Source organism: Sitophilus oryzae, unplaced genomic scaffold (assembly GCF_002938485.1).
Source record: "Sitophilus oryzae breed Bouriz unplaced genomic scaffold, Soryzae_2.0 scaffold_937_pilon_pilon, whole genome shotgun sequence".
Taxonomy (NCBI): domain Eukaryota; kingdom Metazoa; phylum Arthropoda; class Insecta; order Coleoptera; family Curculionidae; genus Sitophilus; species Sitophilus oryzae.
Window position 1 is genome coordinate 1,164,605 of NW_022147569.1, and position 52,843 is coordinate 1,217,447.

At 34.3% G+C, this 52,843-nt stretch overlaps 1 protein-coding gene across 1 annotated transcript; it reads left to right on the forward strand.

Moving 5' to 3' along the window:
* Positions 1-390: 390 nt before the first annotated feature.
* Positions 391-31,331, forward strand: LOC115890894 (cytochrome b5-like). The gene is made up of 4 exons (XM_030911245.1): positions 391-677; positions 29,402-29,530; positions 29,606-29,694; positions 31,138-31,331. Exons 1-4 carry the CDS (start codon positions 543-545, stop codon positions 31,175-31,177), a joined length of 393 nt encoding a protein of 130 aa, XP_030767105.1. The 5' UTR covers positions 391-542; the 3' UTR covers positions 31,178-31,331.
* The last annotated feature ends 21,512 nt before the right edge of the window (positions 31,332-52,843 follow it).

A 52,843-nucleotide genomic window follows, 5' to 3' on the forward strand; every position in this document is an offset into this window, starting at 1 on the left:
TTTTTTCTCAAAAACGGTTAATGTTAGGTATAGAGTGTTTATATCAAAATTCATAAAATATTACAGAGAATTTAAATATGTAATAAAAAATGGGGGCACCCATTTAAAATAAGAAAGTTGCTGTCAACTTCCGGTATTTCCGCAAGTGCCGCCACATTAAAAATATTTTTAATCGATAGATCTTGTTGTAAAACAATGATGTGCAAAAAATCTCCGATCTAGATGTTGTAGTTCTCTAGAAATTTCTAATGCACGCTCAGCCTGGGACACCCTGTATGCTCACGAGCCGCCACTGGCGAGACCGCGTATTTATGACAACAATAAATCATTACTAATACTAATGTTATCAAATACGTTCAAAATCTAATCGATTTTTTAAGACGGCTTCCTTGCGAATTCAACGACATTACAGTACAATTGAAATGTAAACGCGATTCACTCTACATTTGTTGTTCGATCCGTCTACAGTTTTGCGCTATCTCTACTCGTGTAACAGACGGGTTAGTCGGCACGTCTGAGATTTGCAAATAATCGGAAAGAGAATGACAGAAGAAACCGGTCAAGAAGTGAAGTTATTCACGCTAGCCGAAGTTAAAATTCACAATGGAAAAGATGACCCGGCCACCTGGATTATCTATAAGGATATTGTTTATGATGTGACATCGTATTTAGACGACGTAAGTTTTCTTTTGCTTTAAAATTAACCTTCTGTTACTCGCGCTTTGTTTTTCTACGTAAGTAATCGTCTGGGGGTATTTTAATACCCCAATTCATTTTTAATGAGAAAATTTTTAAAATCCAATAAAATAAAAAGAAATAAAAAAATACGACATCAAATTTTTTAAAAAATTGGATGTCGTATGTCGTTTGGGTAATTACGTAAAAGATATCCATTTATTTAAATTATAACAATTATTGTTAACGATTCTTCAAAAAAATTCATCTCTTTATTTCGCCACTTGCAATGCAGGAAAATCTACAAAATAAAATACTTATTTTTTTGTAAACACCGCTGCTGCCTTAATCCAACGTAGACCAATTTATCAGCAGTATCCCAACAAGCAAAATTTATTGCTGGAACATTGCCAAAACTTCGCAAAGCAAGGTGTAACATTGCTTTTTTCGTTGTAGGGAGGTTTATGCAAGGTTTCAGGGTAGCTTAATCTTCCGCCAAATAACATTGCAGTGCAAGGTTGCATTTCACAATATTATTGAAACGTTGCTAATGTAACTTTCAAGAAAGTACTAATTTGGGATGTATTAGCAATATTGTTAATTTTACGTCAATACAATATTGGTAAAACTTACTGATCTTTTCGGCTGCTCATTAAATAAGGAATTACTCAACTCTGACCTCCGAGTCGAATTTCTAAAAAAAATCTTAAAATTGAATGTCTGAAATAATACAAAATATATAGGTACAGTATAAACATTATTTTATATTTCTTATTCAAAAATACAAAAGGAAAGTATAACAATAAATGTATGTAGAAGGAAAAGCAAACTTATATATTTTAATTTTTTGGATCTTTAATATTTTGTCTTCGCATGAATTGTCTTATTCATGGTTTCAAATTCCTCTTCGGTAAAGTTTTGAAATCTATTCTAAAGTAGTAAAAATAAAAACAATCAGTTGTAATAAACAAAGCAATGAGAAACTTACCTCTTGTAACAGTAGTCTTTGAGGCCCCTTTATGTCCTTATTTTAAAAATTTGAAATGATTATAACATCATTAAAAAAATATTATTGAGAATAATTAATACTGAATATTATTTGTGATTTTATCATTAGATTGATATATTCGTATCCTGATTTTATCTACTTCAATTTTCAGTTGGCTAAATGCTAACCTAAAACATAAAATTTAGCTTAAAAACAAACTAAACTAAACAAAATTTGTTTATTGGCTAAGTATTATTAAAATACACATAATAATAAAATTATACTTACATTTACATTCATTAAAATCTCATTTGAAAAGCATAAAATGTGATACCAAAAACGTAAAAAAACAAATGCGTTAACCTAACCTAACTTCTTATACCGTATGATCGAAAAAAAAAGACGTCAGCGATGGCTATGAAAAGAAAATCGCTGTCATTTTATATGGGGAATGTCATCGATATTCTTTTTCAAGTCAACTATACGCCGTTTTTTTCGATCCTATGGTATATTTGTTATATTATTAATTAATATTAACTTGCGCGGATCTTTCATTTTAATCTTTGTTGCAATGTTGCAGAAAAAACGTTTTAATCACCATTCAAAAACAATGTTTCTGTATCAAGGTTTCATCAATCACGACACAACGTTTAGAAATCAACATTATAAAGCAAACTGTTTGGGGATTGACTGCAATGTTGCAAATGTAATGTGAGGTTTTTTGCTTGGTGGGTATGTTACTAATAAAACAAATTTGCCTGACGGACAAAAAATGGGTAACGTTAACTATGTCTTACCGTGCCCCCTTTTTTGAGTTATAACTCATCATACATGGGGACCTTCCTGTTGTAGGGAGACAGGGTATTTCCTCGACAATAACTGTTCATCCTCCGAGAAGTGGACATCTTACGAGGGTATACACTAGCTAGGGTGATCCAAAAAAACTCCATAAATCCATAAATATTATTGAAAATGAGGAAAAATTGGAAAATTGATATATGTTTATTACTGAAAATTATCGCAATAATATATCGAAAGTTATCAAAGCAGGTGATTGCTTATCTGAATTTTTTTTTAATATGCATCGTCACGGTCTATAACAAATTTGATTTCAAAAAACACCTATAACTTAACAAATCTAAAGCAACTACAATATACAGGGTACAAATGAATAGGTGCAAAAAAAATCAATTATTATATGTTTGTCACAAAATTTTAACGGTTTGTTATATGGCATGGGTGTCTGTTATGGATTATATCGATATTCCAAAACTAAAAAAAAAATAAAGCAGTTATTTTTAATTTTTTTCTAGTTTTTGTCCGATGGGGACCGAATTTTTTAATTCTGATTATCATGGCTAGTTATGATCCGTTAATTACTAATTTTCCTATAGAACACAGCATTTTAAAATAACGTTGAATTTTGTTTCCATTAAAAGTAGCATAACTTTGAAAAGGTTTACGAACAAAAAATTTTACTTCGCGGATTCTTGTAGAGCATAAAATTTCCTAAAAATCTATCTCAGAGTAATCTAGTTTATTTTTACTAAATATAAAAAATTTTAATCAATAAAGACTAAAACTGATTGATTTTTGGTTGAAAATTGATTTTTTTCACTTTTCAAAGCTTTCACATATACGAATTATTGAATTGAAAAAAATACTCTCATATAGATGTTTTAGTAAATTTTATGGTATACAAGAATCCGCGATGTAAATTTTTTTATCGTAAACCATTTCAAAGTAATGGTACTTTTAATGGAAAAAGATTTTTTTACGTGTTATTTAAAGGGAAAACTTGGAATGTTCAAGGACACCTTTTAAAAGTGAGCTAAAAACCATGCTTTCCGGGGATATTTTTTTCTCGGTGATTAGATTCATTTTAACCCATAAATTACATAAGTTAGTTTTTTTGGCTCACCCTAGTATACACTCTTCCAAGGTTGGGGTTTGGCCATCCGTGCCCTTCATATTCGAGGAGCTTATCTCCGGTTGAGCTTCTCTTGAAATGGAGGCTGGAGGATATGTCTCCATTTTATCCACCACTTTAACTGGGTGTCTCTTTAGCCCTGATACCGGTGTTCTCTTAGATCTATACTAGAACATATATCTCTATTGTTTAAGAGGTTAATTCCTATTGTGAGGACCTGGGTATGACTTTCCTCCCTCGAGTTTATGACTCGCCACACAAAACACATACACAAGAAGAAGTGCGAGCGCCTTGCTAAATATTGGAAAGTGAAATTGACGTTTAAATTTGACACTGCTGACAAGTCTACTGCTACTAGCGCCCCCAATTTCGCTTGTAGGAACTACGGACTAGATTGTCACGCATGGCGGGAAGTTTAAAAAAATAAAAAATTTTAATTCTTCATTTATTTTTAATTATGACATACATAAAAACACAAGAAATACACCATTTTTTAAAAATATGTTTAATATCAATATCAAATATACAACAGAAATTAATTTCACAACAATAAATTAATAAAATTAAAAGAATAATGTTACAAGTAGATCAAGAGACAAAATTAATTATAACAAAACTGAAAAAAATGGCGTCATAGATGGCTTAGAAATGAAGATATATATCATAATTTTGAAAGTAAAATTATATGGGAAATGTCATCGATCATCATTTTTAAGTCAACTGGACGATTATTTCAAACATACAAGCTGAGTTCGTTCATAGTGCTCTGCGAAATCTAGATAAACAAAGAATAATAAATTAAAAGTATTCCAGGGGAAACGAGAGGAAAAACCTGTATCGTCTCTGATATCTGTCAGGGTATTGTTGAAAGTGTCATCTTTTTGCTCGAAGTTTTCAGGTCGATCAAAAAGATGACATTTACAACAATACTTTGCCGTAACTTTCACAAATATCAGAGAGAGTACAGGTATTGCCTCTCTTTTCCTCTGGGATAGTTTATATCTGTTGTTCTTTGTTTATCTATATTTCTCAGAGTGCCGAACACGACTACACTATATAATTTCAATATCCTAGAGAGTACAGGTATTGCCTCTCTTTTCCTCTGGGATACTTTATATCTGTTGTTCTTTGTTTATCTATATTTCTCGAGTGCCGACAGTATATAATTTCAATATCCTAAGTGGAAAGAAAAAAGGTCACCTTTCTGTTTTGTACTATGGTCCCTTTCTTCCGATGGCTCATCTCGTTGATATTTAGGAAGGTATCCATAAAATATATATTTTACTATCGGTCCTGGGATGAAAAAATATAAAATTCAATTTGATTTGATGATCCTTTTCTGTCACCTAAATCAGGAGAATAACAATGAGCATGTTAATATGAAAAAAAAATTTATCAACACTTACCTACACGTTAGTCCGAGAAGTTTTATCAACAACCTATATTTGCCTAAATAATTTATGTATTAAATTTGCAAAGCAAACTGCAGCTTGTAAACAAAAGAAATAAAATGGCGACAAGTCAACGTCAACGACCCGACAAGGAGAAAAGTGGTGTTCGAATAACAAATTATGGGTCACCAAAAATTGTTTTTGTCTCCTTTCAACGCACACTTTAGAAAGAAAAAGAGATGAACTGTAATACTGAAAGAACGTCAAGGTTTTATCTGTCACTCTTGTCAATAATTTATCGGTAAGGAAGATTCCTAGAAAATCGCTTGTAGTCAAGTTTTCAACCATTGCCAGTTCTCCCATAAGAAGTGTCATCCACCTGACTCGCCACCTCGATGTCCTTACATTGGAGTTCTGGCAAAGCTGGCGATACACCGCAGGGCGCAGGGGATAGTATGTCCACTTCTACAGAGTCCTGTATGTAGAAGTAAGGGTGACGAGAATACAATGGGTTGCTCCCTGGTGCCACAAGATTGGGACCAGTAAAGGTTAGCCTTCTATCTAGCCACGCATTCCTTTAACTTGGTCTCACCATCGTAGGATTTAGGTTTTTGGTGAGGTTGTCTCCTTGGTCCGGGCGATTAAGCCAAGATACATGATCACAGACAGAGTAGAGTGTGCGTGGTATGACTGACAGGGTAATCCCATCCGACATCGATATACGTCTTGGTGCAATTCCCTGGTCACGACACCACAGCCAGGGACATGGCAGTGAGATGCTTGTTAGACCTAGCTAGAGTGCCAGAGGGGATTCCGCTAGCACCTGACTAAGAGCTTCCCCACCAACGACAAGATCTCACATCTCGTAGAGGAAGAAATACAGTATGTCGCGAATGTGGGCAATTCGACTAGAATATGTTCAAGACAGTAATACTTCTAGTTATATTGGAACTAGATATAATGTAGAGTGTGCTAAACAATGTATGCCTATTGAATAGCGTATATTAGTAGTGTGTTATTTAAAACATATATGATAAATTTTAGTTCATAGAGGCCAAGAAAGTTTAATTTAATATTTTCTTAGACGACTGGATATGATATACAGGGTGGTCCGAATTGTATTCCGGAAACTTCGGCAGCATATTATGCAGATAAAAATAAGTAAAAAAGTTCGTATAAATGTATGTCCTAAAATGCTTAGTTTCGGAGATACAGGGTGTAGAAGTTTCATTTTTATTTCGATTTTTTTCAAATAATTTATGAGGTAACGTCAATATTTGGATGAAAATTGGTGTCTGGGAGTTTTTTGACATCGGAAATTTAATTTTGATGCCAATATGACCCCTACTTATAGAGGGCGCTACCTACGTATTTTATAACTGGTTTGAAGAGTAATAACTTTTCGTTCGTACCTGTATAAAATTACTTAGTAAAAAAATATACATTTACGAAGTGTTTTACGTAAAAAATGTCTCTTGGTAAAAATCGCTACGAGTAATGGTTCTCGAGATATTTGGAATCGAAATTAGCAATACCTATCATCATTGACATAAATTAAACGTGTTGACTAAATAGTTATTACACTGAAATCATAAATTTGAAATGTTTTTGTTTCAAAAGTTCAATAGAAATTGTTTCATCATCATTTTTTCACAAAAAAGTATATGATTAATTTAAAAAAATAAAATTTCCCAAATTTATTATTTCAGTCAAGTAACTATCTACTCTACTCAGGTGTTTATTTTTTGCCAATAATGACATGTATTGACTATTTTCATTCCAAATATCTTGAGAACGGTTGCTCGTAGCGATTTATACCAAGAGACATTTTTTACGCAAAAAGTCATGGAAATGTATCTTTTTCCACTCAATACTTTTATACAGGTCCGGACGAAAAGTTATTACACTTCAGAACAGTTTCAACACATGTAGGTGGCGCCTTCTACAAGTAGGAGTCATATTGACATCGAAATCAAATTTCCCATGTCGAAAAACTTCCAGACACTATTTTTCATCCAAATATTGACGTTACTTCATAAATTATTTGGAAAAAATCGAAATAAAAATAAAACTTCTACAACCTGTATCTCCGAAACTAAGCATTTTAGGACATACGTTTATACAAACTTTTTTACTTATTTTTATCTGCAGGATGTGCTGTCGAAGTTTCCGGAATACAGTTCGGACCACCCTGTATATAAAAGTCTCATTTTAGTAGATATTAAGTTATTTATAATTAAATTTATAAATACAGTTAGAATGAGTAAATATTGTATACCCTTGTTTAAAAATATTGTCACCAAGTTTTATTAAAGGTTATCAAAACATCGGACAAATTATCTGGAATTTGAATATGTATCATGTTTCGTCTATGATTTTATTAAAGTTACTTTTAAACCCATCTTTTGAAACTTACTTAACCATTTATACTTATTATGTAAATAGGGTGGTGACAAAAAAATGTCGATGTCCACCATTTTTATCTTGTAAGCCTCGAAAAAATCTATTCCATTTCCATATATATAGATAAAATGAACTAATTGTTAACATCGAAAATATCGAGCTGTTTAAAACATTTTTGATGAGGGACACTATTACTGGACATTGTCTAATGGACAATGAATGAGAGCCTATAGGCACAATCGTGTTGTTTTTTGTCAAGGACGATTAAAACAAAACTAAAGTTCTTCTTCTACTATAGTCCGTAACCTTTAACGATATCAAAAAAATAAAACATAAGTTAAAAAGGGATTATAGAACTTAATTTAATTTATCATTTCCAAGAAACTATATTTGGTAATAGATACCTGATATTAAATCATCTCGGCATTATCAGCGCTATAAATATTATTGAAAATGAGGAAAAATTGGAAAATTGATATGTATATGTTTATTACTGAAGATTATCGCAATAATATATCGAAAGTTATCAAAGCAGGTGATTGCTTATCTGAATTTATTTTTTTTTAATATGCATCGTCACGGTCTATAACAAATTTGATTTCAAAAAACACCTATAACTTAACAAATCTAATGCAACTACAATATACAGGGTACAAATGAATAGGTGCAAAAAAATCAATTATTATATGTTTGTCACAAAATTTTAACGGCTTTTTATATGGCATGGGTGTCTGTTATGGATCATATCGATATTCGAAAACTAGAAAAAAAAAATAAAGCAGTTATTTTTAATTTTTTTCTAGTTTTTGTCCGATGGGGACCGAATTTTTGGATTCTGGTTATCATGGCTAGTTATGATCCGTTAATTACTAATTTTCCTATAGAACACAGCATTTTAAAATACATTATTATTATATTTAATACAGCATTATAAATAAGAAAAAGTTCTTCTTCTTCTTAGGCCGCCGTCTCCCTTCGGAGGTTGGCGATCCAACTGGCTATAATGGTGCGTGAAAATTTCGATCGATGTCCTTCCGAACAACGACGCAGATCCTTAAGCCAGGAGTTTTGCCTTCTTCCCACTGATCTCCTGCCCTCAATTTTGCCCTCGATGACCAGTCTAAGAATCTCGTATCGATGACCCCCCATGATGTGACCGACGCGACGTACTGTAACTTCCTTCTCTTCACTGTTACTAGGAGCTCTTTATATTTACCCATTCGCCTGAGTTTTTCCTCATTTGTTACTCTATCCATCCAGGATATACGCAGCATACGACGATACAAGTACATCTCAAAAGCGTTAATGCGGTTTTCCAATGTCTGATTGAGGGTCCAACTCTCAGAGCTGTAGAAAAATACTGGAAAGATGTAGCAGATCGTAGCATATGTATGCGCAGTTCGAGGCTTAGATCTCGGCTCGAGAAGAGCGTTTTTATGGAAGCAAAAGTACGTCTGGCCTGTTCGATCTTCTCTAAAATTTCAATTTTGGAGTCCCAAGCGTCGTTAACTAGGGCTCCTAGATACTTTATGGACGATACTTGTTCTACCAACTTGTTGTTAATTCTGAGGACAGTCTTTCCCGGTGTTTTGGAAAATACAACAAGTTTAGTTTTGTTAACATTGATGTGTAATCCGTACTGCATGCTATGTTCAACGATGTAGTCCATCGTGTTCTGAAGGTGTAGAATGTTGCCAGCCAGTACGACCGTATCATCTGCGAAGCGAATATTGTAGATCAGGGTACCATTGATTTTGATACCATCCTCAACGCTCTCTAGTGCCTCACGGAATACCGCCTCGGAGTAGATGTTGAAAAGGAGTGGGGATAATACACACCCCTGCCTGACGCCCTTCCTAATTGCTACTTGATCAGATGTTCCGCCATCCGCCCTGATCTCTGCAGTCTGGTTCCAGTATAACTGGTGAAAATGCGCAGATCCCCCTCATCCACACCGGTGGTTCTAAGAATCTGGGCAAATTTTTGGTGCGACACAGAGTCAAAGGCCTTTCTATAATCTATAAAGTAGGCATATATATCGACGTTCATGTCCCTGCATCGCTGTGTAATAACGTTCAGTGTAAAAAGCGCCTCGCGCGTGCCGACTCCATTCCTAAATCCAAATTGTGTATCCCCAACCTGTCCTTCGCATCTGTTGTATATACGGGTATGAATTATGCGGAGGAATACTTTGAGGACATGCGACATCAGGCTGATTAACCGGTGGTCATGGCATTGAGAAGCGTTTGGTTTTTTGGGTAATGGGATAAAAGTGGATTTTAGCCAATCAGTGGGTATCTTGCCGGCCTTGTATATCGAATTAAACAGTTCTGTAAGAATCTTAAGACCCCTATCATCTGCATCGGCGATTAGCTTTAGGGTTTCCGCGTGGATCTGGTCTGGTCCTACTGCATTGTTTTTCTTCTAAAGATCTATAGCGTGTTTGACTTCTTCCTTTGTAATATCAGTGGGTGGTTGATCGGGCCGTGTATCTGCGTATAGCAACTCAACATACTCCTTCCACCGATCGAGCTTTTCCTCGCCGCCTATCAAGATTCTTGTTAGCATCTCTCAGAATACCTCGACACTGTTTATGTATAGGAAAAAGTTAGCATCCAATTATTTTATTAACTGTTGGAATTACGTAATCGGTCCAACGAGTCAGAGTTGATTTGGACAGACACCAAAAAAATAACGGAAAATATAGAATTAAGAATTAAAATTTCAGAAAATCACTGTCACTGTCAGCTGATCTTCTTGTTGGACACGTTGACTTTATAGACAACTTTATATAAATTTGCTTTTATGTTTGAAGCTAAATAAAATAAAGAAAACAAAAGTACCTATCCATTTGACATAGTTGATATTATATTTTTATAGTCTAGAATTTAATTATTACTGATTTGAATTATATTTTTTATGAGCACCATATACCGCATGATCCAAAAAAGCGGCTTTTCAGGTCAAAAGATGACATATGATATGTCATTCTATTCAGAGTGTCATTTTCTCTCGAATAAAGTAAAAAATACCGAGGGTGCTATTTAAAAATCAAAAGTTGTAGTCATTTCCGTTGAAACAGGAAGTGACCAAAAACAATTGAATACGTCAATCAATCCTAATTTATGTCAAATACTAACATACCAAATCTCGTTTTTATCTGAAATAATAAAGAGGGGGTGAGCCGTTTTTGAGACGCACCTGGAATAAAATGACAGCGTTTTTGGTTTCATAGCCATTCGCTGACACCGATTTTTCTTAATCATATTGTACAATAATTAATCAATCATAGAAAAATCTGTAATTAATTTTTTAAAACATAAATTGGCATAAAATGAATCTATGCCAAAAAAATAATTAATTTACTTATCCTCTCCAAATGAAAATATTTAAAATATTTCAAAAACCGTAAAGCTTAGATATAGAACAATAAATTATATCTTAAAAAGATTGTAATAACTGGATTATGCAAAAAATCCTGTATAATAAACAATTCTCAGTATTAAAAATGCAGATCTATGTCCAAAATAAATACCAAACAGATGTGATATCAAAATAAAAATAATAAACAATGCATTAGAATTAAAGACAAAAACATTCTTGAAAACATACATTAGGAAAATTCGATGAACCGTGAATACGATTTAAAAATTCCCCGTCTGCTGCGATGCTTTATACATATTTAATCAATTAGTGGTAATTCACAGTAACATTGACTTTTTCTCTCTTTGTATGAAGACCTTGCTTATTATAAGAAGGTACCTGTTATAATATACAGGGTGCGTCGGGCGCCTCCTAAAATAAAAGATTTGAGAATTTTGTTTAAGTGCAAACCTAAAGCATGTACCAGAATGAATTTCTGGAAAATATTTTAACATCTATAGGGTGACTCAAAAAAGTGTGAGTGGATCTGGATGATTTTTTTAAATGGAACACCCTGTATATTATTGCATTTTTGGCTTCCCTTCAATTCACTTTACATAATCCTAAGATATGAGTAAATATATTTCGATAGTTTTAGAGATATTAAAAAATATATATCTTTCACCCTTCTTTAAAAAAATTATTAAAAATACAAGAACTGTTCTCAAATCAAAACTATATTAGATATTTACTTTAGACGGTCTGTTATTACTTTGCTATAAATATGGTTATCGTAAATCATACAGGATGTTCAATATTCTACGACAAACTTTCTAAAATATAAAATAATTTTTCTTGGTTTTTTTAAACGGAACACCCTGTACTTTTTTTTCAGATGGAGAATTAAAAAATCAATATTTTTTGCATTTAAAGTATTTTAAAATTTTAAATAGTTTTGCAGATATACACGCAGTATTATTTCATATGGCGCTTTCAATGGTAAAATACGAGAGAAAAATCATTGGGTGACTGATAAAAATTTACTGTAGAAAATGCGATATGAAATATAAAACCGCGAATATGTGCAAAACCGTTAAACATTTTGAAATACTGTAATCATAAAAAATGTTCATTTTTTAATGCTCCATCTATTGAGAAAATAATATACAGGATGTTCCATTTAAAAAAAAACGAAGAAAAATTATTTTGTATTTTCGAAAGTTTGGCGTAGAATTTTAAACATTCTGTATGATTTATGATTACCATATATTTATAGCAAAGTAAGTACAGACCATCTAAAGTAAACGCCTAATATAGTTTGGATTTCAGGACAGTTCTAATAATTTTGTTAAGAAAGGCTGAAAAATATATAATTTTTATTTATTAATATCTCTGAAATTATCGAAATAAATTGATCTGAAAAGAAGCCAAAAATGCAATAATATACCGGGTGTTCAATTTAAAAAAAATCATCCCGATCCACTCACATCACTTCTGTGAGTCACCCTATAGAAGTTAAAATATTTTCCTGAACTACATCCTAATACATACTTTGGGTTTGCACTAAGAAAAAATTCCCAAGTCTTTTATTCTACAGATGCCCGACGCACTATTACCGGACCCTGTATAAGGCTAATATAATCTTTATTCATCACAATTTCATTCGGAAAGTGCACTGAGATTAAAAATCAAACTTTTTTAAAATTATCCTTCTAGTATTTTTAATTGTTGAGAAACATGCTTAGTAACATGTTGACCAGCCAACACACATTATACAACTCAGCAACATGTTAAAAAACCAACACACAAACTAGGAAACTTGTTGAAAACTACATTCACCAAAATATTGCCCAACACACTCCCTGGTGAGTAGGTTGCTTAAATTTCTTCCCATTGCAAAAAAAATATATAAAATCTATTTTTATACCAATATTCCAAAAAAAATTGTGTTCAGAAATATTTAATAAATGACAAGAATCCCATTTAAAAAGATGACATGACATACTAGAATATATGTAATTACGACAGTATATTTTACTTAATTTTACGGAAAAATGCGTACTTAATAAAGGAAATAAGATAAGTACTATAGAAAGATATAAATCACCAATAGATAATGGTAAATGAGAATTCCTAAAAGTAATTCCATGCATTCCTTTAACTGATAATGATTTAGCAAAATTTGTTATGATGAATAATTTCTATCAAAATACTCTAATCTGTGAATTATGCAGTAACCCCAAACTTCTTACAAACCTTATGATCATTTTTGGGGAAGCTCCCTCATCTCACTGAGCGTTAAATTTACCCTTTTAAGGTATAGTCTTTTCAAAAATAATGTGTCACAGATACATATAAATGATAAAAGTTGTTACCGCTATAATTTTGCAATAGTCCCCAATATCTATCATCTTCGCTTAAATTCGTATTCAGTTCATACCTCAAGTTAGTATATTTGGTCAACTTAATGTATTTGGTCGTATCTTTTTAGATTAACTTATTTTATCAACCTCTAGAATAGCCTATTATGCTCTTTTTGAGTCACATCTTCGTTATGCCCTTCCATTCTGGGGTATACTTGCTGCGCAACAAAATTTGATCGCATTTTCAAACTTCAAAAGAGAGAGAAACTTAACCTTCAGTTGCAGATTGTAAATTGTATGGGATCACCGCGGCCTTATTATAGATCTGTTGTGTCCCCCTTTCTTGAGTAATAACTCATCATACATTACAGCTTACATTACAGCTGACCAAATAGCCAACCACGTAGCTAATTTGTTTAGAGCTAAAAAGGACAAACAACATTCAATCACAATTAAGAAGGAATTTAAAGCTCTAAAAAAATCATCTACTACACAGGAACAATTCTCTGGCAAATTCACCGTTGATGAAGTGACAAGGGCCTTACAGCTCATGAAGAATGGCAAGTCACGTGGAGAGGCAAGATTCTATACAAATATTATTCAATCCGAGCAGTTGCCAAAGGAATTCAAGAGATCGAAAATGATTTCTTTTCTTAAGCCAGGTAAGCCTGCTGACTTGGCCGAAAGCTAGAGACCAGTTGCCTTGCTAAGTGTTTCTTACAAACTTTTAGAACGTCTAATTTACAACCGAATATGTCCAATAATATTAGAGGCCCTACCAATAGAACAGGCCGGATTCCGACCTGGTCGTAACTGCGAGGATCAAGTGCTTGCGTTGACTACATTTATTGAGAGAGGCTTTGAAGAGCGTAGCAAGACTGGTGCAGTCTTCATAGATCTTACTGCTGCTTACGATACGGTTTGGAGAGAGGGGTTAATGTACAAGTTCCTGAATATTACAAGATGCAGTAAGCTAACATCATTGGTAAACTGCATGCTTTCCAACAGGATACTTCAAATATCTTTTGGAACTACATTAAGCAAACCGAAATTGCTCAATAATGGTCTCCCTCAGGGATCAGTTTTGGCGCCTCTACTTTTCAACTTGTACGTAGCTGACTTACCTTTTACATCAAGTCGTAAATTTATGTATGCTGATGACTTAGCCCTTGCAAAACAACATACCTGCATGGCAGACTTAGAGATTACTTTGTCCGATGATCTGAAGATGACATCAAGATACTTTCAAAGATGGCGACTCATACCAAGTATTACGAAGACTGAGACATGTTGTTTTCACCTTAACAATCGTCTGGCATCGACGAATTTAAATATTATTTTTAACGATAACATTTTACGCCACAATCATCATCCTAAGTACCTCGGAATTACATTGGACCGCACTCTCTCTTTTAACAAACATTTAACCAACCTCGCAGCGAAGTTAAGGACTCGTAACAATATTCTATATAAACTAGCGAGGTCGACCTGGGGCGCCGAAGCGTCAACATTACGCACGTCAGCACATAGTCTGGTCTTTTCTACAACCGAATATTGTGCATCAGTTGGCTAAACAGTCCTTATGTTAGTAAAGTAGATACCGTTCTCAACCAAACAATGAGAATTATTACAGGTTCTATCAAATCTACCCCTATCGAATGGCTACTAGTATTGTCTCATATAGAACCACCGAAAATCCGTAGGCAGCAAATATTACTGCGAGAATATAAAAAGAATATACAAATACAAAATCTTGATTTACCAATCCATCAAGACGTAATAAGATTCAACCGGTTAAAATCTAGAAATCCACCTGTTAAAACAGCCCAAGAGCTTATTACTGATGACTTTAACGGACATCACGAATGGATCTCGAACTAGCAGAGCAGTGTAAGCTCAGTTTGGTATACTCTGCTAGACCTAGAAAATCCTCCACAGGGTTTTAACATGCCCCGTAAAACCTGGGTTCAGCTAAACAGGATTCGGACTGGCCATGGTAGAAGCGGCTCGGCTTTACACCACTACTTTTCACGAAAATCGAAAAATTGTTTATACTTAAATCAAGGAAAATAATTGCTTTAAGTTGGTTTCCACTTGGGAAGTTTTCTAACTATATTGTTTGCTTTTTCATTACCTTCTATCCCTTGGTACGCTTGCACCTAGAATAGGAGGACTTTATTTTCTTTGCCTAATTTGTTCAGTTTCCCTAGGCATTTTTTTACCAACTTCGAAATTACGTGTACTGAGTTGACCGCTCTTAAAGCTGCTTCAGTATCGGATAATAATAATAAATGCCTTTATTTCTCCATAAAATACAATAATTATTAAAATAATAACAGTATTACACTAATTATAACTTCTTTGGTTTACTTGTTTTTGGAATGGGTGTAATAGCATTGCTTCCAAGCCGTTGGAAATTGAGATGACAATAAAATATTATTAATTATATTAACCAAAAAAGGCAAAATATGAGGACATAAGAGATTAATGATAAATTTACACAGTCAGAACCAGATGTAGAATTTTTTATGGAAGATAAAATTTAGAAAATATCAAATTCGTCTATTAATTTAAATTTAAAATGTTCATTACATATTTTATTATTTTCATATTTATAAAATAAAATTAATTGTTTTCGATAGTTTCTATCTAGATAGAAGTTGTACGCATCTTTTGATAGCGTAGATCAGTTCGGAATATTTAGTTTTCTGTCCAAATACTCCTATCCCTGTTCCTGCTTTGGTTTTGGAAGTATTGGTATACCACGTTATGGCATGACCTTTTAACTGATAAGCAAACGTTTCTGTCTTCCAATTATGTTTGTTGTTTCTTCAGTTACCTGCATTCCGACTGTTATGTTCAGTATATTCATTTATAAAGTATATTTTAAGAAAAATATAAATGGACATAATTCAAGCTACTAATGAGTTGTCTTAAACCAAACATTGGTCCTACGTTATGTTAATTTGGCTACGGTAAACTAAAATTATAGTTTACATTCTTTTTCCCAAATTAATATAATCCCAACTCAGGCCTGTTCTTTGGTTCTTCGACATTATAAATAGATACACTATCAAACAAAAGTAGAGAAACTTTTTAAAACTTTAAAACTCGTCGAATTTCAAAAACCCCCAATATTTAAAATAATGTTTGTTTTAAACATATTTCCTTTTAGCAATAAAATCATTTTTCGCCACATCCCAAATTTATCTTATCAGGTGTTTATTTATAATATGGAAGGAACACAAATATTTTTGAAGGGACATAAATATAGAAACGAACATAAAAATTGACCATGCTTAGTAGTTATTTGCTTAAGGTGAAAACTGTTGAAATTCTGATTTACATTTTTACTAAATATGCCACGCGAAAAATATTTGTCTGAGGATCTTCGCTAAAAAATAATCAAGGCACATCGGAATGGTGTCCGGCAAACGGACATAAGCACAATGTTTTATTTGCATTAGCAAAACGATTTCCAATTTCAAAAATTGGCAATTCCTTAAAGACTATTAAAAAAAGTGGTCGGTCAAGGAAAACAACGAAAAAAATTGAAATTATAACTAAAAAAATCGCCTTCACTAATCCGCATAAATCGGCAGTGGCGGATCTAGGGTAAAATACGTCGTGGGTAAAGACAAAATTTGGCGCCCCCACAATTCAAAAGATATGTAGACACCCCCCTCCCTCCATCAAAAAAATTATGTGTGCATGCGGTGCTTGATTAGGGTTTTTACCTATTGATTTCAGACACATTTTGGCGCCTCTGCGGCGCCCCTGACGCCTGGCGTCGCGTCGTGGGCAAGAGCCCACCTTGCCCACGCCTAGATCGGCCACTGGAATCGGCAAATCAAATTTTAGCAGAAGAGCAGCCAAAAAAAATACTCACCAGTAAGAAGAACCAGAATGCCCGACTTACCTTTACAAAAAAATCGACGAATGACTGGAAAAAGGTATTGATTGCAGATGAAAGCAAATCCAATATATTTGGATCCGATGGCATATCGTCTATACATCTCCCAGAAAGGAAAAGATTTGATCCAAAGTAATCCAAGGCCACTGTAAAGCATGTAGGTGGATCTTGCATGGTGTGGGGATGGTTCTCGGGCTATGGCATGGGGCCACTGCATGTAATAGAAGGAATAATGGATCGATTTGTGTATTTGGACATCTTAAAGAAAGCGATGATTCCCTTTGCTGATGATAATTTGCCTTTAACCTGGATATTTCAGCAAGAAAATGATCCAAAGCATAAATCGAAAGTCTTACAAGAATGGTTTTTGTCTGAACAAATTCTTAACCCTATTGAAAACCTGTCGGAGGAACTAGATCGCCAGGAAAAAAACAAAAAAAAACAAAAAAAGCATAAGAAAACTATTGGACTCCATGCCAAAACGATGTCGTGAAGTTATAGCTAATCACGGTTACTCTACCCATTATTAATTTTATTAGGTTAGCAACAACTATGTACTTATAATTTTTATATTAATTTTTAGTTTCTCTTTTTTTGTCCCTATAGCTTTTTATTTAATTGAATGAAAAGTTTTCGTGAGACATGTGATTATTTCATTTAAATAAGAACTATTTAAGTATCTTTAATTTTAACAATGCATAAAATGGCCTCAGTCCTTGCGTTAACAAAAAATACACAATTTTAAAAAGTTTTTCTACTTTTGTCCGATAGCGTAGATATCAGCGCTTCCTATTAGTCTGCAAATTAATAAATGATAATAAGTTAAAAACGGAATCAAAAATATGAATATAATGAATTTATCTAAATTATCTGAGTACGTGACACTTTTCGATAACGTTTTGTAGTACATAGAAATGTCTGTAACGGAAATATTATGATATTGAAATAGAAATTTTCTGTGTACTTTGATTTACGTAGTAAGTTACTAGTATAGAGTTTCAGATACATATAGGCATATATGTTTAAACAGAAGAGTTAATATGACTAAAAGGTATCGATAAATTACATTGTTTGGCGGTTTTAATCTTTTAAAAGCTTATCTTGTCATTATTGCTTTATCTTTTTTTAGACCCCTATAAAATATACTTAGATAAAATTAAACCTTGGCATAGAGTGTCCTTAAATTTGTACAGGGACATCATTTTAAGTGTCTCACTCAATTTATAATTTTCCTGTTTGGTATTTAAAGGTAGTAGAAAGATTTCCTAATGTAATTTTTCGCGAGGATGCCGATTCTCTACACCAAAATTTTTTAAAACGTCAATTTTGACAGATACGACGCCATCTTGATTTTTTTTAAATGGAAACCCCCACATATTTTAGCATGGTCCGGTAGACATATTTTAGCTAATTTCAAAAATATATAGTTTAGTATACTTTGCACTTACCGTTTTCGATATACAGTGGATTCAAAAATGAATTGTTTCAGAATCATTTTAAGTGTCTCATCCAATTTAAAATTTTCCTCTTCTCTATTTTAAGATGGTAAAAAGATATTTTAATGTAATTTTTCGCGAGGATGCCGATTTTCTACATTAAAATTTTTTAAATCGTCAATTTTGACAGATACGACGCCATCTTGATTTTTTTTAAATGGAAACCCCCACATATTTTAGCATGGTCCGGTAGACATATTTTAGCTAATTTCAAAAATATATAGTTTAGTATACTTTGCACTTACCGTTTTCGATATACAGTGGATTTAAAAATGAATTGTTCCAGAATCATTTTAAGTGTCTCATCCAATTTAAAATTTTCCTCTTCTCTATTTTAAGATGGTAAAAAGATATTTTAATGTAACTTTTCGCGAGGATGCCGATTTTCTACATTAAAATTTTTTAAATCGTCAATTTTGACAGATACGACGCCATCTTGATTTTTTTTAAATGGAAACCCCCACATATTTTAGCATGGTCCGGTAGACATATTTTAGCTAATTTCAAAAATATATAGTTTAGTATACTTTGCACTTACCGTTTTCGATATACAGTGGATTCAAAAATGAATTGTTTCAGAATCATTTTAAGTGTCTCATCCAATTTAAAATTTTCCTCTTCTCTATTTTAAGATGGTAAAAAGATATTTTAATGTAACTTTTCGCGAGGATGCCGATTTTCTACATTAAAATTTTTTAAATCGTCAATTTTGACAGATACGACGCCATCTTGATTTTTTTTAAATGGAAACCCCCACATATTTTAGCATGGTCCGGTAGACATATTTTAGCTAATTTCAAAAATATATAGTTTAGTATACTTTGCACTTACCGTTTTCGATATACAGTGGATTCAAAAATGAATTGTTTCAGAATCATTTTAAGTGTCTCATCCAATTTAAAATTTTCCTCTTCTCTATTTTAAGATGGTAAAAAGATATTTTAATGTAACTTTTCGCGAGGATGCCGATTTTCTACATTAAAATTTTTTACAACGTCAATTTTGACAGATACGACGCCATCTTGATTTTTTTTAAATGGAAACCCCCACATATTTTAGCATGGTCCGGTAGACATATTTTAGCTAATTTCAAAAATATATAGTTTAGTATACTTTGCACTTACCGTTTTCGATATACAGTGGATTTAAAAATGAATTGTTCCAGAATCATTTTAAGTGTCTCACCCAATTTAAAATTTTCCTCTTCTCTATTTTAAGATAGTAAAAGATATTTCAATGTAATTTTTCGCGAGGATGCCGATTTTCTACATTAAAATTTTTACAACGTCAATTTTGACAGATACGACGCCATCTTGATTTTTTTAAAATGGAAACCCCCACATATTTTAGCATGGTCCGGTAGACATATTTTAGCTAATTTCAAAAATATATAGTTTAGTATACTTTGCACTTACCGTTCTCGATATACAGTGTATTTAAAAATGAATTGTTCCAGAATCATTTTAAGTGTCTCACCCAATTTAAACTTTTCCTCTTCTCTATTTTAAGATAGTAAAAAGATATGTCAATGTAATTTTTCGCGAGGATGCCGATTTTCTACATTAAAATTTTTTACAACGTCAATTTTGACAGATACGACGCCATCTTGATTTTTTTTAAATAGAAACCCCCACATATTTTAGCATGGTCCGGTAGACATATTTTAGCTAATTTCAAAAATATATAGTTTAGTATACTTTGAACTTACCGTTTTCGATATACAGTGCATTTAAAAATGAAATCTTTAGAATTATTTTAAGTGACTCATCCAGTTTACAATTTTCGAATTTTAAAATTCTTGAAAATGTCAAATTTGACAATTACTACGCTTAAATTTTTTTATTTTTTTATACTTTGATTCTTCTTCAATATGACCTTTACATACGGGGTGATTCCGGAAACTTTGGCAGCATATTTTGCAGATAAAAATAAGTAAAAAAGTTCGTATAAATGTCCTAACATGCTTAGTTTCGGAGATACAGGGTGTAGAAGTATCTTTTTTATTTCGATTTTTTCCAAATAATTTGTGAAGTAACGTAAATACTGTGATGAAAATTGGTGTCTGGGAGATTTTTGATATGAGAAATTTGATTTTGATGTCAATATAAATCCAATTTCTAGGGGGCGCCACATACACGTGTTTTAAATGTTTTGAAGAGTAACAACTTTTCGTCCGTACTACTGAGTATACGTACTATAAAACTACTGAGTGAAAAATTATTCATTTATAACGATTTTTACGTAAAAAAGGTCTGTTGATAAAAATTGTTACGAGTAATGGTTCTCGAGATATTGGGAATCGAAATTATCAATACCTGTCATCATTGACATATATTAAACATGTGGACTAAATAGTTACTAGTCTGAAATCATAAATTTGAAATGTTTTTTTGCCAAAAGTTCAACAGAAACTGTTTTATCTTCATTTTTCCGCAGAAAAATTTATAATTAATTTAAAAAAAATAAAATTTCCCACATTTATTATTTCAGCCAAATATCTATCTACTCAACGTGTTTATTTTTTTGTCAATAATGACATGTATTAACTATTTCCATTCGAAATATCTTGAGAATGGTTGCTCGTAGCGATTTTTACCGAGAGATATTTTTTACGTAAAAAGTCAGAAAATGTATATTTTTTTACTCATTAGTTTTATACAGGTATGGGCGAAAAGTTATTACTTTTCAAAACAGTTAAAACACATGTAGGTGGCGCCCCCTACAAATAAGAGTCATATTGACATCAAAATCAAGTTTCTCATGTCAAAAAACTCCCAGACACGAATTTTCAGCCAAATATTGACGTTACTTCAGAAATTAATTGGAAAAAATCGAAATAAAAATGAAACTTCTACACCCTGTATCTCCGAAACTAAGTATTGTAGGACATATATTTATACGAACTTTTTTACTTATTTTTATCTGCAGAGTATGCTGCCGAAGTTTCCGGAATACAGTTCGGACCACCCTGTATATAAAAAAAATGAAAATTTAGTTTTAAACTGCTCATCTATCATAAGATAGCTCAATTTACGTAAATTTCATGCATTTGGATACAAATGCCACTCAGTTGTAAGTGAATGGCATTCATATTCAAATACATAAAAATTAGAGGAATTCTTGATTTCAACCCCCTGTATATAGAAAACGGTAAATGCAAAGTATACTAAACTATATATTTTTAAAATTAGCTAAAATCTGTCTACTGGACCATGCTAAAATATGTGGGGGTTTCCATTTAAAAAAAATCAAGATGGCGTCATATCTGTCAAAATTGACGTTGTAAAAAATTTTAATGTAGAAAATCGGCATCCTCGCGAAAAATTACATTAAAATATCTTTTTACTATCTTAAAATAGAAAAGAGGAAAATTTTAAATTGGGTGAGACACTTAAAATGATTCTGGAACAATTTATTTTTAAATCCACTGTATATCGAAAACGGTAGGAGCAAAGTATACTAAACTATATATTATTGAAATTAGCTAAAATATATCTACCGGACCATGCTAAAATATGTGGGGGTTTCCATTTAAAAAAAATCAAGATGGCGTCGTATCTGTCAAAATTGACGTTTTAAAAAATTTTAATGTAGAAAATCGGCATCCTCGTGAAAAATTACATTAAAATATCTTTTTACTATCTTAAAATAGAAAAGAGGAAAATTATAAATCGAGTGAGACACTTAAAATGATGTCCCTGTACAAGTATATAGATTTCTTTGATAAACAAAATTCTATTCGTATCTGTGAATCAGGAAATGTCAAAGGAATTTTTGTTCGTTATTTTATTTGGGATGATATGTTGATATGTCAACGACAAAAGAAAAAATATACACTCAGATGCAAACAAAAACGCGACGGGAAATTTTTTCGTCAAATTTTAAAGTGTTATATATTTTTTTATTTTTTTTTATTCATGATTTTTTTGGCAAAGTGTATATAAATATATCAACTTTAATTCTTAACATTTGTTTTGTATGAACTTTAGTATTGGGCTTTATTATACAAGCTTTATCGAATGGTTGTTTTTTAAGTTAACTTTAAAATAGCCTGTGCAATAAGTTCGTGAGCAAATTTTTAAAACATTTTTTTCTGTCAGAACCATGTCTCCTGAGCATTTTATTTTTTGTCTCATGTCAACACATGTCTTGGTTAATTTTTAAGATCTAAAGGAACTTACAACAATTTGAAATTTTCTCAATTATCATTAATTTTTGATGTTATTTTTCAAAATGACGAGGTGGCTTTGGTGATTATTATCGTAACGTCATATCATGCTGCATTGGATACTCTATACTAAAATTTAAAAAAAAACTTGCAGTAACGATGCAGTCTTGGTTTTAATAACTAAGCAAAGTTTTAAAACTAGAGAGTTTATCTACAACCGTTTAGTTATGACGTTTTTACATCACCATTTTTATAGTATTTCAGTTACGTTATGAGATTCATAACACACATAGTGGTGTTATGAATCTATAACACAACTAGTTTTTATAATAATGAAAAACAACTACTAACATCTAAATATTTTAATTTTTTATACAAATTCCTACTACTAATTATTATAAATATTAATAACACATTTTTTACACTTCTTCAAAACAATTCCTGCTGCTGATGATGATGACGATGATAATAGTGAAGGTCTAATTGAAATAGATTGGGCTGTTGATCGGTTTGGCTCGCACTCGGGCTGGCATGCTTCCTCAGCGATTCTTGGTCCGAAAATGTGCCGCGCAACAATTTTCTTGTTTTCTTTCGATGTATCTATATATCCCTCTGCGACGGAACTACTTCTCCAACCTCCATGACGCTTAACCATTAGTAGATCTACCCCCGAATCCGCCAGCAATGAGGCAGATGTGCGTCTAAAAGCGTGTCCTGTATACTTCTCCGGTTCACTAAGGCATAAAAAAACAAGCAATTTTTTAGGCATCGTCCCAAACATATTAATGCCAACGGGTTGAGTTGTATATTTCCCATTTTTAAAGAAAACAAAAAATCTACCATGCGGACTATGAGGTCGTAAAGACAAAAAGCTTCGCACCATTTCTACCAAATTTTTACCTTCTATGCCTCCTGATGTCAAGCAACACTCTCTTAAAATTTTTGTTTTGGCAGTCTTACATGAAATTGGGCACCCTCATCAGTCACATTTTCAATAAGTAATTTAGTTAATTCGTCCTTTCTACACGCACCTGCGGTTAAGTTGCTATAAGAAATAAAATATTGTAATGTTTACCTTCATAAGTAAAAATTGTTTGTTATCAGCTTTCTTCGGGAATTTTTCCATATCATTTCTTGTGAAAGACCTTCATTTAATAGGCTGGTAGGACACAGATTTTCTTTTGAGGAAAGCAATGATTTGGGTATATGGCATATTTACTTATATCGACGTTCTTCTTCAGGGATATTGTGGCTCGAAACATAGAATAAAACGTCCATAGACTTGATGCGCTGTATTTCCGTGCAAGATTTTGAAAATATGCTAAAAATACTTTTTCATTGCATTGATTCTTCACCTTTTTGTCATCACACCATGTCAAAAACTGGTTGTATGTTTTTCAAAAGCTATCGGCGCAGGATTTTACTTTTCCTTAAAATTTCCTTTTTAACAAAAGGATCTGGCGCAGGAATTTACTGCAGCAGTCCAAAGACTGAGATCTACCACAGTCTTGGAAAACACACCACGATCTTCCAAGCTGAGCTATATGCTATTGAAACCTGTGTGCAACTGCTGGTAGAACAGCAATACACCGGGAAAACAATATGCATATTTTCGGATAGTCAAGCTGCGCTGAAAGCACTTGTGGCAACGAAAAGCACGTCTATGACGATTCTTCATTGTAAGAAACTACTCAATATACTGGGAGATAGGAACAAAGTGTCGCTAATATGGATACCGGGACATGTCGCCCTAGAGGGAAATGAACGTGTTGATTCCCTCGCCAAAATTGGTGCAGGCTCGCCATTCGTGGGCCCAGAACCGACACTTAGCGTTCCTAAAATTCTCGCAAGAGACAGGCTCTGTGAATGGGTTAGGAGTGAGACGTTCCGGGACTGGAATGACAGTCCCGGAATGGAACATGCCAAGAAAATCCTAGCAGGGCCATCCAAACATAGAACAGGAGAACTCAAAACAAAACTAAAGGCCGGTAGGAACGGAACGCGTGTGCTCACTGCAGTGTACACGGGCCACTGCCGGCTGAGATCTCACCTACAGAGGACGGGACTGGTGAAAGACGCCGAATGCCGACTCTGTATGGAAGATGATGAAACAATGAAGCACGTTATGTGTACCTGCCCCGCTGGGAGCAGGACCAGGTTTGAGATGTTTGGCAAACCCTTGCTAGACCTATCAGACATAACGGCTTATATTAAGAGGCTGGGTCTTGAGGATGAACTTTGACGCTCTTGTAAATTAGAGCTTGTAGAAACTGAGCCACAATAGGCCCTCGCGGCCTCAGTGGAGGGTCCCCTATGGGACCCACTCTTAGTCAAATACAAAATACAATACAGTACATGTTTTTCATATTTTGATCGTGACTTTTCCGGCAATAATGATTCCGTGGCACGTACTGCGGCTTCTACATCTGAAGGGAGACTTTTGAAATCGCTCATCGTAATTTTTAAAATTATTTTTCTGGGCAAAATGTGCTCGCGTTTACTTGTAACTATAGTCTGAAGCAGGTAACAATTCCCCACAATTATAATTAAAAAAATGTGGCAAATGTCATAGTTAAGGGTGTTAAAGGTGGGCGACTAATAAACAAAAATTAAAACAGCATTTTCTTATTTTTCGGTTGTAGATAAAACGTAGTACATGACACGTGCGTTTAAACATGATTACAACACTCGTGTGATTAGAACGACGAGGTCGTAGACCGAGTCGTTCTAATCGTTCACACTCGTTGTTGTAATCATATTCATTAACACACTTGTACTGTAAATAACTTAATTTCACACTAGCAAAACCGGTGCGTAAAACTATACTTGCTACCGCAGTAGAACTCATCTAAGAAGTTTTATTAACTTGAATAATAATATATAACACAAGTTAGACCTCCTGAAGATATCAAAATATTTACTTTTTTATTTTTTTAGAATTTTCAAAAATGAAACTTCCTAACACTTTTAGAATAATCATATAAACTTTTTTTCGTATACTCGCTATTTAAACCCGGGTATAAATACTTATATACCGGTTGTTTACGATATTCTCCGATGGTGGCAGCACCGGCGGAGAATGCACCAAGCCTATAGTATTAATTTAATTATTATCTGTAGTCTTGTAAAAATTATCTGGCACTCTCTATTATTTGTTTTCACTTACATATTTTTATTACGAAACATTTTTAACTTTTTTAAATTTCGATTAATTTTATAGTCATACTTATTAAATTTATTGAAAAAAAAACAATTTATTTTCAATGCTTTGTTGTTTATTTATTTACTTATTGACAAAATGTGTGATGTTTTTGTTTATATTTACATATTATTCGTTAACAACACTATTGGTTTTATAACAAAATATGAAAAGCAAATATTTTCACGTATTTATGGCCGTTGGGGCAATCTGGATAATGCTCGATTTTGTTACAGCGTAGATATTGTTATTTTCGCACTCGCATTTTTCGGAAAATAATTGTTAGTTAGTTAGAAAAATAAATAATAATTTTCGTTTTTTAACCCGCTTTTATTGGCTTCAAATACAATATACGATACAATTTGAACGTGAGAAACTTTATATTGGTGAAACATATACTACTATACCACTGCAAACGAGTATTTGACACGCATCAGAAGATGGTTACGCAAAGCGTTTTCTTTCATGAGCTTTTCTGTGACTGAAAAGCCCGATATTTGATGTTATCTCTCTTCCGCACTCCGGACATTTAAAAATCGCATTGCTTTGTTGCCTCTTTACTTTTTGGTTGTCGCTGTTAACTGAGTTTACAATTCTCCATTCCGTTTTATTGTGCGCTACTTCTTCGCACTGATTCTGCATGCTCATCCCCTTTAAGTTTTCATGGAAAATATCCCTAGTTGTCTACCCGGTTTCCTCTTACCGTTTACAAACTCACCGTAAAGAAGAGATTTTGGTAGGCTTTTTGGTTTTCTTGCATCCTGGATACGTGACCAGCCCATCTTAAGTAATCAACGATTTCGCAGCTAGATTCTTCAAGGACCAATAAATTTCAGACATGGTGGAGCCATTTGATTATTAAGAGTTGTCTAAGATGTCTCTGTTGCAACTTATTTAATGCGTTCATGTGTTAACGGTACGGCATCGCGGCACCCAGGTTTCGCTTCCATATAACATGGTGGAGATTATTATTGCTCGGTACACTGCAAATTTCGTTTTTGTGCTCAAGTCATGATTGTACAAAAATCCTGTCTTTTAATTGCCTGTGCTCAATTTCAGAGTCGATATTGGCCTTTTCTGAAACCAAACTGCCGAAGTAATTTCGCTACATACTCCAATAGTTCTTCTTTATATTCTCCGTATAGCATAGTTGTGATATTCCGGGGGAGTGGACATGGTTTTGGTTTTATCGATGTTTAGCTTAAGGCCCAAAGCCTCGTATACTCAGGTATATGGGTTCAACATATCTTGTAATTGCTGTAACGGTTTTGCAACTTAACAAAATTCTTATTAACTAATAACTAAAACTAATTGACTTTATAATACTATTTTTGCATTTTTGTCAAAATTTGATGCATTTAAATACGGATATTATTGTATTTTTATTTTTTTACGACTTTATAAGGAGCAAATGATTTTACGTCTCTACTGCGACCTGTGAGGCCTATTGTGTTTGTCCCATTTCTGTCTGCACCACAGGACTGCACCCATTTTCCTATTCCTGTACCCTGCACCAACTTATGCAGGCCCTTGATAGCAGTGGCGGATACAGAGGGGGGGCTCATGGGGCATGGGGGGTCCCCCTAAAATCTGTAAATTGGGTTAAATCTTATGCTTTTGGGTTAAAAATGGTGCCCTAAAAAGCATATTTTACATTAATTTTTATTTTGGGCCCCCCCTAAAATAAAATCCTGTATCCGCCCCTGATTGATAGTATGGGAGCATAAGTCCGGTTCTAGTCTTGCTTTCCCAAATAAAAAGGGTCGTTTGCGATCCAGAGCCTCGCAGTGACATATTATGTGCTCCACTGTTTCAGGATCTTTGTCTGCAACAAACGCTTCCTTGATCCAGATTGAGGTTTTTCAGCTAACAATTGACAGCCATGTGTCCTGTTGTAATCGGCACTTTATTCCTGCTAAGCATTAACAGTTCGTTGGAGCTAGGTCCTTGGAGAAAGGCTTTGCTATGCCTGTGCGCCTGTCTATTTCTACAGTGGACATTCTGTTTTTCTCTGATCCAGAGTTTTAGTACCCTGCGGGCCATACATTTGGGTATTCCCAGTACTGACTCTGGACCAAGATAGGATGCCGATGATCCTTGCCTAGCTAGTTCGTCGGCTTTTTCGTTGCATTGGATGCCGCTGTGACCCGGCACCCAGAATAATTTAATTCTGTACCTTCGTGCCAGAGCTCCTAAGTAAAATAGAACCTTTTCTAACAGACAGACAAAAATAAAGTTACAAAACATGCTAGAGGTGGGAATTCTAGTTCCTTGGGAGGAATGTTAAAATTATGTATGTTTGTGTATGTTAAAAACCTATATAGGGAAATTGGAAGAACTTTCATTGCACGTCATTAATGACACCATGCGTCATCTTATGGAGTTTGCTGGTGGTCGTATTATGATGTGCAACGAAAGTTATTTTAATTTCCCTTATAGGTAAGTTTTATTGCAGATAAAAAATATAAAAAAGAAACTCAAATCAGAGTTTAAAAAACTATATCATAAATCAATTAGAGCAAATATTACAAAAATTTTACGAAAAATTGCATTTTTCCTCACTTCAAGCTTTTTGTTTTTGTCTAAAAAATCAGAATATCTACTTCGTTTTATAAGATATTTCTTAATTTTAGGAACCTAAAGTGAAACATTCCCATAAAATATTTAAAAAACAAACTAAAAATCAAAAACAGTATCGACGACAATTTTCTGTGGTAATTACGCCGCGCCGGCTGTGACAATAGACTAGGCCGAATCCATCGTCGTCGCCTTGGATTATATCTCGGATCTGCCGACTGAATAGATTCCCGTGAAATAGTCTTTTAATAGTTCCTCTATGTCCGGATCCGATAACATACGGCATCAATCGCGCTGGCTGATCCATACGTAAACTAGTCTTATTTAGTACGTCTAGTTCCTTTAGGTCCGGATCCGATAACATACGGCATATGGCTGGCACTCCCCACTCTTGCCTAGCATCGATCGCGCTGGCCCGATTCGTACGTACGTAAACTAGTCTTTTATTTAGTTTAGTTCCTCTAGGTACGGATGGTACGGATCCGATAACGTGCGGCTGGCACTCCCCACTCCTGCCTACCATCGGACTACGCGCGCTAGCCGATCCGTCGCATATCATTCTATATCGGTCACAGTCTCGATCCCGGAATAGCTCCTGAGAAAGTAGTTCTTTGAGAAACCAGGAACTAGTTCCTTTCATTCCGGGGTCGGAATAGTTCATTGGAACTAGTTCGTTCACGAACTACACACCTCTAAAACATTCAGCAAAACCGAAAAATGTTTCCATAACATTAAGTTCAAGAATGGTTAAACTTAAACAAATATAATATTGACACAAAATATGTTTTATATAATATCATGTATCTTAATCCAAAACGTTCATCTCCGTATCTAAATGAGATTCTAGAAACTTTTAACGGACGAGTTGTGTGAAAAGCCCATTTTAACCTAGTTTTCACAAGTTTTTTTTTTATTTGATTTTATTTCTTTTGCAGCATCCTGGCGGTGGCGATCTAATCACCGAGTTCGCCGGATTAGATTGCACAAAGGGTTTCGACGATTTCGGACATTCCTCGGACGCGAAAAAACAATTGAAGGCTTTCAAAATACGCGAAATTGTCGAGGTAAGACTCTTCCGTTCTTCTTTCCTGTTTTCGCAAAGAGAGAAAAAAAAAACTAAAAAAACATTTACTTTGCAGGAGGAACGTAGAGGAAAAGCCAAGAAGAAGCCTGAAGTAAAATCGGGAGTTACTGTTAAGGATGCTCCAGACGGAAAACCACAAACCAGGTATAGTGTTTCAAATTAGTTCTATTTTTTAAATTTTTAAAGAAAATAATATCAAATTATTGAACCGGGGCTATTATTCGGAACCAGGAATGTATAGTCTGTGAAACGAATAACTTTGAATTTGACAGTTCCCGCGGGCTTTTCTAGTGTTGATTTTATTAGGTTAGCAACTTGCGGCCATGCTGACGCAATGCCGTCTCTAATAGAACAGCCTCGGAGCGAGATTTGCGACGTCACGCTAGTTAGATACTACGGATTAATAAATATGTTGTAGAAAACATGGAAATCACAATTCTTCCTCGTAATGTTTTACAATATACAAATTATACAAATTCCTCGTAAATGTTTTACAATATACAAATATGAATAGGTACATAAGATAATGGGTAAAATGTAAAATATATTTTAAATTTTGGGGTTTGAAAATCGATCAAATTTAACAAAAAACATTCAATATCTACTAATAGTGATGTATTATTATTTGCATTCACAAAATTTATATGTATATTTTGCAAGTATCAATGTTCGAAAAATTATATTTGCAGATAATACAATATCACAGAAAAAAGGCGTCAGCGATGGCTATGAAATAAAGATCGCTGTAATTTTATATATAAATTGTTACATATAAGTATTATTATTATTATTTTTAAAATGCAAACCAAAAATACGAGGAATAATTATGTTTTCCATGTATTCTACAACATATTTATTAATCCGTAGTATCTAACTAGCGTGACGTCATAAATCTCGCTCCGAGGCTGTTCTATTAGAGACGGCATTGGTCTGATATTTAGAAATGTCAAAAGCTGATGACATTTTACTTTTGACAATTATGACATATCGTGTTGATTTTTGCAAGAAGAGGAAGAACTGTCACTTGTTTTATAATTTTCCTTTTCTATTTCACGAAAGTAAAAAGAGTTACCTATCTGATTCGTTTAGGCACTCAATTAAAAGAATATCAGTAACTTTTTTGATAGAGGGATTTTATATTTGCCATGTTGGTAAAAAATAACGGTCAAAATTGAAAGTTATTCATTTTATAGACTATAGCAATGCCTCTAACAAACCGCAATTTCCCGGTTTTGTCGGTATTTTCGATACTAGCAAATTTTTGTTCAATGATTGTGCAGTTCGTCAATCGGCAAGTAAGGGATGGCTTTCAAAAGTAAAACCGATAAAAACACGTGTTTTTAAAACACCCTGTATACGAAGTTCCACAATATTACAAAAAAACAGTTGTCTTTTAAATGTGCTTTCGGAAACTTTATCCATTTTGAGTTAATTGACTAGTAAACAAATTGTATAAATTTTGTACAACTGTTGATTTAAATTATATTATTATTATTATTTATTAACTATCTAATTGCATTATAAGTTATAGGTAATTTATTTTTATACTAGATTACAAAAAATATATTTCTGTTTATTTTGTTTTAGGAGCTGCATTTCAATTGTCACTTGTGGATTATGCGGATGAAACAAAAGGATTAACGTATAGAATTCCTAAGTGTAATTTAAATTCCATAGAGGAATTTTTCAACTGTGATGAAGTCCTACAGAAAACTGTAAACAATAATTGTTAAATCATATTTATTGCTGCAACTTACCATTAAGATTATAAGTTTAAATATTCATAAAGTGTTCTTTAATATTACCTACTATACCCATAAAATATAAAGTTACAGCTACTATACTAAAATTTAGTAACGAATTAACATAAATGATTAAATGAAATTAAAAATATAAATGTGAGGTTATGTTTTGGAATAATGGACGCCTTTTTTTAATTTCAAAATAACTAGAAAAATATGGAAAAGTAGCACACAAGCATCTCATATAAATCATCTGAAGCCTCTTAAACACAATCCTTTAGTAATCCACTAGTACTAATAACAGAACAAAAACTGAAATGGGCTAGTGACAGCTTTCAGCTTTATAAAACAGCAGGAGTAGATGGGATTTTTTATGCCCTTCTAAGGAACGGTCAAAAGCACCCACTCTTCTTGGTGAGACAATTCCATTTGCCGAAGAAGTTAAGTAACTAGGATTAAACCTGGACAAAAAACTTAGCTGGACCTCCCATCTAGAAAAAATATCAAAAAGGCTTGCTATGCTCTATGGGTATGCCGCCGAATTTGTGGTAGAAAATATGTACTGGCTATACGCGACAGCCATCAGACCTATTATCACGTATGGCGCAGTTGCCTGGTGGTAGAAAGCCAACCAAACAACGGCAAAGAATAAACTGTCAAAATTACAACGACAAGCATGCTTAGCGGTGACTGGTGCCTTTCATTCTACGCCGTCAAAAGCGAGTTGGGCTACATATAGGTTTCTAAATATGGCACGAGAGAGCCAAGGAACAATCATGTTCATACAAAACCGACTAGTAGACGAACTACAATCGGATGAGATTCTGGGAATGGTCTCGGATCTCACACCATCAATCCAACTCTTGACGCGCACCTACAACGTCCTGTTTCCGAATAGGAACGAATGGGATAAGACGAGAAACGGCAAAATATTACATACGGAAATGTGTTGCTACACGGACGGATCCAAAAACGATAAAGGATCTGGCGCAGGAATTTACTGCAGAAGTCCAAAGACTGAGATCTACCACAGTCTTGGAAAACACACCACAATTTTTCAAGCTGAGCTATATGCTATTGAAACCTGTGTGCAACTGCTGGTAGAACAGCAATACACCGGGAAAACAATAAGCATATTTTCGGATATTAGCCGCGTTGAGAGCACTTGAAAGGCAACGAAAAGCACGTCTATGACGATTCTTCATTGTAAGAAACTACTCAATATATTAGGTGATAGGAACAAAGTGTCGCTAATATGGATACCGGGACATATCGGCCTTGAGGGAAATGAACGTGCTGATTCCCTCCCCAAAACTGGTGCAGGCTCGCCATTCGTGGGCTCAGAACCGACATTTAGCGTACCAAAAAATCTCGCAAGAGACAGGCTCTGTGAATGGGTTAGGGGTGCGACGTTTCGGGACTGGTATGACAGTGCCGGAATGGAACATGCCAAGACAATCCTAGCAGAGCCATCCAAACGTAGAACAGATGAACTAAAGGCTGGTAGGGACGGAGCGCGTACGCTTACTGCAGTATACGGGCCACTGCCGGGCACTATACGGGCCAGTACACGGGCCTCTGCCGGCTGAGATCACACCTACAGAGGATGGGACTGGTGGAAGACGCCGAATGCTGCCTCTGTATGGAAGATGACGAAACAATGAAGCACGTTATGTGTACCTACCCCGCTGGGGGCAGGACCAGGTTTGAGGTGTTTGGCAAACCCACGCTAGACCTATCAGACCTAGAAGACATCACCCTCGAACATAACAGCCTATGTTAAAAGGCTGGGTCTTAAGGGTGAACTTTAATATTCTTTTTCTATTAAAGAGCTTGTAGAAACTGAGCCACAATAAGCCCTCGCGGCCGCAGTGGAGGGTCCCACCTGGGACCCACTCTTAGTCAAATACAATACAAGGAACTGTCAGGAAATAGCTACTCGCCATCTATTAAACATTACAAGAAGCAGCTTAGCGATGGGATATATACCAACCATCTGGAGTAGAGCGAAAGTAATATTCATAACCAAAATAGGAAAAACTGACTGGGCTAACCCTAAATCATTTAGGGCTATTAGTCTCATATCGTTCATATTACAAACGATGGAGAAAGTAGTGGAGAGCCATATTGAAGTAAATCATCTAAAGGTTAAACGGAACTGAGGGACCTGGAAGGCTCCATCCGTAACCTGGAATGGGTCCTCCAACGGTCTAAGACACTCGAAAAAGTTCCGAGCTTAGGACCGAGAAAAATCAAAGATTTTCCTTGATTTAAGTAAAAACAATCTTCGGATTGTCAGGGGGTTTCTAACGGGACACTGTTCCCTCAACGAACACCTCAGTAGGCTGAAGCTGAGAAACAACGGCGAATGCAGATTCTGTGGGGAAAATGGGGAAACACCATATCACCTTATCACTGAGTGCGCCGAGACGATGACCGTTCGTGCCATAAACTTTGTACGGTTGATGTCGAGGATGGAGAGCTGGCCTCTATAGAGCCGTCTCAGATACTGGCTTTTGTTAGAGCCCTGAGACTGTATGATGAGTTATAACTCAAGATAGGGAAACACACAATAGACCTGTAAGGTAACGGTGATTAACTCCCCTCCTAAACATTCTACACTATACTCATATAAATTGTAAAATGTTAGAAGTGCGATTCTGAATTACGTTTCAAGAAAACAGGAGAGTCTTTTTAAAAAATAAAGTTTTAATTTTATTTGATAAAGTACAAGATGTTTACTGTAAGAGCAAAGACAATGGAATGATTTTTAACAATGAGAAAAGAGTCTCCTCGGCTTGGTGAAGGCTTCGTGGAAACTGCAAGGACCGCATCTTCCCATCAGGATGGCCTGATCTTTTAGCAGGTGTGCAGGAATCCGTGGGCGTAACTCCTCCCTCCTTAAGACAAAAGAAAATGGGGGCTTTCTTTTGGTTGGACCTCTTCGGGTTGATTTTCTTCATTCGTAGGGGCAGTTTTCTTCAGTCGAGCCAAAATAGGGTTGAAGATCTTTTTCTTGTATAAGACGAATACCAGGGTGAGGATAACCATGACAAACAAGATGATGGATATAATAGGGGTTGATTTCTCTGCTAAGCTTTCTTCCGATACTGGAATCAATTGATTAGCCATTTTTCGAAGTTGATAAATTTCTTCCATATTTATTCTTGAAATATTGATTGTTTCGTAATTATTTAATGTATTGATTTGTTCAAATTTGATCGATGGTAAAATAAGTGGTTTTCCTTCATCAATTTGAACATCATTGAAATACTTCTTGTTGTTTATTTCGATTTCACACTTCTCTGGTATTTTTATTAAGCTTGGCTTATCGATTTCTATGTATTGATCGATTTTACACTTGGAAAATATTCGATCTTTTCCATTTGGTAGTATTAGTACTTCGTTCTGTGTTATCTGCTGGACTACGGCTTCTTGGACATTGATATTGAGGGTGTCGCAATTTTCAATTGATTGATCTTCGATTAGTTGAAGGGTACAGCGATCTTCAGGGTGGAAATCTTCGATACAGTAGAAAGTGTCTTCTAATTTCGGGCAAATACTTTCTTCGAATTGATTTCTGACTGCTCGTGCGAGGTAGGGGTATTTAGGGATAAAAACTTTATGATTCTGGATGATAGGATATAAGTGATAAAAGGTAAATATATTCGATTGTACGATTGGGACATGTATTGCAAATATAAGCTTTGTATTTGAGAATGATATTTGTGTCCCAAAGAATTGGTAATAAGACAAGATATTTTTAAATTTTGGAATTTGATTTTCATTATAGATTGATTTTAAATAATTTAACATGTGTTCTAATTCAGAGCTAGGCAGAATCGAATTATGTAAAGTATTTAATTTTGCAAACATTATTGCATCTTCGATGTTGTCAAGAAAGGTGATAATGTTTTGACAATCTAGATTTATTTGTGTTAAAATTCCTTGAAGACTAATATAGTCGTGAAGATTACTGATTTGTTTATTCATTGCATTTTGAAATAGTCTTAATCCATAATTTAAGTTTTCTTGATTTTTACTAAGAATTGTGATAGTTTTATTATAATTGTTAATTAAATTTTTGATAACGAAATTTGCATGTTTACTTCGTTTATAATGTTTTTTGTGATCGTTTTTAGTTTATTTATTATATTATCGTATCGTTCACCGTCGTCTGAGTCAAGAGTACCAAATAACCATTTATTTGCCTTTCCTACGATGTTTAATAAACCTCTTTTACTTCGTATATGTGGATGAAGATTTTTAATTTATTTAATGTTATTTGAGTTAATGTTTCGGTCCTTAAAAGAATATTTTGGGATAACCCGTGATAAGAAATAGGGTTAGAACTATTTTCTTGATCTATAAAATTCTTAATAGTTAAAAACTTACTTTCTATATCATTAAATTGATTAATAATAGTACCTAAGTCTATAAAATGTATAAATGTATGTTTACTATAAACTAGTTTAGATTCACCTAACTTAAGGGGTAATAAGTAATTATTAAGGGTTCTTATTTGGGTGTCGTCCATGCTGTGAACTTGGACCAGCGCTGCAATTATCAACAGGGTGATTTTGATCATTTTCATCCTGTAATGAAATATTTTGTTTAGGCTTTCTTTGCGCTGTTTTTATGGTAAAACCCTTTATTTGTCTCAATTTTAATATCTGTTTCGTTTAAAACAGAGAGCTTTTAAATTTTGGAAGATCTTTCCCACGATTTTTTAGTTTTTATGTACGCCGTATCTGCGTTAAGGTATTTAGGTGGGTCTATTCTATCTTCGTTTCTTTTGTTTATAATTTGTTCTTTTTATTATGATTATTTTCCTGAATTTGATCGTAAAGTTTCTTAGTTGTTTCTTTATGATTTTGTACATAGTTTGATATAATTATATTGTCATTTAAATCGAAGGGGTTGTTAGTATTTATGTGTCCTTTGATTATTTCGAAGGGTGTGAATTTTGTGACACTGTGTATAGCGTTGTTATATCCCAAAACTGCACGTTTTATTAATTGATTTGGTGTAAAATTATTATTTTCTTCTTTTAAACATCTATAGTGTTCAATAAGGGTTGAATGAAACCTTTCTACGGGCGAGTTTGAGTTGCTATTCTTTGGAGTGGTATAATGTAGATCTATTTTATATAATTTACAGAAGTTTTCTAGTTCTTTATTTTAAATTCTGTTCCACTATCCGTAGTGATTTTAAGGGTAATCCGTGATGTGTAATAAAGTTAAATAATTGTTCGATTACTTCGATTCCTGAAAGAGTTTTCAAGTGATAGGCTTGTCCGTATCTTGAGAAGGTATCGATAATAGTTAAATAAATTTCGTTAGCTATTTTAAAAGTATCGACATGGATATGTTCGAAAGGTTTAGAACATGTGGGTGTTAGATTAAATTTTATTACAGGGGGACTTCTGTCGTATTTATTCTTTTGACACGTCTCACAGTTATTTATGAAATTTTCGATGTCGTTTAGCATTTTTGGCCAATAATATTTAGCTGACAATGCGTTTTTCATTTCTGTTATTCCACGGTGACAAGTTTTAGTGGTATGGTACATGTTTAACTTCTCTATCTGATCGTCTTGTTTTTCTATGTCTTGTAAAAATCTATTAGCTTGAACAAATTTAAAGGAAGAATTTTTAAATAGATTTTGAAGAGTTACAGTGAAGAATTTTGCGAAATTATCGTCTCTAAAATACAACGCGTATGTTTGTTTTGGATCGATAAATTCTTTTAATAATTTAATAATATTTTTGGTGGTATTTTTAATAGATATGGTTACATAAAGTCGAGTATTTTGAAAAACTGTGTCATATCGACAATTAATATTTTCGATATCACCTGTTGTTAAAATAATTTGATGTTTAAATACATTTATTGATTTTTCAGATATTGGTAAATTAAAAATAGGATTTTCTAGAGATGTATGTATTGTCTCTAGGTCTGTCGATGTTTTACTAGATTTTTTACTAGGAGTTTTAAAAGGTGGTCGAATTTGTATATCAGATATTATATTGATTTTATTTTTGGGTTTCGTTAATTCTGGTCCCAAAATTTCTGATACTATCGAAGGGTCTAATTGTGGATACTGTTGTAAATCATTTAAGAAGGTATCTATGACATCATCTGCGTCTCCCGAATTGTTTGCAATTGATTGAGTTTCGAGTGCATTCAGATCTTGTATGGGGTTTCTTGACAAAGCGTCAGCTGCTTGATTTAACTTACCCTTTTTGTACTGGATTTTGTAGTCAAATTCCTCGAGCTTTAATCTCCAACGTACAAGTCTTGAATTTGGTTCCTTGAGTGAAAATAACCATTGTAAGGGTTTATGATCTGTGTTAATTACAAATTTTTGTCCAAATAAGTATGGTCGAAAATATTTGCAGCTCCAAACAATCGCTAGCAGTTCTTTTTCGATCGTAGAATAATTAATTTCGGCTGAATTTAGGGTTCTTGATGCATAGCATATTGGATGGTTATTTTGTGATAAAATAGCACCAATAGCATAGTTAGAGGCGTCTGTAGTTAGTTCAAAGGTCTTCGTAAAATCTGGGTATGTTAGTACGGGCTCTGATGTTAAAACATTTTTACATAAATTGATACTTTCGATGAATTCTTTGGTATGGACTATTTTTGTGTTCTTCTTCAGACATTGGGTGAGAGGCTTTGTAATTTTAGCGAAGTTCTTTATAAATTTACGGTAATAACCAACTAGTCCAAGAAATGATTTTATTTCTCTTGGTGTCTTGGGTATAGGGAATTTTTTTATTGCTTCGATTTTGTTCTTGTTTGGTTTTATTCCTTCTGCCGTTATGATATGGCCTAAAAATTCCACTTCCTTTCTCAAAAATTCCGACTTATCTAGTTGTATTTTTAGTCTAGCTTCTCTCAGTTTTTTGAATACTAATTTTAGGTTTCTTATATGTTCGTCTAGTCCTGTGCTGAAAATAATTATATCGTCCATATATACCATACAGATTTTATTCTGAATATCCTTCAAGATCTCGTCCATCACACGTTGAAATGTAGACGGCGCGTTCTTTAAGCCAAAGGGCATACGTGTGTACTCATAATGTCCTCTGTCTACAGAAAAAGCGGTCTTCTCAATGGAGTTCTTTTCCATTTCGATCTGATGGAAACCATTGGCAAGATCTAGTGTAGAAAAATAGTTACACCTACCTAATTTATCTAGGATGTCATTAATGTTTGGTATAGGGTACCTGTCGTCTATCGTTTTTTCGTTGATTTTTCGGTAGTCTACAACTACTCTCCATTTTTGTTTCCCGGACGCATCCATCTTTTTTGGAACTATCCATATGGGCGACGACCAAGGGCTTGATGAAGGTCTTATTATACCCTTGTCTAACATTTCGTTAATCTGTTTTTGGATTTCATTCGTGTGTACATATGGGTATCTATATGACTTAGAATGTACGGGTATTTCATCTTCTGTCCTGATATTATGTTTTACTTTTGATGTGAATGTTAATCTATCTCCTGGCTTATAAAATATATCGGAGTATTCTCTGCACAATTTGGATATTTCTCTTCGTTCTTCGGTATTCATATGACTTGTCCTTATTAGTTCGTCTATTTCAGTGTTTGTCCTGTTTAGATGGTATTGTTCCATTTCTCTGGAGACATTTTCAAATGTGTATAGTTCACAAACATTTGACTCGAATTTATCTACAGGTATTGGTTCTTGTAGTGTTATTGAAATGGTCCTATCCGTGTAATTTTGTATTTCTACAGGGGCAAAACCGTCCTTAGCGTAAGATAAAATTTGGGGAAAATAAAGTTCATTAATTTTACCTGGTTTAGTAAGAATTTCTCCCTCGAAAACACTGACGGGTAAATTTTTAATAAACTTTTCATAAGGATTTACACTAATTGAAAAATTTACTTCATAAGGCTGTCTAAATTTAAAAGGTATCTGAATATTATTTCCAATCAATTTTTGATCGACTAGGTTAATATTTAGATTCATTTGGCAAAGATCATTTAAACCAATCACTCCGTCAAAGTAATCGTGAAAGTCAAAAAGTATAAAATCAATATCATGATTGATACCGTAATCGAGAAGAATCGGTACAGTGGCTTGAAATTTCGTTTGTTTACTACCTAAAGCTGTTTTTATATTATTTGTTGTTTGATAAATACAATTTGGAAATTTTTCTTCTATAATCGAAGGTTTTATTATCGATTTTGTGCTTCCTGTATCTATTAATAGTTTCAAAGGCGGGTTGATAGTTTCTATATAAGGTAAGGCGTTATTCGATGAGATATTTATCTCAATCAGCTCTGTTGATTTGTTGGCCCGGTATCTTGAAAATTTTGTTCTTGGGTCATTTCTTCGGTACCTGGTTGAGTGTATTGATACTCATTATATTGATTATTGTCAATATATTGATTAGTATCTTCGTCTTGATTGTAATCTGTTGTATTCTGATCACAATAATTTTCTGTAGAATCCGTGTAGTTTTCTTCTGTACTACAATCATTATTGTACAATTCTTGGAAATTTAAATTCGGATTTCTATCGAACATTCTGTTCCGATTATAGGAGTTCTGCGAAAATCCTCTACTACTATTTAAAGTGGGTATCCTGGAGGTTGTTGACATTGGCTCCGGTTTTGGTAATTGTCCTGGTGGTATAGGCTTAGGTTTAAACACGTTTACGGGAGGTCCAAAAACTTCTCGGTTTGTTGGAAACCTTTGTGGTGGAACTTGTCTAGTTTGAATATTTATTGGCTGACAAGGCCATGCCGGTTTATTTTGGTGATTTTGGTGATTATAGTTAGTATTGTTAAAATTAGGTACATTATTTTGTCGATAATTACTAAAATTATTTTGGGGGTTTTGATTATTAAATGAATTATTCGGATTATTTTGATTATACGAATTAAAGTTTTGGTTGCCAAAATTATTCGTATTATGTTTTGGATTTTGAAAATTATTTTTTGGTTTATCAAAAACGTTATTACACTGGCCATAAAGTCGCTCAAAATTCTCAAATTCGGTTACGTACGCAATTGCGTCTTCGAGACTTTTTGGTGTTTTTATATGCATGTTATTTTTAAGCGTCCCTGTACAACCAGCTATGAAAGTGTTTAAGGCTGTTTTATCAAAGTAACTAATGTGACATAATTTTTGTTCCCTATTTAAATTTGTGTCATTACTAACCCTTTGTATGACATTGCTTCTTAACAATTGTAATCTACTCCCGAAATTTAACAAGTGTTCGTTTTTAAAAGGCCTAGTTCTGGTCAGTTCTTGTACCAAACAATCGATATCGCGACGATCAGAAAAACATTGTATTAAAGCATTTTTTAAACTAACCCAATCATTGAGTTCGGCGCGATTACCGACCATCACCTCAGCTCTACCTATTAATTTTTCTTGTATACATTCGAAAATATGTTTTTCCAAATCTGGACTATTCATAGAAGAATAACTATCAATAAAACTTTCACATCTCTTTATAAATTTGTTTAAAGTGTTACTATCTCCGTCAAAATTTCTTATATTGTCCAATTTAGATTTAAACAATTCCCAATTTATTTTTAATTCGGTCATTTTGGTAGAAATAGTACTACTTTTCACTGGATTTTTGGAAAAAGATAAATTGTCAAATTTACCTATAATATCGTCTAAATCGGTCATTAACTTATGATCTAAGAAAATAAAATATATTTAATTTTATATAGCAGTTAAATTGTTATAACTAAAATCAAATATTACGTTTTTTTATTAAAAGAAAATTACGTTCTTTTAGTATTATTATATGATAAAAAAGTATTTTTATTTTAGATTTATTTAATATTGATTATTGATTGATTTTTCCTAAAAACTATTCTTAAAATAAATTCTCACAATGAGTAGCGAAAGGGGTTGCGCAATGCAAAGCTTAAATTATCCCAACCGAACACCTTAACCAGAGGGCGGAATGGGGCGAAAAGGAAAAATGCACTTACAGTTTGATGCCGAAGTACGTCGTTTTTTTTCTTTTCCTGATTCCCTGTCGTTGTTGTTGTGGACTCTGCTGCCGTTTTCTGGGGTTGTTCTTTCTCGATCCGTGCTTAAGGGTAGATACCACAAGTGGAAAACTAGTCCCGATATTCGCTCGATTTTCTAGGATCTCCACCGCACAGATCCTACCGACTGCGCCAATTACGTTTCAAGAAAACAGGAGAGTCTTTTTTAAAATAAAAAGTTTTAATTTTATTTGATAAAGTACAAGATGTTTACTGTAAGAGCAAAGACAATGGAATGATTTTTAACAATGAGAAAAGAGTCTCCTCGGCTTGGTGAAGGCTTCGTGGAAACTGCAAGGACCGCATCTTCCCATCAGGATGGCCTGATCTTTTTAGCAGGTGTGCAGGAATCCGTGGGCGTAACTTCTGTAAGCTCCGTTACAAGAAATTTCTTGCCTAGTCTACGATATTTTTAGACTATCGATGAGTCACTAGAAAGAAAATTTGTTTACAGAATCGCTCTGCAGGTATTGTTTGATAAAATGAGACCTAATAGTAAAAGATGCAAAATATTTCAATAGCTAAATTTATTACATTGAAAATATTTTATGAAATATGTGAAATATATTAATCGGTAATATAAAGTATTAATAGACAATTTATCACACATACTGTTAAATTGTCGTATACTATAATGTGTGTGGATAGGTGTTAAAGATCGTAGGATTAATATTTACCCAAAGTATGTCCCCTCATTTCCTCTTAATAATAGCAGTTATTATATAAGTAATTTTATTATTAATATTGATTGATAGTTGTGTATTATAATCTTTTGTTCCCTTTGCAATTCCGATTAATTATCTTTATCTCTTATGAGCGATACGAAAATAATTATTAATTAGGATATATTAACCAAACCATAAAGTATTTATTAGGTACATCTGAGGGGCTTAACTGTATTAATATTTACAAAGTTTATCGCGGAAGAGTGACAAACAAAATTTAGTGCTCTGTTATTTGTAGGTCTGTTTTATAAATACTTCCTGGGAAACGTTGGGATAACATCGTAATATCTTTACATATTCTATAAATAGCAAAAAACATTTGGACAGCCTAAGTTCAAACTGTCTTGACCATATTACAGCCTATTAGGCGAAAATTTGGCTAAAGCTGTCTCTATTTAAACCTATGTTAAAATACATTACAACTGTAAGAATGTCTAATCACAAAAATATAATTAGGCCTTTGATATCGGGATATAAAAATAATAATAGGTAAAATTAATAATAACATTTTACCACTTGACAGACATTTGCCTAGTTGACACGGTCAAAGTGTACTTGGATCAAATATACTTGGACGCTGCGCGCGTTTCACTTGGTTTCACTTGAAATTTTCAAGCCAACTGGACACCGTTTTTAGTATTGAAAATACTTCTAGCCGCGTTTATATGGGACCCATCTTTGAAAAAACGACATGCTAGAGGCGACATGGAGTTCAATAACCTGCCTAATCAACTTGTCAACACATAAGTCTATAGCTGAATAGAGCAAGGCCTTATTAGTGTGGGCCAACTATTTTATGGATATGGATGTTTAGTCTCTGAAAGCCGATATTATTATAAAAAAAGAATATGCGTCAAGGCATAGGTTGTTAAGTACAGTTGGGCTATTTTAATCTAACTCTTTCCGTATGAGAAGCAGGGGGCAAATTATACGTGAAAGAGCGGAATAACATAAATAATAAATTTAGACACTCGTGTGAAGTTGGCACCCTTTTTTCAAAAAATGAACTGGAATTTGAGAGTTCTGGATAGATTTACAATAGTTCTATAGTTCTTGATAAGTTAGAAAAATAGTTCTGGTTAATTTCGGGTGATATGACAGGGAGGTGCCAACTTCACGTAGCACCCTTTTTTTATTCTGGAACAGTTCTGATAGTGGAAATATATTCTAGAACAAGAGTTCTATAGTTCCTGACTATTGATCAAAATAGTTCTAGTGTATTAACCAAGTTATGAACAAAAATAAAATGGCAGCCTACGCAGTTTAAATCGATTTTCTAGGTAAAAAATGATTTAAAGCATAGTTCTGAATAGAGTTCTGAATAGCACCCCAAAAGTTGTAGCGTTTTTTAAACAACTACCACTGCGAACGGCAGCTTTTCATCGGAGAGCAGTCGTGGATAAGGTATTTCAATGGAAAGAAAACTAATTAAGAACAATATACAAAAAAATAGATATTGGGCGCCAGGCATGTACAGAGAAAGAAAACACAGTTGTATATTACTTAAAACTAATGACTATATTTATTCATGATGAATTCTGATGGTAAATAGCATTGTACAATTTTAATAATTATTATACTGGTTATTTGTTGAGTAAAACTATGTATGTAAATAATATTAAATATGTTCTATGAAAAGACTATGAAAAAATACAATGCGTGTAACGTTATAGAAAATATAAGTAAAGTAGCATTACTTTATTTAAATTGTTAAATTTTATGCCGTGTTAAATCTGATATGTTGCAACCTGTAGATTCTAGAATCTATGTCTCGTTATTCATCTGTTAATATAGCGCAATAATAATATCTATAGAAAGTAATACTATTACAAGGCGTAATATAATGAAACCTAAAATCTAAATCACATTGTAACTACTGAATCGACATAAATGTTCTTAATAATCTAACCACTAAATATAGTCTGTATATTATTTAAAATGTACGTTACTGTTTAAGACTGAAAATATAGAAAATCTAAAACATAAAAACTAGAACGTAAATCTACACTTAGCTGTTCCTTATGTAATCTTGCTTCAAACAGTAGCAGCGTGAGGTGGTCTCGCATCTCTGTACTCAGCCATCCAACACAACCAAAGGGGCCAGAATGAGGACACCATGAATTTATATAGCCATAACTAACTAGCTTATAGCTGGGAACGAAGCAGCATGCGACTCAAGCTACATCCATGCTGTGGCACTTATATGTAAGAAAAAATCGTTCTTACTGGGGACACTCGTCCACAGGACATCCGTACATAAGATAATGTCCGTACATAAGACACCACCCATACCTTGGACACAGTCCGTACCTTGGACACAGTCCGTACCTTGGACACAGTCCGTACCTTGAACACAGTCCGTACCTTGGACCCTCGAAATACTTCCGAGGGTTCAATAAATAATAAACAACATGTCCTTTCTTCCATCTGACATTCTGGAGGACAAAAGAAAAGGGACGCCAACGTGCCAGCAAAACACAAATACGAATTGGGACATTCGTAACTCTACCCTGTAGCCTCGAAATAGCAGCTGATTCAAATTATACAGCAAGACCTAAATAATCACCATTTCCAAAAGCTGAGATACAACAGGGCGTCAAAACAAAGTGAGGTTAAGCACGGAGAGAGTTGACAGAAGCGATGTTGACAGCGCCTCCTCAGAGCGATAACAGGGTTGTGTCGAACGATAACAGGGTTGGCGACTAGGGAACGTAAAAATTACGCGTCAAATAAACTATCCGGCCTGAACGAGAGGGAATCCGGTGATGATAGGCCAGACATCATATATTATATATAAAAAAGACATGTAACGAACTAAAAACGTTACAAAGTTCTATAAGATGTACTATTTGATTTTTAAAAAATACCAATAATTAAAAATTTCATTGATGCACGACTCTATAGATAGACATAAAAATCGACTCTACGAAAAAAATGCAATGTTGTAAAACAGTTCTGGTTAGAGTTCTGAATAGCACCCCAAAAGTTCTATAAGATGTACTATTTGATTTTTTTAAAATACCCATAATTAAAAATTTCGTTGATGTACGACTCTACAGATAGACATAAAAATCGACTCTACGAAGAAAATGCAATGTTGAAAAACAGTTCTGGTTAGAGTTCTGAATAGCACCCCAAAAGTTCTATAAGATGTACTATTTGATTTTTTAAAAATACCCATAATTAAAAATTTCATTGATGCATGACTCTATAGATAGACATAAAAATCGACTCTACGAAGAAAATGCAATGTTGAAAAACAGTTCTGGTTAGAGTTCTGAATAGCACACCAAAAGTTCTATAAGATGTACTATTTGATTTTTTAAAAATACCCATAATTAAAAATTTCATTGATGCACGACTCTATAGATAGACATAAAAATCGACTCTACGAAGGAAATGCAATGTTGAAAAACAGTTCTGGTTAGAGTTCTGAATAGCACCCCAAAAGTTCTATAAGATGCACTATTTGATTTTTTAAAAATACCAATAATTAAAAATTTCATTGGTGCCCGATTCTATAGATAGACATAAAAATCGACTTTACGAAGGAAATGCAATGTTGAAAATCAGTTCTGGTTAGAGTTCTGAATAGCACCCCAAAAGTTCTATAAGATGTACTATTTGATTTTTTAAAAATACCCATACTTAAAAATTTCATTGATGTACGACTCTATAGATAGACATAAAAATCGACTTTACGAAGGAAATGCAATGTTGAAAAACAGTTCTGGTTATCACGATCCTGCTCAAACGACTCAACGTAAGAAGCTCAATTTTGGCATACAGGTTGATTCTAGGGTGTAGAGGTTCGATAAGAAGGTATTTTTCGAAATTCCAGTTCCAAGAGGGTGAAACCAACCCTCAAATATTACAATATTTTTTATTTAAAAACGGTTTTTTCGAAAAAGGAGTTTCCGAAAAAACGCTTAAACACGTATATTTTATTTTGTTCTTTTACATATTTTAAGATTTTTTAAAAATGTATACAGGGTGTTTCGAAAAATCTGGTCATTGATTAATCACGATCCTGCTTAAAGCGCTTGACGTAAAAAGCTGATTTTTGGAAAACAGATTGACTTTAGGGTGTAGAGGTTCGATAAGAAGGAATTTTTCGAAACTCGAATTCTAAGGGGGTGAAACTATCCCTCAAATATTTTTTATTTAAAAACCGGTGGGTTTTTCGGAAAAAACTTTTAAACCCGTATATTTTATTTTGTTGTTTTACATATTTTAAGATTTTTTATAAATTTATACAGTGTGTTTCATAAAATATGATCATTGAGTAATCACGATTCTGTTTAAACTGCTTGACGTTTAAAACTGATTTTTGGTAAACGGATTGACTGTGGGGTGTAGAGGCCGGGTTTCTCGAATCTCAAATTGCAAGACGGTGAAAACGCCCCTCAAATATTACAATATTTGTTATTTAAAAAACGGTTAGTATTTCGGGAAAACGCTTGGACAAGCATAATTTATTTGATTACAGTTGAGGGTTGGAACCTTTGGTGTTAAACAGCAAAATAAAAACACTAAATCACCACAATACACCAAAACACTTTTACTTTTACACTGGACGCGCGTTTCGCTAACCATGTTAGCATCATCAGCAGATGATTATAAGATGATTATAAACTCATAGTTTATAATCATCTGCTGATGATGCTAACATGGTTAGCGAAACGCGCGTCCAGTGTAAAAGTAAAAGTGTTTTGGTGTATTGTGGTGATTTAGTGTTTTTATTTTGCTGATAATTTATTTGGTTTTTTTATACATTTTAAAATTTTTAAAAAAATCATACAGGGTGTTTCAAAAAGTTGGGTAATTTCTTAACCACGATTCTGCTTAAACTGCTTGACGTAAAAAGTTTATTTTTGGCAAACGGAAAAGTCAAATTCCAACGGAACGGAAGAGAGAGAGACGGAACTACTCCTCAAAAATTACCAAGTTATATAATAATATCGCCATATTGTTTTTTCTCATGCTGACATAAATGTGAGAAAATTTTATCCAGTTTGTATGTTAATGGAAATTCTTGCTTTGCTTTATCATCACCATTACAAATGATTAATTCGACGCGAACGAAGTCGCTGGTACACGATAGTCAGATATATTTTTGATAGTAAAATTAGCTACGCAAAAAACTCTCAAACTACATTCTAAAACGTTCTCGAAATTTTGTGCAACATTATGAGACCTATCATAAATGTCTTTATATTTATTATATGGAATTTTCATATTATGCACACTAAAAAACGTAAGCCCGTTTTAGCTCGGCAATAAACTATTTGTTTGTTTATATTTTTGGTCTGGGAGCTCTTTAAATCGTAAAAATCCCTTCTCGCTACCCATCATAATAGCTTTGCTGTTTATTTAGGAAACGTTTCGGAGGATACATAGATAAAATACTAGTTTACTTTGCCCACTTTTTGTTTGCGTACCAGATTTGAAACGAGAAAAGCCAACCTAAGTTTGTGGATCAACAAACGCCAATATTATGTGTGTAATTCGGCTGGGTACTATTATTTTCGACTTTTGCATTTAGTATTATAGGGTGTTTCAAAAAACATGTGACATCTCTCGTGGGGCGATTCATCGCGTAAAAATAAGATTTATTTTTCATATCAACATAGGTCCGATTCTGCTTTATTTCGCACCTATCAGGGTGTTAAATTCTTAATAATCTTTCGATTTATTATAATTGTCTTCCAAGTACTTATAGGGATGCGAATGAATTTTTGAGGGTAGAAGTTACTATAATTACTACATATTTTATTGCTAAAAAAGTGTCAATAGATTCATTGGGACGTGCATAGGAGTTATCACAGATAAACGCAATTTTATTAATCACAATTAATCAAATTAAAATAAAATTAATAAATTATACATTTTATCTAAATTATTATTAAATATTATTACTATTACTATTAGCCAAACCTACAGCAATTTCAAATAAAACACACAATACTGGTATTTAAGATAATTACAAGAAACCTAATTTTAAAAAAAGTAAAGATTTCAGTTAACGTCTCCTTTTTACTGCCAGGGCTAATCTGGACGGGACCTACTTTGTTTACGCGGAGTCCGAACCACGGTCCTCGGCCATATCATGGTCAATGGCCTACTGACTTGACAAGTGTCTAAATCGGCTCTTACGAGATATCCGATCTCATCCGGCCTCGAACCGGCGCCGGCGTGAATGAGCAGTGTGTGTCAATAGATTTTACACTTTTACCTTTATATAATATAAACAGCACCATACAGAGTTTCGAACCGGTCACCCGTCCATCCACTAATATCGCCTTACGTCGCTTAACTTCGGTGTTCTAATGGGAACCGGTATTTCGACGTAGCTGGGCCGTTGCCCTCTAATTTTAAAAAGGTTTAACATCCTGTAACTCTAAAACTATGCATTTCCATATAGTCGTAGCGGTAGAATCGAAATACACGAAAAACGTTTCAAATAAGGATAGAAGCAAACCACACTTGGTATAGGTGGTAAAGAAATATATAAACAATAAATTTGACCCGCAGCACCTTATTGCCAGTGGAGGTAAATTGTTAAATGTTTTTTTTAAGTTTTTTAATCGATTAAATTAATAAGTGTATTTTGAATTCAAATACTAATAATAATAGGATTAATACTACACTAAGTATATAAAATTCACAATGGCGGAATTTAGTTCTGTATTAATTAGTAGTTGCGAGCTAATTCTCTATCACCTACGCGCAAGATACAAGTTTTAGTTCAAATCAAGAATTTATTACAAGCAGCAAGAAAGTAATTGTGAGAAGACCCCCTTCCGCTCCCCCTTCCCCACCTGCCCTGCCAAACAAAAAAAAATCCGAAGAAAAAATATTTTACCAAGCGACACTGATCCAGAATCATGCGATGGTATTGTTTATCATGGTGCAGCTCTTGTACATTTTGTCATTCCCCGTTATAGCAAAACATTTCAAGAATATTTTGAACTGGAGCTTAAAACTTATGTTGAAAAAGATGCCGCAAAATTGGGAGCATCGCGCATTGATATTGTTTGGGATCAATATGTAATTGATAGCGTTAAAAATACTGTCCGTGAAGAACGAGGATATGGAATTCGCTGCCAAGTAACCGGCCTTACTAGAATTACACCAAACTGGCCAGATTTCTTAAAAAAACCATTAAACAAAATTGATCTCTTCATTTTTTTAGCAAAATCTTTTATTGCAGTAGAAAGCAAAATAGTATATGTATCAAATATAGGTGACATAATTTACTCATCAGCAAAGGCAAACTCATCCCTTAATTGTGTAAAATATAGTACCAAAGAAGAAGCAGATGGCAGAATAATATTACATTTAAAGGATGCGGTGCAGCATGGGTCTCAGAACGTGGTAGTGCGAACAGTTGATACTGATGTACTAGTATAGCTTTTTACGCACAATTTAAATCTCTGGTCTCCAGAATTTATGGGTTCTTTTTGGTACAGGTGCAAAGAGACGATTTTAGCAGCACACCTTATGGCCTAGGTAAGCCTCTCACACACAAATAACACACTTGCCCTAAAAAAACATATTTTAGATGCTCTTGGCGACAAGCTAGCGCTCTTCCTGGGTTTCATGCTTTTACAGGATGTGACACGGTGTCTTTCTTTTCTTACAAAGGAAAAAAGTCTGCCTGGAAAACATGGAATTCGCAAAGCGATAAGGCAACCAAAGCTTTTCAAGCGATTTCAAGCCCATCACTGTCTTCCATTCCGGACGATGTCGTCAAAGTTCTTGCTATCTTCACTGTTCAGATGTACAATCCACTTAGCACTGCAACCAACGCTGATACCACAAGAAAATAATTCTTTTGTTCTCAAAACAAGCCAATTCATTTGATACCTCCGACTTCTACAGCACTGTATCAACATATCCTAAGGACTGCTTATTAAGCTGGTCAAGTCTGGGGTCGTTCTTACGATATGGCTGACGCCATCACCTAAGGGATGGGGCTGGGTTGAAAAGAATTCAAAGTGGACTTCTCTATGGTCCTGCCTTCTCTATGGTCTGTTCTTCCAAATGTATGGCAGACATGCCAAGAGCTAGCTAAATGCTCCTGTAAAACTGGATGTAGCAGTAGTCGCTGTAAATGCAAAAGAAGTGGTCTTCCATGTACACTGTAATGCAGTTCCTGCAAAGACATGTGCACCAACAGTGTAATTCAAAAGTTGGTATTTTTAAATATTTTTATATTTTTCCGAGCTAGACTAACAAAAAGTTTCTGAGTAGACTTATTCTTTTTAATCTTTTAATTTAGTTTACAAGATTCCGAAGACTAAGGAATGGTATCCGGCGCCATTTTGTAAAAAATCACGCCATTTTTTTTTCTTAAAAACGATGTACTTTTAATAAATTATAAAAGTTAAAATTGCTATTCTATTAATTTCAACCCCATTAGTCTCATAAGAATTAAGATAAGCTGCGCCATTTTGAAAAATTCCGCCATTTTGAATCTGCTTCCACTCCTGATAAGGTGCTGCGGGCCAAATCAACCTACTATATGTAAGTAAACTCTCTGCCAAGCGGTTTTATTCTATCACGATTTGAAACGTTTTTTGGTCTACCGCTACGACTAATACCCATGTTTCTAGAAACTTTTTTTTTAATATTTTTTGGTGAGGAATAAATTAGTACTTATATAAAACTTTCACAAGTTAATGATATTAATTTTTTTTAAAGGTTGTTAGGTTAGGATTGGATTAGAGTTGGATCAAGGCAAATTAATAAAATTGCGTTTATCTCATCAAGTAGGCCGAAATCGACAAAATATTGTTACGTTTTTTCGTCGGTTCCGTGTGGATAGAAAGTCACAATTTATTTAAACACTATTTATTTAACACTAATTAACAAAAACAATAACGATAAAAGACTTATAGAACTATTTACAAACGATTTATAACTAAGAATTTATTTTGAATTTTAGCGCGTCGACTGCACTGGTATATTTATAACTGCCCTCTCTAGGCCACTGCCGCCGGCTTTTATACCGACAGGTAAAAGAAATCTAGAATAGTCCAAAGATCGTTAGGCGCATAGAGAAGGTTTTCGAATGTTCTCGTATGTACGAGTCCATTCTAGTGGGTCTCGATTCTTCTCGAACGAATGAATCATTGCGGTGTCTATGCGATGTTAAGGTCATCCGAGGGCGGGCCATATTGTGAGGTTAGGTCGAGTCCACACCGGCTCGCAACACTGCCCCTTCTTAGGCACATGCTCGTCCCGAGATGTATACGGTGAATGAAGGTATTTGCAAAGCTGGCCCCTGGTACATTGCGAAGTCTGGTAGAAATAGCAGTCTACAGTTTTCTCTCCCGATCTCAGCTTTGGGTTGTAGCAGCAAACGAGGATCTCGATTCCCGTAAATCTGAACAAGACTTCAATCATGTTCCGGATTGTACGCCAACTCAAACCATCGAGTCCACACGCCAGCTTCGGAATGGCTAATCGTGCAATGTTGTTGTTTAGCAGGGCTTCTCTCAGTTCAATCAGGGTCTTCCATAGATTGAGATAAGTCGGCTTACTCGGGGACCATTCCTTGGTGACCAGGTAGAAGATGTGCCTTGCTTGACCATGTGCATTGTCGGTTAGCCTCAAGACGCTTCCAACCTCTGGATCCTGTCGGCGTAGTTCTCCGACACGCCCAAACTTCTCATTGAACGTCGCAGCGATTCCTCTGGACATCCGCAAATCTCGAGCCACACAATGAGCGAGCGAATAATCAGGAGGCACGGAAAAGAGGTCTCGTTGATCTTCTTTGGTTACACCATAGCGAGCCTTCTCACTGCTGTTGTATCGGGCCATGAAATCGTCAAAGGACATCTCCGAATCAGGGGGATCAAAGCTGCAGGTTCTCACGGTCCCAGCACGATCTTCTATTTCGCCTTGGTAGGGGCTCAAACGGTTGAAATGGACTACCCTCGGTTTTCCTTTTGGCAATTTTCTGATACGGTATACGACGTCATTAATTCTATCCATGACTTCGTATGGCCCTTCCCACGAGGATTGTAGCTTCGGAGATAACCCACGACGTCTCTGCGGGTTATATAGCCACACCAACTTCCCTGGTTGGTATCCTCCATGCTCAGCTTGAATGTCGTAGTGTTCCTTCATTCGGTCACTAGCACTTTGAATATTTAGGCGGACTCTCTGATGAATGTCGTCCATCCTTTGACGTAGTGTGTGGACATAATCTTCTCCGGCGACTTCTTCTCCCGGTCGGCAACCAAATTTCAGATCACAGGGTAGGCGCACTTCCCGTCCCATAACGATGCTGGCTGGAGTTTGCCCTGTAGATTCTTGGACGGATGAACGGTAGGCCAACAGGAACAGGTGAAGAAATTTGTCCCAGTCTCTTTGGTGGTCAGAGACTACTTTGGCCAGATAACGGTTGATAGTTCTGTTCATGCGTTCAACCATCCCATCGGATTGTGGATGTAGAGCAGTCGTCCTGGTCTTGCGGATGTTCAGGACTTCACAGACGCCTTGGAACAGATTGGACTCAAAGTTTCTTCCCTGATCTGAATGAAGCTCCATGGGAACACCAAACCTGCAGATCCATTCTTTAACAAGGGCATCAGCAATCGTGGACGCTTCTTGATTTGGCAACGCGTAGGCCTCGACCCATTTGCTGAAGTAATCCATTACTACCACAATGTATTTGTTGCCATCGTTCGTCTCCGGGAAAGGACCAGCCACGTCGATCGCTATTCGTTCGAAGGGACTACCAACATTGTACTGGCGCATAGGGGCTT

Coding starts and splice junctions, on each gene's coding strand:
- LOC115890894 (XM_030911245.1), top strand. CDS start 543: ATGACAGAAGAAACCGGTCAAGAAGTGAAGTTATTCACGCTAGCCGAA. Junction 29,531..29,605: donor AAATACGCGAAATTGTCGAG/GTAAGACTCTTC, acceptor TTTACTTTGCAG/GAGGAACGTAGAGGAAAAGC. Junction 29,695..31,137: donor GACGGAAAACCACAAACCAG/GTATAGTGTTTC, acceptor ATTTTGTTTTAG/GAGCTGCATTTCAATTGTCA.